The sequence below is a fragment of the Lygodium microphyllum genome, chromosome 12, assembly GCF_053477565.2.
Source record: "Lygodium microphyllum isolate KBCC chromosome 12, Lygodium_microphyllum_v1.1.10, whole genome shotgun sequence".
NCBI lineage: Eukaryota > Viridiplantae > Streptophyta > Polypodiopsida > Schizaeales > Lygodiaceae > Lygodium > Lygodium microphyllum.
In genome coordinates, this window is record NC_141146.1 from 33584412 (window position 1) to 33656500 (window position 72089).

The 72089-nt window shown below is 41.6% G+C and overlaps 1 protein-coding gene and 2 non-coding genes across 3 annotated transcripts; all 3 read right to left on the minus strand.

Moving 5' to 3' along the window:
• Positions 1-4635: 4635 nt before the first annotated feature.
• Positions 4636-4708, minus strand: TRNAA-AGC (transfer RNA alanine (anticodon AGC)). Its single transcript has one exon. It is a non-coding gene; the product is annotated as a tRNA-Ala (tRNA).
• A 3699-nt stretch (positions 4709-8407) lies between these two features.
• Positions 8408-57994, minus strand: LOC148027623 (ARM repeat superfamily protein). The gene is made up of 22 exons (XM_087689328.1): positions 57499-57994; positions 56782-56957; positions 56020-56190; positions 55762-55872; positions 37764-37841; positions 29440-29633; positions 29299-29359; positions 27500-27574; positions 23514-23591; positions 21804-21866; positions 21642-21725; positions 21357-21535; positions 11764-11803; positions 11435-11578; positions 11161-11280; positions 10860-11078; positions 10615-10785; positions 10310-10534; positions 9755-10220; positions 9344-9573; positions 9128-9269; positions 8408-9036 (listed from the first exon to the last, which is right to left on the minus strand). The coding sequence occupies exons 1-22, from the start codon at positions 57641-57643 to the stop codon at positions 8888-8890; spliced, it is 3321 nt and encodes a 1106-aa protein (XP_087545454.1). The 5' UTR covers positions 57644-57994; the 3' UTR covers positions 8408-8887.
• TRNAI-AAU (transfer RNA isoleucine (anticodon AAU)) lies at positions 19890-19976 on the minus strand. Its single transcript is given in 2 exon segments — positions 19890-19925; positions 19939-19976. It is a non-coding gene; the product is annotated as a tRNA-Ile (tRNA).
• Positions 57995-72089: the final 14095 nt, after the last annotated feature.

Below are 72089 nucleotides of genomic sequence, written 5' to 3' on the forward strand. Positions count from 1 at the left end.
GAGGAGCTTCATTATAGAAATAAAAAGTTTGTAAATTTCAAGAGATTTTAGATGTGTACATATGAATAAAGTGGTTCTTATAATGCTACTATCAAGCAGTGGGATTAAGTAGTTCTAGGATTTGGTGTAGTAGTGCATCACATGTGGGTGTATACTTTTAGAAGGGTTGCAATATCATGGTGAAAGATCGTATGGAAATTGCTACTAGTTGTGTGAAGAAAATAAGAGAGTTGTTCTAAAAGATGAAGTTTACTAAAGTGGAGGAGTCTAGGCTAATAATACTATTCCATTGTTGCTTTTTTAGAAAATTTTGAGCTAAAGGGAAGCATGCTAGGGGGATTCTATTGTTATTGCAATGCATCAATGTAAATGGACTTTGTGGAGCATGGAGATTGAGAAGAAATATAGCCCTCACACTAGATGTTTTAGAGCCATTGATCTGATCTACCTCTATAGAAATACCTTGTAAGATAGCCTTAACAATCAATGTTTAGAATAACCGATTCAATCCCGCTCCATAGAAATATCTTGTAATTTCTTTTTGACTATAGAAATTTGGAATCTTCACAAGGTGATCTTTTTCTAATAATAGTTTGTGCCTCTCCTTGTCTTCTCTTCCCCTCCACTCCTATCTTTGACTTGGGACTTGTCATTGGTCTCCTCATTGTTGTCCACTCTCTATCATCTTTCTCCCTTGGCCATCATTATCACAATGTTGCCCATAGAGACTTTGCTAGGTGTTAAGCAACACCTTTGTTTGGCCTTCTCTTCTCCTCACCTATAAATCCTCCAACACCTTCCTCCCTGCCATCCTCTACGTTGTTGTTGTAGTCACCACATGCTTTCTACTACCAATTTATCTAATTCTACATATCCTCTTCATTGTTGTTGTAGTCACCACATGCTTTCTACTACCAATTTATCTCATCCTACATATATGCATCCAACACCCTCTTGTGATTTCGTTAAAAAAATTAGAAAAATACCTCCCATTTTCATTACCTTGTGCCCACAATTGCTTGCATTCACACTCCTTAATATCTTATCTAGGCCACCCCCTCCACCCCTACCAACATTTACTCTAGAATTCAAGGTATGTGATCTCCTTGCACCTTTTCCTCTTACAAAACAGGAATGCAAATTATGCATGAAAGATAGATACTCTCTTCCATATCAACCTATTGTGTGTTCAAAAATCAAAGGATCATCTTTGCAATGAACAAGGCCTTTTGAACCCTTCTCTTAAATCATGGATATTGATAACAAGTTTAGCTTTAATGTCATTTATTAGTTTTGATGTGTATAGTGATCCTCCTAATCAACATCCATAATTTTAGTCTTTTCTATGTAATGTAGATTCATAATGTTTGAGATGTATTGTATGTCCAAGCCATGTAGAAAGAATATTTGTACCCTTCTCTTAGACCATGGATATTGATAACAACTTTATCTTGTAGATCATTTGCTAATTTTCAAGTGTATAGTGTTCCTCCTAATCAAGAATAGTATTTGTTAGAAAATATGTTGAACTTTGATTGTTTTTTAAAACATTTCAATAATATTTTATGTTAGCCAATTTAGGGGTTTAATGCATTGTTACATAAACATTTCATCTAATTGCTATGTTTGATATCCACTTTTAGATAAATTTCATTACGCGCACTAAACCTTTCAACTTAGCCTCTATTCTTGCCTTGGTGGACCATTGTGATTACATATTTCTTATGTGCTCAAGTTTGCAAGATATTTGTATCATTGTTGCCTAGAAGAGGAGGAGGGATAAGAGGAAGAAGAGGGAAGGAGGTGCTTTGATCAACTAGATAGAAGCAAAAGATTATGAGACAAGATTTAGTTGTGCATGAATGAGATAAAGGGATAGAATATCATTTGTGTTTACAAAATTAATAATATGGTGATGGAGGAGGAGGAGGAGGATGACTCCATGTGTGGACTACTGGGAGTTGTGTATTCCCAATCCTTGCCATTCAAGAGACCATCATGGCCTTATTGTAGAGGCAAAGGGATGAGGCATACAAACTCATCAACTTTCTATCGCACTCACACCCCCTTTGCCCTCATACAAGTATCTCTTGTGACTCATGAGCTTTAAAAAATTATAGTTGCCTGTTAAAACAAGGTCAGTTGATACTTTACATTGTTTAGAGAAACCCATAAGGTAATTGTGTATGGTGCAGGAGAAGTCAAATTCAATTCTTCAAGGATAAATTGGTGGATTTGTGGCTCTACCCAGATAGGGTGTTGTGAGGGTATGAAATAAAATGCTAGCAATGGCATTTTGAAAAAACAAGGTTAATTGAGGTTATTACAATAATAGTTTGCATTCAAATGTCTCATTTAAGATTATACAAATCATGATTCTTGACCCTTTAGGCTTCCACTTAAATATTGATTAATTCCAATCACATGAAAAATGAATCCTAGGTGCAAAATTGGTTTGTTCTCCTTTGATTTCACCATGAGCATATGTATAAATCACCTTAAAATATATGTGGGCAAGTATTTTTGAAATTTATAATTTATTATTGAATATTGTGAAACATAGTTGTATGATAGAAACCACTTAATTTGCAAGTATAGATCTCCATATTGGCTTCAAATTCAAAAGAAATTGCATTAGTTAAAGAGGAGAGTCGAAGGTAGAGAGAGGTCAACCTATCATTGGATTTAACATGGCCTTAACAAACCCCATTTATTTATATCCAAAAGAAATTATGTCATCTAAAGAGGAGAGTTGAAGGTAGAGGGAGGTCATGCCTACCATGGGTGGCCTTAATAAACCACATTATTTGTATTCCCAAATAAGAGTTGTAAAAAGCTAGACCAATCGAAAGATTTTTGTTTCTCTCTTTGAGAAAATCATTTACTTGCTTTGGCACTAAAGGGAAACCAAAACCCTACACTTAACACTAAGGCCTTTTATGAAGCAAGCTAAAATAGTATGAAATCACAACAACGTGCAAGTGGCTAACTACTACTACTAACTTTCACTTAGTGGAATTTTCAAATGCTAATATATTTCTCCACCCTTAGCACCATTTTATACTAATAAAGGGTCAAAAATGAACTCTCTCAACTAACTTGCAATATTAGTTGGTGGAGAAGGTATGTGTTTAAAATCCTATGCATTCATTTAGATGGAAGTAGGCATCAAACAAGATGCGAAGAAATTCTTGCACAAATAAAACAGGATTTTAAAGCTCTTCACATGGTCATCTAAACCTCTTTCTCATGATCTTATATAGAGATTTTAAAGCTCTTCACATGGTCATCTAAGCCTCTTTCTCATGATCTTATATTTGTTGGGTTATTGGAGACTAGTGAAACGACATTTAAAAAAAATGTAAACCTTCAATAGCATTGAATATCTATTTTGATAAACATAGGCTTGTGCTTGGGAATTTGCATAGCTTCTTTTTGGGAATATAATATGCCTCCTAGATGGATCCTACAATATGCCTCCCCCCAATATGCAAGTATCTTATGTGTGGAAAAAACAATATGCCTCCTAGATGGATCCTACAAGAATATGCTAATTCTTTAGAGGCATCACCTTCTACATTATATAACATAAATGTGGAACAGTTTGAGTAACTAAATCATCCAATTGAGTTGAAATGATAATATCCCAATTGACAAGCTACTGATAAAGCATTGCTTGAAAGAACAACAAACACAAATCAAAGTCAACAGAGGATTAAGAATGCTTCATCTCCACATCTCAGTTTCTTTGCTTGACTCTAAAATATCCCAATTGATTCATAATTGAATTCAAAATAGTCAAGAAGCAAAATGGGACACTTACCTTTTTGCGAAAACCAAAACAAAATATCTACAAAATATTATTAAGTCCCTATAAAACTTGGGAAGTGCCAATGAGGTATCATCCTTGCCTCTTCGTTAACGCCTTGACCAAGGCAAGGGACTGCTTAAAAATCAAGAGTTTATTATTGATTTGTTTTACTAATTGCTCTTGTAAATGATGCCAGCTCTAACAATTTGGTAAACTCCTTTGTATATCCATTTTTTGGGGGGAAGTTGGACTTTAAAGAGTTTTTTTTTTTCTTTGATGCAAAAAGATATAAAGTATTGGTGGCCTATCTTTGAACAATTTTTTGGTGAGATTGGACTACTTTGTGCTTATACTTCTACCCTAGCCCTATTCTAAATGCTTTTTAAATTATTCTTAAAAACAAAAAGGGGTTTTTTTTTAATCCTCCATGGAAATATGACTTTTATTTAAAAACCAATTTGTCACTAGAAAACCCCCAATATTATTTACTAAAACCATTACGCAGGAAAATGGTTTGGATTGAATTGACCAAGATTTGACATGATCATAAAAACCATTTCTAATGAAAAACTAGTATGGGGACAACTCCAAATATTTTCCTTTTTAAATTTGTTTTTTCACTCCATTAATTAGTCTACACAATCAAGCAGCCTCATTGCATTAGGTTTTGTTGGAACAAACTCACAATTACAAGCTTGTAGAAGCGTAGAGCGCTTGTCATCCATGCATTACGAGTTCTATGCATTGTGCCCCAAACAATAGGGCTCGAATAACGATTCAAAAATTTAAAACAAGGTAATGCATTCTCCAATACTGAATGGAGATGGAGATGCAAGGTATCGATCCCTGTACCTCTCGCATGCTAAGCGAGCGCTCTACCATCTGAGCTACATCCCCTGTTAATGACAAATATGTCTCCAAAAAAATTAAATTTCTATTTTCAAAATGATATAATCAAAACTTCTTGCATGAGCAACTTACGTTTCTACAACTTTTCGATAAATTAAATTATAAAAATTATCGAAATTTGGTCTCAATATCGTAGTTTGAAATAAATGTTGATAATGACTCATATCTCCTCTATTTCAAAAAATCAATAAAAGCACTTCTAGACATGTATCTGGCATAACAACATAATGAACTCACTAAGAGTACCTTAAGATAAGGCCTTTTAAAACTAAAAATAGATGTGAAGGTTTCTTTGGGGCTAAGAGAGAGAATACTACTCACATGTGTCAATTTCATGAAAAAACCTCATTTATAATCTAGTGTAAATCTGCATATCAATAACAATTGTCTAATTAACTCACAGCAAAATTAGGGGCTAAGAAATAAGGATTTTCAAATCATTGAGAGAGAATGTAACAAAAAACAAAAAAAGAAAGTTGTATAAATGTCTTTTTAGAGTCCCTAAAGTCAAATAGAACAAATTGGCATACATCAAGGTTTTAGTTATAGCCCACTTTAGGATACGATTAACACAAAAAGAAACCCACCTTACATTGCTATTGGAACAAAAAACAACCCAACCCCTAAAGTTATCAAAGTTACTAAATATATCAAATCCAGAAGCAAGTTAGTACTTAGCATTCTCAACTCCTCTATAATGGCTTTGCCACCTCAATAAACTACCCCTTTTTCCCTCCTTTCTAGCGAGAGAGAGAAAGAAAAGAAAATGAAAAAAAGTTGTATAATGTTAAAGAACAAAGAGACACATATCAATATTTAGGTACAACCCACTTCAAAGGCCATTACCACTCCAAAAAAAAAAAAACTACTACTAAAGCTATTAAAGCAAATACATCATGAGACAAAAGTAACTTAATACTTAGGCTTTCTAACCTCCTCTATGATGGCTCTGGCACCTTGAAAAACTACCCATTTATTCTACTTTCTCTAGCTACCTTCATCTTGGTGATTTCACTAGATCATTCTTTAAGTTGTGTTTGTGTTAGTTTATCCATAATCTATAGCTTGGTTCCCTTGAAACACTTTGATTGCTCTAATACTTCAACTCTATCTTGTAGTCTTCCAAACTTCAAAGTTGCTTAATTCTTTCGTTGTAGAATGATTTTCTATGGTATCATTGACTCAAACCATTTTTCTCCAAAATTGACCTTATTTTGGTCCCTAGCTTATATACCTTTGAACTTGCTTGGTGGTCTTCATCATCATCTAGTTCCTCTTGTGTTTCTTCATGCCATCAATCACAAAGGCCTCCTAAACATACATAAATGTAATCTTATTTTGTAATGTATGGTCATTAACTACTAAAAAGTTAGTGTTTGGTATACCTTTTTTATTTGCCTCCTTGTTTTAATTTCCTTTTGTACTTCCTCTTGCACTTTGGTTGTTATTCCCTCGACTTCATCTTCAATCTTCTTATTAGTTATATCCACCTTTGTTTTGCGAACTTTCTTTCCAGCCCCACTAAGCACCTAAGCACTTTGGTAAGTGAGTCTTTCAATACCATATTCTCTACTTCCAAGTCACAAGCTCACTAACCTAAGTATTCCCCCCATGGACACTACTCTTAATTTGGCTTGGACGGTGGTGCCAAGACCATTGAGAACATCTTTAGATACATCTTACTATTAATGCACGCATGTGCCACCAACGTCTATGTCTAGGTCTAGAACGTTTGGATCAACCAAGATGGATAGCTCAATCAATCAGTGTCCCTTGTGTGTGGGGGGAGGGGGATATTTATGAACTTGGAGATATGCTATCATGATTCTATTATTAGAGTTGGGTTACACCAACTCTTGTAGTGTGAATTGGCCAAGGTGGATGGTTCAATCAATCAATGTCCAACGTGTGGGAGGGAGGGGAATATTTATAAACTTGGAGATATGCCATCATGATTCTATCATTAGAGCTAGGTTGCACCAGCTCTTGTAGTGTGAGCAAAAGTACAACTGGGCCCTCTTCTCCTTGTGGCCATGCCAAGGTGAAGGAAAACGATAGAACAAGAAAATCCTTGCATTAATGGCTCACAAAAGAAAGACATTTCTTTCCTATTCGCATGTGATTGCATTGACACATGAACATTCGAAAGTTTTTGTGGGGGTTTTTAGCTGCTATCTAAACCCTACTCCCCCTTTCTATTCTAAGTGTGATTAGGTTTTGTGTGCAAAGGGGGTTTATCTTCCCCCCACGAGAGCTAAGTACAACCAACTTTTATTTGCATTCTCTCTTTTCTTTTAGTTTATATTTTCATTTTCCCTATAGTCAACGTGTAATAGTCCTCCTTTGGCAAGCACAAAAAATTGTACACGTCCTTCAAAATCATTGCACTGGCCCTTACTCTTTGGTGGTCTTAGCATTTCTAGCTACTTTTGCTCAATAAAAATCTCAAAATGCTCAAACTATTTTCATTCAAGTCTTATATGATGTCTTTTTACTTATTAACGAGGCTAAGACCCATTGTATAAGATCTCATGAGAACCCACACTCTACACAAGCTTCAACCATTCCTAAAGAAAGTACAATTTTCACATGTCCCACCACCTTAAACATGTGTTGACCAATTTAACATTGGCATGTGCTTCTCAACACGGGCGCAGCCTTTATCATCTTTTGCGAATAGTCTATGTTTAGACCTACCCCAATTGAGCTTGGTGAGAAGTACAAAATAACCGTAAGTTTACTACATTCTTAGAACTGCCCTTCTAGGGTTTTAACTCTCAAAGTCAGCCTCTAAATCACCCAATTGTCCTCCATATAAGCATTCATAAATATTCATTAAGCAATGAGAGCTTTCAGTGAAAAGTACTTTGAAAGTATTAATGGTATAAAGGCTTGGCAAATTTTTGAAAATTAGAGAAAGAAAGTTGTTTAGAGTATCGAATGTGATTTTGAAAATAAGAGCTTGTTTGGGTGTACCATGAAGCAATCCATTTGAAATTAAGAGTTTGTACTTTCCAAAAATAAAAAAAGAGCTGTCGTATGGGAAAAGCAAAATCACATTCAAGTATATGGATTAATCGCATTTTTAGCCAGAAATGCAAATTCTAGATGAGTATGTTGTATAGCAATGTTGCACCGCAAATGACTTTTTTAAGAAATGTCATTGAGAAATACCTTACATTTTCCAAGGAGCAATATAACACTAAATACATGGGGATAATCTCCATTTTCAAAAGTGAGACAAGAGGTAATGTACGATTATACAAAGAACATTGGTTTAATTATGCACAAGGTAATGTATGATTATATAAAGGCTGTAGTTTTCCAGAAAATAGTCACTCCAATTCTTGTCTAGGTCATGCTGCATCTTAAGCAACGTAGGTTGTACCCCAATCGGCGAATGGCTTCCCAGTAGATTGAATGTAGATTCTGGGAGTGGTAGGCTCCAGTCAATGCTGGAGGTGTAATCTCTAGTTGAGGTAAAATCTGAGTTGCTACAATTTATGTCAAGTAATAGACAGTATGAACAAATGATAATCAAGTGGTTAGACCCTTGTACCCGCATCAAAGCAGGCGCCAGCTTTAACCTTGTCAGCCACACCCCTCCACCCCAGGTTTAACCTCGTCAGCTACACCCCTCCACTCACAATGATAAATCAGAGATCAAGTAATCTGTAAAATAAAAGATAAAGACATTTGACAGTAAAGCCAAGCTTGCACTGCAAGTTGCATCCAAGTCAATATTTTCATTCAAATAAATTACAAACTGAAGCCTTGTACAAGTAGATGAGTGTCTCTCAGCACATAATGAGGATTATTTTGTGGACTCTATTGGGGAGCCTTGGAAGCCTTTGAATCTACTAACCCAGAAAGAATATATCTAATTAAGAAGATCTAAAATACATGTTTGACAACTAAAGTACATCCACTATCATCATTCCAACTAGCAAATGTTTGCACTTTTTTGACACCTATTGTACATGCGTTTTCAGCAACAGAGTAAGAAAGGGCGTTTCCATGTGTATGAAGAGCCTGGGACTAGCGTGTTGGACCTAGAACCTCATGCATAACCTAAGGATTAGTCCTAGATCAATACAGTAAACCCTGATTGTGGGCATTAATTAAAAATGCTTAGGTGAAAACATCCATGTGGATTACAGCCTGTCCTCAATTGAAAAACTGCCTAGCATCGGGGAAGGTCTCCAAGAATCTGTTCAGCAGATCATGGACAGAGGCTTTGCCACTTGTCAAGCTTCTCCCATAGGCTTCAAGAAAAGAGTACAATGATGCTCTTTGATCTGTAAGCTCTAAAATACCTGAGGAAAACAAAACCATGTAATGCCTTTAATCCAGTAGTTTGAGCAAATAAATTTCAAACTGGCCAGAGATTGTCATGAAAATCCTCACCTAGTTCCAGCTCTTCTCCATCTTCCTCTTCCCCACCCTCAGCTTCATCTAAAACTTCTTTCTCCAGTTCCTGGGCTTTCTGTGCATATCTTTGCAGGAACTGCTCTTCTGTTTCTTCAAGTTTTTCATCATCATCCGACTCCTGCACTCCACAAATCTCTAAGTGAGAATCATGTGATAAGAAGAATGAAAATAAAATAGTACACAAATGCTCACATTGTCCTCGTCCTCATCATCATCGTCATTATCAGCATCATCATCCTCGCTATCTTCATCATTCATGTCATCTTCTCCATCTTTACTCTCATCCGCATCTTGTAGTTCTTTAAGCCTGATTGAAGCTGACAACAGTGACTGAAAACACTTGTGCTGGAGGCCAAGTGTTTGCTGATTGTGAATCATACCACTCTTGCACAGCTCATCCAACAACTTAAGTAAGGCAGCAACTGGCAAAACATCGTTTGTTAATACTTCAATGCAGAAACTCCTAAAATTAGCAAAAGCAAGCTAATGTTCTTGAAGTTCTAGGTAATACACATAGTTGAAGGTTAGGCCAGAACACACATCTCTGCATTTTAACATGCACAACAGGTCATAAAAGGATGTGAAGAAACACGAATTCCATACCAGCTAGCTTCAATTCAGACTCCAATGCTAGCCCTGGATCCTCCATTGACTCTGCTAGATCAGCAAGAGTTTCTCCCCATGATAATAGCAAGTCCTTTTTGTCTCTGCTAGATAGGACACTTGTAACAGAATCCGGTGAGTAGACATAGCACATGGCAATCAGTAGCACCAACGGTTTAGCAAGTGGAACTTTCCAACTGCTTAGTTGTGTAAGACGCTGTATAGCAGCTTGAGTAAAGCGGACAGCGAGTGTTGGTGTTATCTCGTTGCTTTCAAATGAGATAGCTGACACATGCAAGAGGGCATGACTCAGTCTACATGCTCGCCAAGCAGCAGCAGCATAAGCTGTCTCTATAGCTGAACCAATAAATGTGATAATGCCTTCCAGGATGGACCGAGGTTGAACAGGTAAAGCTGGAGGCGGAGGCATTGGGGCAACTGCAAAATGAGCCATAGGAAACCTTTCCTGGAATTCGAAGCACCCAAAGTCAGAACACTCCCTGAAAGCTGCGCAATCAATTTAGTGTTTTTGTGAAAGCACTAGAAGTTAATTACTTGTAAAGATATCGCCTCTCTTATAGCTTCAAAAACAGCGAGGTCCTCCTCTTCCTCCCAAGCACTCCAATCTGCTATCAAATCTGACCAAACTTGTAGAAGTTCCTCAATCTTCCATTTTGTAAGCAGATCCGATTGGTTTGCATACTTGAGAATTAGTACAAGGAGGGCTGAAGAATCATTCAAGCAGGATGGAGGTGGAGACAGCTCAGCAGTGGTCGAGTCCTGCAATAAATTACCCAGTTGTGATACAGCAGAGTGCATATTTAGCCAAGTCAATCCTGTTCCAAGGGCATAGACTTAACCTGAAAACGTGTCAGCCAGGCCTGTTGCAATAGTTCTGAAATGGTGCTTGCAATTGTAACACAGCCATCCTTCCAACTCTGTGACTTCTGGGCTTCATCTTCACCATCACCTGCAGCATTGTCCCAGGTTTGTGCCAACGCTGCAATCGCAGAAAATCCGGATTCCACCACCTGAAAAGATGTAAACGCTAAGAAAACTTTCAATATAGGCCATTTTCCAAGAGTTTTAAGGTGCAATAATCCACCTGAGGCCATGGTTCAGGGGTGCAAGGGAGATGCCTTGAGAGCTCAACCCTTAAGGCTGAAATGATAGCTGGTACATGAGGCACAACGTCTTCTTCACCTGCTTCTGCAGCAGTAGCCAAAACTTGCAGTGCAAGGCTTGCTTCATCACTCTCCTCAGCTCTGGCCCCAGCCACAACAGCTTGAAGTAGGGGAAGCCACTCATTTGGCCTGAAATCCTCCTGCCAAAAAATCGAAAGAAATTTATAAAGCAACTGTAGGACCCATTGTTCCATCCACAGTGCCTGAGAAAACAACCAGCACCTCCAGTAATGTAGAGAGAGCTGCTGCAGCAGATGTTCGAACTGGCCGCCAAGTTAAATCCCCTATATTAGGTGCAGAAAGTGCCTTTAGCAGTGCATTATATACCTCCTTGCTCATCTCCTGTTTGAACAATTCACCAGCACCTTATCACACGGACTCTTTAACCTATATCAATTCTAAATCCTAGGAAAGGTACAGTTACATACTTGAATTATTGATGCTAATATAATGTTACCTACGCTGATTCTATATGTCAAGACAGGTCAGACATTACCTCAGGCAGACAAGATGCCAGTTCTCCAAGCAACCAGTTTGCATTTGCAAGCAAAAAAGGAGAAGGTGAGACCATTGAGTACAGGGGCAACACACGACCTTGAAGCAGCATGCATATGTGCTCTGGCCTCTGTGTCTTGAGAAACTGCCAGAGAAAAGAAAATGTGGGACTTCAGTACTAAAACGAATCACCATCAAGAGACAGTTGGGGCTGCAAGTTGGTGTGACCTGCACTCAACTTCTTAAATGGTCCTTTACAACACTTCATATGCTGATAAAAGCCCTTGATTGCGCTTTACAGCCTTGCACCATGGCTTAACAGAACCTCACCTGCTGGAGACCTCCATAAGCCAATAAAACTCCATAATAGCTGCACGTCCAGAATCAAGTTTTGTGAAAAGTCAAACCATTTCCATAAATTAAAAGGGTTTACGAAGCAACCATATGAAAAAGACAAGAGTCTGAATCAAAAAGACCACACAGACTACAGTATAGTGCAAGCTTGTACTAAGTGGTAGAGAGCTTTGATAGGAAGGCACACTTGATGGCTCACTATGCTCATTTAGAGTGGTGGTATTTACTGTGATTGTGGGTTTTTGCATAATATCCTGAATGTACAGTTAGGAATCAATTACACCGAGGCCTCTGGGCGACAGGTATTCAGAACCCAGTTGGATATTGGAAAAGCTTTCATCATGTTAGCTGGTCTTTTCTGCATCACTTACTGACCATGCTGAATGTGTCTGTTAGCTGGTCTGTCCTTCATCACTTGACAACAGTTCCAAATGTGTCTAAAGAAATTGACCACACTCACCCAATCAAACAAGGTTGTGTTATTAGTCCTTTGTTGTTTGCCATCCTGACTCTTCCTATGTTCTGCACTTGCAAGGTCAATCATTGGCAGATCATTCATTGAGGTTTGTTAAGACTCAGAAACCAAATGTGAACAGAGCCATGGCACTTTGGGATCTGTTGGGTTAACCTCAAGTCTCTGTATTAGTATGAAAATGACAGTTTGCATTAGTTGTAGAGAGGAGGACCAGATTATTTTTATTTCTTTGGTGGTTACATTTTGCATAATCTCCTGAATATTATACCAAGGCCTTTGGGCAAGAGGTGTTCAGGAACCACTTGGATATTGGAAAAGCTTTCATCATGTTAGCTGGTCTTTTCTTCTCACTTATTGACTGTGCCGAATGTGCCTGTTAGCTGGTCTTTCCTTCATCACTTGATGACTGTTCCAAATGTGCCTAAAGAAAATGACCCCATCCCTCAGTCAAACAAGGTTGTGTTATTACTCCTTTGTTGTTTGCCTTCATGACTCATCCTATATCATATGCTTTCAAGGTCAATCATAGGCAGATGATGCATTAACTTTGTTAAGACTCAAAATACAATATTGGGCCCTGTACCAATTATTCATGAGCCAAGATGCAACCACAACTTGGCACAGACTCTCTTGATGCATCGTCTCTCACTCTAAGTCATTCAAAGATCAACATGAGCATGAAATAGGATCTTATTCAACTAGAGACCAAGAGGACATGGTTGGCACTAGTATATGAGATTGGGACAAGCGTGGCTTGTTACCGAAACCATTTTCTCCACACTACAAAGGGTGGATTTAATGTACACTCCTGATATATGGATACACACTTATCCCCATGGGATTAGATGTGCTATCGGTTAGATACACACCTCGTCACACCAACTAGAGATTGAGACTGGTAGATATACATCCACACTTGTAGAGGAGAGCATATGTCAGATCTAGCTAGCAAGAGCAAAAGACAGAACAGCATTATATCTTCCATTGCTCAGCTTATTATGAAATCAAAGGGGACGTTTCCATTGTTTATTCAAGGACAAAGTTTGGAGCATTGTTGAGAGTCATGGACTACACAGACCAAATATACCTTGGCCTCATTCTCCTAAAGATATGAGGATTGAGAGAGAATCCTCAAAGGTAGAGCACCACTTTGTGGAGGACCCATCCACAAACAACTCACAAATTTCTTCGTAAGAAGCACCTAGATAGCCTCAAAACAATCTTATTCTACATCCAAGAGGAGTATCTAGGAGTCCTCTACACAGCCTCATCTTACATCTACCCGAGGAACATTAATAAATTGGGCTTTTTAGCTTGGTCAACCCAAGCATCCTAGATCCCAACAAATACATCCATGACACATGAATAGGAGAATACCACAGGTCATTGCCAAGCCTCTCAGGTTTTTCTCTACATGCAATGAGGTTGAGGGTAGGTGTCAAGAACTGATGAGGGATTTCCTAAGATTACATGTATCCTCATGGCTCTCTTGGGTTCACTTCATCACTTATGATACTATCATCCACATTTAGATTTAGATATTTTTTCAAATTTGTTTTTCACAATTGTATCATTTTACAAACAATTGTAATTTAAGGTCTCAAGTCATTTTGGCCTTCTACAAATGCTAATAAATCATTCTCTCTCTCTTTTTTTTCGTAAAAGGTAATTGTATTAATTACGAAAAAAATACAAGATTACTTGATTACAAGATACATAACGACAATCTAAGCCATCATGTGAAGAGGTTCTAAGTACTACAAGTTACAATGTCATGGCAAGGACGCGGAGGAAATTGCCATATGCCAAGGACGGAAGTCCTCCCTAGAGAGCAAATCAGAACGATGGAGAAGAGCTAACTGCCAATACAAGAGGCCTTTAAGCCTCACAATATGCCGCTGAACATTATAGGCGGAGTTAAACAGAAAAGCATTCCGAATGGTCCAGTTATGCCAACAGCCCCAATATCGAAGAAAGTGATACATGAGCTTCATATGTGGCTGTGCGGGAGTGGGGTATTTGGGCTGGCCAAAAACCCAATCAAAGGGGCGCAAGGTGATACCAACCACCCCTTGCCAAACAGCCGACAAAAATAACCAGACTTTCTTAGCGACGGGGCAAGAAATAAATCAGTGGCGGGCGGATTCCATAGTAGTGGTGCAAAAGAAACAGGTGCCATTGGAGATTCGTCGCTTGGAAAGAGCTGAAGCAAGCGGAAGACCACCAATCATCACTCTCCAAAGAAAGACTTTATATTTAAAGGGTGTCTTGTTCAACCAGCCCTCCATCACAGTTGCCCTCCACCATGACCGGGATTTACGCAATCCCCATAAAGCATTCGCTTTAGTAACTAGCCATTGATGATCTTTAATCAGAAGATGATACACTTGGTTAGCAGAAGCTTTGCTCAAATTCAGCCGGCCTTGTAGGTCCCAATCATGCCAGGGATGATCCAAAGCAAGGGCAAGAAAGGCCTATATCCACGAGGGATCCTGAAAAGGCTCGTAGCTGTGCGAAACAATATAAGCACATTGCGACTGGCCAGGGTGGCATCCGCAACCGAAGACAAGCCCAAACATGCCATCCGGTTGAATTGTGGTCTAAGCTCATGTTTACCTTCCCACGAAAGTAAACGCGAGACTGCCAGTAATTCGAATTGAAAAGAGTTAGTAGCTAAGCAATCCTCCGTTGGATGCCACTGAGCCTTCTGAAGGACGTGTTTCCAGGAACATACCAAATGAGTAAGCAGCGATGAAGAAGAACTGGAGAACCGCGAATCAGCATTAAGAACATGCCACCAAGAACTCCGGATTTGGGTATTGCCATGCAGAAGCCCATGGCCCTCAAGGAAATAACGGGCTATATCGACCCACGGATGATGGTCCGAGCACATGGCGCAGAAAAGAGACCAACGGAGTGCCTGCATGTGAGTTTGGGCATCTAAAATAGCTCCGCCACCCATGCGTTTGGGGGTGCACGCATGCGACCACGAGATCCAGGAAATACCTGCATGCAATGAGTCCTCCTTCCATAGCATGAAGCGAATAGACTGAGTAAGAGCATTCAGAGTCGTAGTAGTCCAAGGCAACAATGGCAAGAAATATGTGAGCATTGGCAACATAATTGTCCGGGCTACTTTGAGGCGAACATGGAAGGGCCAGGCCTGAGACTTCCAATGCATAAACTTAGCCACCATTTTCTGAGAAATCCACTGCAGAAGCTGCTTTGGGGGAACATCAACACCCAAAGGGTATCCAAGATGCCTGACAATGGAGCCACGAGAAACAACCAAACCCTGCCAGTCCAAGGACTGCAAATCCGACTCCGTGCAGCTTAGAATGGCTGATTTGAGTGCATTGATACGAAGGCCTGACGCCTGACCAAAGAGACCCCAAACATCCAATGCTTTTCGAAGGTTATCCTTGTCCGCACGCAAAATCATAAAGGTATCATCCGCCAGGATTGGCTAATGAAGTGCTGTCCTGTAGAAAGCGACAATCCGGCCAACTGAGAAGAGACTGCCATATGAGATAACATGGAAAGAACTGGATGTGTCGCAAGGGCAAAGAATAGAGGGCTCAAAGGGCACCCCTGTCTGACAGAACGGGCAAGGACAAATGGCTCAGTAACACATCCGTTCAGCATGACTCGCGAAGACGCCGCAGCACTAATGGTGTAGATTAGAGGAGACATCCGAGCACCAAAGCCCATAGCAGACATAAGTTCAGCAACGAAAGACCAGTCCAGATAGTCAAAAGCCTTTTCCAGGTCCAGTTGAATCAGTACTACCTCCTGATTAGAATGCCTTGCATAATCAATTGCCAGTTGAGCATTCAATACATTGTGCAGAATATTTTGGCCCTTAATAAAACCATACTGGAGAGGGTGCACAAGGGCAGGGAGATGCTTATGGAGCTGATTCGCCATTACTTTGGAAAAGATTTTGTACATTGAACCCATCAAAGAAATTGGGCACCAGTTGTTTCCATGAGGAAGGTATGATCCCCATTTCCCACACCTGCTGAAACAAAGCCTGCAATGGTTTCGCCAGTTGGGTAGCAAAAGCTTCAAAGAACTCATTGGTGAGACCATCCCAACCCGGACTTTTATCCTTGGGCAAGTGTAACAAGACGTCCATAACCTCTGCCTCACCAATATCTGACTCCATAGTAGCTTGCATGTCCTGCGGAAGCTGATTGCGGACCAGGTCATAAAAAACCGAACGGGCCTGAGTAATCTGGGCTGAAGGTGGAGAAGCGGAACCGAGAAGGTTGCAGAAATAATTCCTGCACATATGCACAATAGTCTGTGGATCCAGGATAAGGTGGCCTTCTGCATCCTCGAGTCTGGTCATATTCTCTCAAGCAGGAGAGGCGTGGAGAGCTCGAAAGAACTTATGGGTCTGACATGCACTATCTTGCAAAGTCTCTGTCACATGTTGCAATTTGGCATGCTGATATGATTTTAACTGGAATTATTTAATAATATCGGCCACCCGCATGGCCAGTGCGAGCAGAAATGCATCATCTGGAGCGTCCACCAGCAGAGAGCGAACCAAAACCAGCAGGTCCTCCACTGCCTATCGACGCCGCCGACAAAGAGAGGCATGATAAATCCCATACTGCCGAGCAACCCGCTGCACATTAGAGAGCAATCTTTCAAATGACGCAGTGCCCTGCGAGGAAAAGTCCAAGAAAAATCTGTCAAGCAATTGCTGCATATAGCCTTGAAAAATTGCATGCTTCAAGTAGGACAAGTTGAAATGCAAAGGGAGTCTCTCCAGAAATTGCTTGAAAGGTGCAATGGGTTGTGCAAGCAACTCGAGCTGCAGAGGGAAATGGTCCGACAAGGCATATTGTTGCAACACTTTTATTTCGAGCATCTCAGGAATAAAATCATCATTCTGCATGATATATATACGATCCAACCGCGACCATGTTGTTGCATATTGGGCCGAATGGAAAGTAAACCCTGTAGAAGACGGGTGTAGCCAGGACCAAAGATCTTGCTTAAGAACAGCAAGAGCCAACTCATGCCACACACGACTTTCCGGCGCATCCATTACCGAGTGCTCCGATGTGGACTGGGAAGAATCAACACACATATTGAAATCCCCCATGAAGAAGCCCCGTCTGCCAAGTGACAAGGAGGTCTGCAAAGTCTGCCAAAGCTCCCGGCGAGATAACGAATCATTCGGAGCATAGAGGCCATGTAACCATAAGATTTCCCCTTCGAATAAAATTTCAACCACCAAAAAGCGGCCATGAACATCATTTTTAATAAGAGCAGGCTGATATTTGGCATGTACAATCATAAGCACACCCGAATAATGCATGGCCTGTGTTCTTGCATAGAACAAACGAAAGCCATGGCAATCCACAACTTTTCCGGCGTCACCGTGACTCTTGTGCTCAACAGCGCACAGGACATCCCACTGATTCTCATATAATGCAGTCCACATGGCATGTTGCTTGTGTCGAGAACAAATTCCTCGCACATTCCACGTGGCTATTTTCATGTGTATGCAAAACAAAAGCAGGTACGAGACACACCTTGCCTCGATTTGACTTTGTCGGCGAGAATGTCGAGGACTCCCTCATCCAAGAAATCCGCCAACACCGCAAAAGAGTTCTGAGAACCAGATTTGGAAGTAGACGGCATATCTGCTGGCTTGGGGTTGGAACGTGGATAACGACAGTCCCACGGGGTAATGACATTGCCTCTGGTATCAAAAGCCAGCTTTGCAGGTGGACCCTTTGGACGATCCGAATACATTTTCCTGGCGGGCGAAGAAGGGGGGGCTGAGGAAACCATAGCAGGAGCAGAGCGCTCGGAAGACAACATTTCCTTCCTGCGCATATATGTACGCATGGAATCTTGTGAGGTAGTAGGCACAGTATTCTCCATGCCAGCAACAACCCTGTTGCCTTTTTTTGCACGTACTTCAACCCAATCAGTGGCACGGGAATCCAAACCCGAAACCTGTTGTTTACCTTTGGCCAGAACTTGGGGCGGGTGGATAGTATCCAACGACGGAGTATCACACACCATACCTTCCATGGGCGACGCAACATGGCCAACATCTGAAATGTGTTGCTGCTCTGGGCATTCGGCCATAAAATGCCCCAACTGTCCACATGAAAAGCAATGGCCTGCAAAATTGCCCCATTTCAAACGAAAGTGTAACGGATGCATGCCAGAGCAATTGAGACGTAACCAAGCAGGCCTTTTCCTTGCAGTGTCCCATAACATACACAAGCGGTTGCGATTCACAGCCCTGAGACTGGGAGGAACCAGAACCGTGCCCACAACGGCCATAGCATCCTTCAATAGCGGCCAATAAACAGCCGGACAATTTTCCACTTCTACCCACACAGGGCATTCATGTTGCAACAGGCGCTGAAAATCTGCCATCGGGCGGCATGGAACCACATGAACCAACCGGCAATCAAAAAACAAAGGCAGTTTAGACAGGAGAGCAACACGGTGCGTCTCAGTTTTCAAGAGGACCTTAAAAAAACTGCGGGACCCAACAAAAATCTCTTCAACGCATTCCCCTTGTAGCAGACTCTGCAGCCATTGGCGAATACGGGAAAGCAACGGGATTCGACCAGTGAAGAAGAGTATCACAGCGCGATCATAAAACACCGAAAAGGAGCGTAGGACAGTTTTTGGGTCCACGGTGGCTTCCAGAACATCCTCAGGTGCAGAGTCAGAAAAGACTTCATGATTATGTTGAACATATTCGCCAAGCAGAGTGTTGGCAAATTCCAGCAAATGCTCCCAGTCCACATTCTAAGAGTCCACAGAATCCGAAGCAACCTACGCATAGGAACAATCTTGAAGAACACCTATCTCTTCCAAGGTATGCTTGGTACGTTTACCCGCAGGCTGGATGTCAGGACCCGGGGGCATCTCTTCGGTGCACGGAACCATATCCTCAGGTTCCTCAACATCAGAATCCGGGCCGAGTGCTGCCACTGTTTGGTCTATGAAATCCAGATCCAAACCAGCCATCTTGTATGACGAGCTGATCTCGAAAGAGGACTGGCGCACAGTGCAGATCGCTGTCGCGACTGAGTTAGAAGTCTGCACCCCTGTAAGCTGGTTTCGCACACGGCGGAGGACGACCCTCAAGACGTCACACGAACAGGTTGCAGGCGTTAAAAGTCTGGGGCGACCACCACGGTGGCTGACTGGCGAAGGCAGCGTTCGACAGGCGAGGGTGGCGACCGACAGGCGAGGGCGGACATCAGGCGTGGGCAGAAGCCTTGACGCACAAGGCGGACGGGCGTGAACCAGGCGCAGAGCCCGCAGTTCAAGCGGGCGACAGCAGGGCTGGAGGCGCAGCTGACGGGCCGCCAGATGCAGACGACGAGCCTGCGAGTGACGACAATAGGACGGTTACAGGCGACGACAAGGAGACAGGGCGGCTGCAGACGTGGTGGCACGACAGGCAACCGACAGGGCGGGACGGAACAGGGCGACGCTCAGGGGCGAGACGACAGGGACGCGGGGCCGCGTGACGGAAGGACGACGGACGAGCTCACCCGACGAAGGACAGACAGCAACGACCACGATTCGCCATCGCAAGCTCCTCTCTCTCTCTCTCTGGAGACAAGGAAAATGGCCCATGCAGGTATCGAACCTGCGACCTTCGCGTTGCTCCCTAACGTTATTAGCACGACGCTCTAACCAACTGAGCTAATGGGCCACTTCTCTCTCTCTCTCTCTCTCTCTCTCTCTCTCTCTCTCTCTCTCTCTCTCTCTCTCTCTCTCTCTCTCTCTCTCTCTCTCTCTCTCTCTCTCTCTCTCTCTCTCTCTCTCTCTCTCTCTCTTTCCGCGCGCGCGCACAAAAGTCCCCCCAAGATCCAACCTACACATGAGGCAAAACACAAGCCTTGTAGTCCAAACGCTTGAAAGATAGCTGCTAAGAGAAAGATGGTGGAGAAAGCTATTCCATTTTAAAAGAATTGGTGTCTATACAAAACAAAGTGTGTGTGCCTACTGATGAGGATCAACAAGTGACCTACGCACCCTTTGGGTTAGTCCAATTGAGCCCTACTAGGACTCAAGGTCCATCTATACACATCATTGTGTGACCACCACTCTAGGACTTTAGGCCCAATGCCCATCACCTTCATACACTAGGATGGCGTGGGATGGTGGTATAGGGTACCAGCTCTTGGGAGGCGAGTGTAATGTCCATTTCCTTTAAGATTCTATGTCATCCGTATGATGTGTGTTGTCTCGTATGCAAGTTGAATCCTAGGAGACTTCACTCTACCCCTCAAGGCTTGCAAAGAGACATGGATGCATTGCATGCCTTCTGCATGGATACACAATTGACATTAAACCTGGGAAAGACCCAAGGTTATGGTGTTCAATTGGGTGAATTCAATTGGGCAACCAAGCGAGGCACTGATCAACTCTTGCATGATACAAAGCAAACCATTAGTGCCCTAGAGCAAAGACAAGTAGCACTTAAGGTTATGAAGGCCCTAGAACAACATAGCACCAACTCAAGGTAGAGACAGAATGGTATACATATCTCAGGGGTACATCCATTTGTCACTTATGCCACCAAGAGATTGAGTCTGAGGAGCACTTTATTTGCACATATATTATATGTTATGACATCAAAGGGTAATTTCAGTTGCCTTTTTCAAGATGGGCTTGGGCCTCTCTGCAAGGTGTGTTAGAGATTGTATCTTAGTTTTGCACTTAAAGTTGAAGCAAAGATCTTGCATAGACAAAAATCTTCTCCTTGAGATACTAGGGCCTTTGATGTCCACCTTTTATTCAGAATTGACTATCTATATTATATAACCTTTAAATTATTGAGGTCTCATCTACAATTTTCTTTTAATGTATCAATTATTAAAGCTCTCATTCATTCCAGCCTAGACCTTACAAGACCACAAGAAAAAAAGAATTAAATTTAGAAGAGTTGATAAGACCACAAGAAACAAGGAGTTGATGCTAATATCTGCAGATTACAGAATCTCTAGAACAAGGAGGATAACTAAGGGGCCAGGTGCACTTCAGAAAAGCAGGGATGCAATATGTAAACTACTTTCTAGTACGCACTCACTCAATGATGAGTTCTGACGTTGCAATGGATCCATCTGGAGGTAAAGGAAATCGGGATAGAAATGGTACAACCAGCAAATCCCCTGCTGTTCCATGTAGTTCCTTGTCCTTCCTAAATTTCCCTCCTTTCTTCCTCTTGACAGCAGAATTGTTTTTGTTTGTTGCTGAAGTTGGAGGCCCCTATATCAGTCAACTAAGCTTCATAAATCTCAAGACAAAGTATAAGCATTTTAAAGTCGTATTAAGCACCAATGAATCTTGCTGAGGAATGGCCAAAGTAAGAGACCTTTGATGTGGAGATCAGTCCCAAAAGATTGAGAGCACTTCTCCTTGGAGTGTACAGGTCATCCCTCCAGCCAGTGGTGTTGTCCTTTTGTACAGTTGACAACAGATAATAAGAGAAGGAAAAAAACTACTGAAGTGCACAGAGAACAGTGAAGCAGTTTACCATATCTGACGGGAGATTTTTTCGTAGGTATTCTTCTGGATCTTCCTTCCAGCTACATATGTCCTGAAATTATACATACCATCAATCTATTTAGAAGAAGACACCAATTAATGAAGAATGTCTCACATTGATTCCTTTTTCAAAGCTTTACACAACGTTAAGTAAGAAACTGAAAATGTGCGAGCTTATGTTCCTATGTTTGTCGTTTTCCAGGCACACGTGCACACACGCATGTGTGAATGCACACCGGCATTCGTGTGTGTGTGTGTGTGTGTGTGTGTGTGTGTGTGTGTGTGTGTGTGTGTTATTTGGAAAAGTACATCAAGAAGAAATGCATGAGTATTGGAAAAATAAATTGAACTCCCCAAAGCTACATGGGAGGCTCAATATCTTGAAACATTGTAATAAACCAACAAAAAAAAAAATTGTATCATCTGCTGAATTTGTTTCCCTCATTAATAGATATCTAGAAAAGTGCATTACAGCTGGCCATCATTGAGTAATCACAAGTTATGGTGGACTCATGCAATGGGGTAGAAAACAGTTAGTACACACTTCCACCTATATTATCTAATTGGGTGCCTAAGACTCAAACTCAAGCATACCAAGGTCAAACTTACACACAAAAAGGATTAATGCCTTGAAGTATGAACTAAATCCACAAGAATAGACAATTACAATCAACAAGATGGCATAATCATGAGCAATTTGTACGACTTGCATATGTAGACTAAAAGTTTAAAATGCACACATCTTTGCATTAAAACTCCAACACTACTTTTGTAATGTACTCAAAAAGAGATTTCCATGATACCCATATTGGGAGGACCCGAAATTTAACAAAATCCCTAGATTTTAAGAGCTCAGATTGGCTTTAAAATCCTAATCCTAAAAAATAGGAATAATATTCTTAAAATAGCAAGTTTTTATTCTAACAATGCTTACTAAATTTGATTGTTTCTATTCATGAAAGCTCACAGCTCCCAAAAAGAAGAGCCATAAATAAGAGATTGTCACATAATCTTCCAAGTGTCCCAACACTTGTCACACTTCAAGACATGTGGCTAAACACTTGTCATGTGCTACTCCACATTCCTTCTTTCCATTAAGTCTCTCTTTCACCTATAAAAAGATCTCATTTTTTCTCATTCTATATCAATTTTCTTGAAACATAATAATTCTATCGATTAAAATTGGCTAGAAATTCAATAGTGGGCTGGAGATTGCATGGGCAGATTTGCCATGATATGTTATAGCAATTGACAAGACCTCAGCATCAATCTAGGGCTGGCAACAACATTTTGAGAACCAATAGAGACCAGCAACAATTGTTGAAAACTCTCCAAGGACAAGCGACTACTGCTGAGCATTGTTTACCAGCACATTTGTGAGAACAAGGATGAACTCTTTCTGGTCTTTGATTGTTACAGCTGGAATGCTTCATTTATAGGACAACACAATCACGAATCTGATGTTTAAGAACTGACATGTTATTGACCTCTCTTGAGGATTTCAGTTGCATCCTTCATTTCAGCTCTTACAGATCACTTGGAGAAGAATGAAATTTATGAAAAAGCATTGCTGTAACCATGTAACACATCCACCAATGTAACAAGCATAAGACCTGAAACTTAATTAACATTATTGTGTCTAAGCATACATAGAAAGAGCCATAATTAAACTGAACATAAAACTGAAAAAAATGTGTACCTTGTCCTTCAATTTGAGAGCAGGAAAAATCGCTTTCTCCAGTAATGATGAGAAATTACAAGAAATAAGACGCCAACCCTGAATGCAACAAATGGATAATTAGTGGATTATGGCATGATCCCATAACAAAAGGCTTTTGTTACAAAAGTCCACCAACTATACTGCACCACAAGATCCCAGTACACTGCATTGATGTGGCAAATGTAATAGCTATCTATAGTCAAGCCAGCTTCCCAGTTGTGTTATAACTTAGCACACACAAAAGTCACATGTAAGCCTCTAGATAGCTTGATAAGCAACAAGTGGTTGGTGTCCTCTGTCAATACAATCAACATTGAGGCTACTCTTTGGCACACATGAAATATTGTGACTGGTGATGACACAAAACCAGTGAATGTCTGGATTAGTTGTTCGGCAGTTGCCCCAAAATTTGGGGCTTTCTCGAGGATTGGGCCCAAATTTGGCTGCAATGTCCCCAAATTTGGGGCATTGGGATCCATCATCCCAGGATCTAAAAGAACCCCCAAATTAGGGGCATTTTGAATCAATCATTGCTCCAAATTTGGAAGCTGAAAATGCGCCAAATTTTGGGGCATTTTCAGCAAGGGAATGCAGGCTAGAATGCCCCAAATTTGTGGCATTTTGAATCAGTCATTGCCCCAAATTTGGGAGCTGAAAATACGCCAAATTTTGGGGCATTTTCAGCAAGGGAATGCAGGCTGGAATGCCCCAAATTTGTGGCATTTTCAGTAGAAGGAATGCATGCTGAAGTAACACCAAATTTTGGGCATTTTTAGCAAACATTTAACACATACATGTTGAAATTTTGGTGCAAATTTCTGCAATTTCATTGAACTTTACTAATTATTTGTCACTTTTATATAGATGGCAGCATTGACATCTATGGGATCTTCATCATCCTCAGCAGGTACTTCGTCAACAACTGGACGAAGTCGAAGCACTACTTGGTCATGGTGGGATGAGGTAGATGCAAGGGTGCCATTGAGAGGTGGAGGGGCTCGCCCTTGGAAATGCAAAATTTGCACTTATGCTCGCACTAGTGGGGCTGATAAAGTGAGAAAAGGTGCATTTTTGCACTAATGTATCAATTGAGAAAAGGCAGGAGTTACTTGACCGCATAGCCACTTCTATGGGGAATTCACATGCCAGGAGGACGCCAAATATAGCAATGGATCCAACAACCTGGACTCCAAGGCCAGCAGGGCATGGTGCTTCATGCAGAAGACCACCAGGATTAGTGGCTACGCAACCTTTTCGTGGGCCATCAGTGGCAACAAGTCATAGTGTTAGACAATGTTCATTGCACACTTCATGGGAACCAAAGAAAAAAGAGGAAACAAATGCAACAGTGGCACGCTTTTTTTACCATGACCACATTGCATTCAAATCAGCCAGGTCACTTTATTTTTTAAATATGGTGACAAAGATTGCAGAGTATGGACCCACATATAAGCCCCCTTCATTAGAAACTATCAGGACTACATTGCTTCAAAAGGAGAAAGCAGCCATAGAGATTGCAACAACAAATATTCGCAATCAATGGGCAAGAAATGGAGTGACATTGATAGCAAATGGATGGAGTGACACACGCCATAGATCCATACATGGTGTTGTCACATATTCTCGTGGAGATGTATACTTCATTGGTAGTCATGATGCTTCAGAGACTGGAAAGAGTGCAGATGTATTGGCATCCGAGTGGTGCGAGGCAATGCAGGCTGTTGGGGCAGAAAATGTAGTGCAGTTTGTGGCAGATGGTGAACCTACAAATAGGACAGCAAGAAATATTTTAATGGCAATGTATCCACATATCACCTTTAGTCCATGCATGGCGCATTGCTTGAATAACTTGTTGAAGGAAATTGGGGACTTGCCATGGATTGCATCTCTTGTTGCGAAAGGCAACAAGATTATCACATTTATATGTAATCATCAGTACTTGCATGTTGAGTTTCGTAAAAGAAGTGACAAAGAACTTCTCAAATACCCGAATACACGATTTGCATATAACTTTCTTATGCTTGGTCGATTGCACTATTACAAAGGTGCAATTAGGAAGCTATTTGCTAGTAATGAGTATGAAAATTGGACTGGGACTGCCATTGCTATTGCTGTGTTATGTAATGCATATGTCTCTGATATAGATTTTTGGGATGAAGTGAATCGCACCAACCAAATGGTTGATCCTATTATGCACATGTTGAGGCTTGCAGATGGCATGGATCCATGCATTGGGAAGATCTACAAAGGTATGGATTGCATGATTGAGAGGTTGGAGAGTTTGGAACCAAATGCAAACAAGTATGAGCAGATCAAGGAGTTATGCATTAGTAGATGGAATGAGTATGACTCTCCTATGCATGCTGCAGCATATGTGCTTGATCCTGAGTTTCAAGGAAAGATGTAAGAAAGAGACCTTGAGGTGGTCAAGGCTTGGAACACATTGCTTGCAAGGCTTTATCCTAGCCGTGAAATGCAACGCAAAATTAAAAATCAGCTCTCCGTGTATCGGCAAACATTAGGGATGTTTGGTACAAAGGATGCACTAGAGGACAGGACAAATATTGGGGCTGCTTTATGGTGGGAGGACTACGAGGCAGAAGCTCCAGAGTTGCAGAGTTTGGCTATTCGTATTCTTAGCCAAACAATTAGCTCTTCTTGTTTAGAGCAACTATGGAGCTTATTCAATCACATTCACTCAAAGAAGAGAAATCGTCTTGGTACAATGAAGACGAATGACCTAGTTTATGTGAGCTCCAATCTTCACTTGCTAGCTCGTACATCAGTTGCAAAGGCTGATTCTTTTATACATTGGAAAAAAGATAACAATGATGGTGATGGTGATGGTGATGGTGAGGATGTTGTTCAGCAAGATGAGCATTCAGGCACAGTGGAGCCATCTTCCATGAATCAGAGCACTTAGCGGCTAGCCTTTTAGAACTTTAGAGTATTGACTTTGGAAATTGGAGCTCTTGTAACTTGGATCTTTAGACTTTAAAGTTTAGTGCATATTTTGTGTCTTTGCAATGCACACTTGTTGGACTTATGCAACATTGTTGATTACAATGTTGAATCATGAATGCAACAATCCATTGATGATTACAATGTTTTGAATCTTTATTATTCTTGAAACTTGATTATTATGTCTCTAATTTCACGAATTATGGTTAATATGATATATCTCTCTAGATTCTAACTCCTAAGACTTAAGTGTTGATTCTCTCTCTCTTTATATATATATATATATATATATATATATATATATATATATATGCCGTTCCCTCCATTCCCGTTCCCTAACTTTGGGCGTTCCCCCGGTTCCCATTCCCCGTTCCTGGTAACTATGCAAGGCAAACTTCTTGTGCCAGAATTTCTATTACACCTTATTTTGTTGCAAAACTGTCCATTGTGCATTTGAGAACAGTCCAGTTAAAGCAGCCCCTATGCTTCTCCACTTATTAGATGATACGTGTTCCTTTTGCAAAATTCTTCTCCAATGCTCTCTTCTATCAGATGAGGACTTGCATCTTTTTACTTTTGTATTCTCGAGCATATCAATTGTCACCTCTTTTAAGGTTGCCTACAGGTCATATATAGTATCACCAAAAAAGGGGGAGCTAGAGGACCATTCTGCCCTTGATAGGATGTCTATATCACTATTTCTGACAAGTCCTAGTTGTGGTAGTTCACCATTTAGAGAGAGAACATATGAATTATCTGATGCTCCAAGCATACGATCCTAGCTGCAAGCCTCCAGAGGTATAATCACTGGGAAACTCAGAATCAATACACCAATTGAGGAATAGATAAGTCATTCCCATCACACCAGTTGACTTTCTATTTAAGTTGAATACACAGAATGGAACTTTTTGATGTGGCTACTCACAAAGCTTGGATATCAACGCAGCACTGCTAACTTCCCATGTTAATATTAAAACAAAGACTAGTGGTTATCATGTACTCACAGGACCAGTTTCAAGAATATTTGATACCACGTCAAAAGCAGATGAGACAACACGCTCTTGCACATGATGAAGGTCCTGCATAAAAACCATTGACTCAGATTATGGAACTCCTGCAAGCTCAACTCTTTAACACTTCCAATATACTCAAAATGCAAGGATAAAGGTCCTGCGTGAGCCATTTAGTTCAGATTATAGAATACCTGCAAACTTGACTCTTGAACACTTGCAACATTCATAAGAACATGCCAAAAAACATCATTGAACCCCAACTCTTCAGAAAAGGCCAGAAAAGCAGGCAACACAAGCCCCTGTTAGCCTTTAATACCAAAGCCCCCAACAAAATTATTGTCCTGCTCCAAATAAATTAGTTTGAACACATTGTAAACAGCACCCCTCTTTCAACTATTTTAAGCAGACACAAAAGAAGACCCTTGCACCTATGTCACTGGACTCTTGCTATATGCATACGAAAGTAGGAACAAGTGGAACCTCTTCCATCACTGCAGGAAACTAAAAGGCTTGCCATTTTTTCAACAGATGGGAAGCCATGAGGCATGCTGCAAGGAGCGACTCTAACCCTACTGGAAATTTTCCAAGCTGTTGAAATCGGGATGAAACAAAAATGGACAGAATTTGCTTGTTTTTTCCAGAACGACACATGCAGACCATAAAGAGCCTACACTTCCCAAAAATTCATGGAGATCCTGCAACCCATAATCAGATTGATGGAGAGAAGAGGGGAGAAGAGGATGACAGAAAAGGACAGTTTGCCTATGCTGTTTTATTTGATGGGTGGTAGATATCTGTGGAAGTGCATCCCCCGATCATGAGAGCAGAGGCACCAAAAAGAGGGCAGGTTCGAGAGATTCATGGGAAGAGTAGAGCTGGCGCAGCAAAGCCTGTATGTGCAATGTCAAGGCTAATGTGGCATTCAACAGTGCTAAGGATGATGTGGCAATGCTAACACAGCATTCATTAGTTACCAACAAATGTGAAGGGCAATAGGATATCACTTTGAAACAGAATAGCATGAATCAAGTGAGTTTCATGAAAGAAGACAAAAGGTAGACTTTTGTAGAGTTCTGGAAGACATGACACAACAATTCTTATCTTTTGTACACTTCTATCTTCTAAGAAATGCAAACATCCAATGAAAAAGCCGTGTCAAAATGTGCATCCTACATATGGTGCAAGAAAAAGGTAATTGATCAGTTCATCCACAGCACGTTTACTTTCAAGTTTCAGTAATTCCCTATTTGTTTCAGGTTCCCTTCTGGCACAGGGACAATTTACTTTTCGTTATACCCCAACATTGGCAAACATTGCCAGAAAAACAAAGGGCACACACCTACTCCAAGTGTTAGACATGCCCCCACTCTTGAATCTACGACATTTAGATGCAAAATCAAGTATGCTTGCAATGCTGATGAAAGTATGGCTCAAACCAATATTAAATCCACCAGCCTTCATTTTGCCGAATGATTTCAAGATGACTTGTATAGTTTTGTAAAATATCTTTTCACATTAGACTGAAAACAGTAAAGGCCTCTGTGAGCCAAAAACACAGACTCAAATCAGAGAACACCTCCACTAGATATGTGAACAAAACAACATGGTGCTTCTATTGCAAACTTTCAAAAAATAGATCTGGATATGCGACTTCGCAAAATGTTTATTATCAGAAATCCTCCTGATGAACACCCCCAAAAAAAAAAAGATTCAAGTTACTTCCTCAATCTGAAAACTCCCAATAGTCAAACAATCTAACACTTGCATAGCTGCTGCAGTGAAAGAGCTACCTTGACAGCTGCTCCCCTTATCATTAGATCCAGAAGCACAGTTGTCAGCTTGGGTAAGTTCCTGGGTGAAGGACAGTACCAACCATAAGAAATAATCTACACTAACACCTGAACCCACATGATTAAATAACATAAGCTTACTTGTCAATATGTTTTCGATGTCGAGTTACTAATGTGCAGAAAATCTGTAGTATTCTCTTCCATGATTTCATCCTTGGAAGAAGTTCAACTGATTCCAATTTGTATTGCACTTGAACAGTTTCCAGGACTGTGAAAAAATCATCACACCATTTGCTCAGATGGGACTGCAATACACTAGGCATGTGTGACCAGACCTGCAGGAAAAGAACACTCTTAATAAAAAAATGTGTCTAAATCAGGTAAAGTTGGCATAGAAAGCACAAGCATTGCTCAACCTTTAACTTGAAGTGGATAATTCGTAATTCAGTAGTGTATATGCTTTCAATTGAATAGACAAACAGATATTCTTCATGAGCTCTCATCACTCTGTGGCATTGCTTACATGCCCAGCAGGTCACACTCCAGACCTTTCAGCCCTTCCTGATCAAAAATACTCATCAATATTCCAACCTGCAGGATGGATCTCTCTTCTTCTCAAGGGCCCCCACCATATAAAAATATGGGCTTCCCATCCTAGATTCTGATAGCTCTTAGTTGTAGAGTTTGCAGATGACACAATTATGGAGATGAGAATAACTTCACTGTATTGTAGCAGCAATGGAAATTTTCCTGGCTCAGGTGTTCTCATTATATAAGACAGATGGATTTTGGATTCGTAACATTCAACAGCTAGATTGCAGACCTCACAGAACTTGACTTGATTTCCCCCTGGACATTAGTGAGTTGCATTGGGTGTCTTTTGTCTAATGCTCAGAGGCTGGTCAAAGGCCCAGGAAGGGCAACTTTCTCAGCATGTCATCATCCAGCCCAGAACCAAAGGAGATTGGGATTACTAATGTAAATTGTCAAAGCCTAGAGCTTTAAAGGAATCACTCAATAGTCAAGGCCACATTAGTAAAGTCATCTTTAAATTTGAGAGTGAACACTCAATGTCAAGCCTGAAATCCCTATTTGGATATGTTTATCGAATCCCTATTTGCATATGTTTATCATACAAGTATAGAAAGGTATGGTTACCATCCATGCCAGTAGAAATGCAGAAGTTACAATTCTGGAGATTGAAGGCTATCACCCCTTTGCTTGGATGACCATGGCAGCCCACTATCTGATGGATGTTCTGACACATCAGAGCTAGAGATCCCCTAGAGGGGTTTGAGGTCAAATGCTGCGGCAATTCTTATTCAAGCTTAGAGATCAGTTTCTTCAAGTCTATACCAAAGGTCCAAATAGCTCCCTCCTCTGTTGAAGAGTTAAGTGTCATGGGGACATGAAATTTTTGGATGCTTTGCTTTTGCTAGAGACATTTGATTAATAATCAAATGTGCAATGTTGTCGTGCACATGTGATGCACGCGTGATGTGCAAGTAGATATTTCATGGTAACAAACCAAGGACCCTAAGGAAGCAGTGGGTGTCAAAGGTAAAAGATGTGACAAGTTATGCCAGCTGGGTTCTAGGTGATAGTTGGTGTCGGTTTGACCCTAGCACAATTAATTAGCCAATAAGTGTCAATGGTGACACTATGGACTAGGCATTAATTAATTAAATAATGCCACGTTGTAAGAGTTGAAATTGTGCCCTTAGTTAGCCAATAAGTGTCAGTGGTGACACTAGGGACTAAGCATTAATTAACTAATTAATGTCACTTTGTAAGAGTTGAAATAGTGCCCTTGTTGTAGGTCCTAAGAAAAGTAAACACATAAATTGGCACAACAAAATGATGACCAAGGATTTGTTGCCAAGATCAAGTCTAAAGGAAATGGTAAGGATGGTGGTTTTCAGCCAAAGGATGACTCTTAGACAACCATCAACAAGTGGCAAAAACAGTGTAGAAGTGCCCAAGAAGAAGGCAGTGTCACTACTCCAAAAGGCCAACACACCACGTTGATGAATGTCAGAAGTGCATTGCCAAGCAAGCTAAAAGGAAGAGAGTGTGGTACGGGCAATGGAAGATGATGCTTCACTCAACTTCATGGAGAACTAATGGACCTTTTTTACTTGCAGCTATGATCCATCCAAGGATGTGCATGCCTCTGTTAGAGATCCCATGGGCATCGGATATTTTGACAATGGTGCTTCTCAACACATCACCTTTTAGGGGGGGACATTTGGGAAATTGACACCTACATTGATTGCTAGATATGTTATGTGTGCCAATAATTCTTCTTAGCGTGTGAAAGAAGTAGGAAGAATTATGTTTACAGTTGTAGATGACTCACATTTACCCCTACATGATGTCCTTTTCATACCTGGAATCAAGAAGTTGCTTTATTCCCATGAGAGTTTGGCCATCACATTTGAAGGCAATAAAGAGCAAAGAGTATGTCTAAGAGTCAGCCCTCAGTTTTCAGCTAAGGGCTGACTCTTAGACAGCCATCAACAAGTGGCAAAAACAGTGTAGAAGTGCCCAAGAAAAAGGCAGCATCACTACTCCAAAATGCCAACACACCATGTTAATGAATGCCAGAAGCACATTGCCAAGCAAGCTAAAAGGAAGAGAGTGTGGTGTGGGCAGTGGAAGATGATGCTTCACTCAACTTCATGGAAAACTAATGGACCTTTTTTACTTGCAGCTATGATCCATCCAAGGATGTGCATGCTCTAAGTGTTAGAGATCCCATGGGCACCGGGTATTTTGACAATGGTGCTTCTCAACACATCACCTTCAAGAGGGGGGACATTTGGGAAATTGACACCTACATTGATTGCCAGATATATTATGTGTGCCAATAATTCTTCTTAGCTTGTGAAAAGAGTAGGAAGAATTATGTTTACAGTTGTAGATGGCTCACATTTACCCCTACACGCTCTCCTTTTCATGCCTGGAATCAAGAAGTTGCTTTATTGCCATGAGAGTTTGGCTATCACATTTGAAGGCAGTAGGAGCAAAGTGCATGACAAAGAATCACTTATGCCTTGGCCGCCTATAAGTACCATATCTCATGGTTTATTCCATCTTGATGATTTGATAAGTATGACACGTTAGCAATTACACTCTCGACTATGCATAATGCAGAGTGCAACATGCCCAATTTAGGAATGTGAATTTTAACTATCTCTTGGTACTAAAAAGATACAGACGGTGGATGCATTACCTCATTTGGAGACTCCCCTAAAATGTATGCAAGGAATTCATATTTGACAAGATACACAAGCATTCTTTCACAAAGGACAAGTTTGTTCAGGCTGGTCGTAAATTGCAAACTTCTACACAATGACATTTACCGACCTATGCAAACACAAGCATTAGGCTATTGATTCATTCACACATTCATTAAAATTTTATAAGGTATGCATGGGTGTATCTATTTGTAACAAATCTTTTGTATATCAGTTGTTACGAAGACATACTGGCTCAATGATTCCAAATTAATTTGATGCTTATATACTTTGAAAGGCGATTTGTATTATTTAAGTGTTTCAAAATATGATTTAATGTTCATCTTTCTATTTAAGGGTGGTCAATGATCCAAACACCGTATAATTATACTTCGGTCGTTATTGACAAGATGCTTAAGAGAAATTAAAAGTTTTGTTGAGTGATCAAATTGACCAAAAAGCTCAGATCACTAAGACTTTTACACTCAAATAGTCACATTGGCTAGAAGCCCATATAATGAGTGGTTTTAGAAAGTGAAACCAATTACGCATGATCAAAGAAACAAACCATGAACCGGTGAACCTATATAATGAAACTCTCCAAAAGCTAAATTTTAGCAACTCGTAAAATTTAGGAGATTACAATTTTTGAAAGTTACTCAAATGAAAATTCTATTCGTATCAAAGGCTCTCAAATTTCGCAAGGAACAATTTTGTCTTCAACAACTATCTCAAATTCTTAACCATTTGAGAGATTTTTAGAGTAGAAGATTTAGAAGCTTCTTTCTCTAGAAAAGTGACATGTGGCATCTAGAATAGGGCATGGATCATTTTGAAGAGACAAGTATCCCTACACTTGTCATTTTCCACAAACACTTTGTCATTTGTAACCTCTACTTGCCACTTTTGAGTATCCAAGCCCCACACCTATATATTTCTCTTCATTTAAAATAAGCTCTCATGCTGAAATTTCAACCACATGCTTTATACTCTTCTATCTATCTCTCATCAAAGAAACACTTTCTATTTAGCTTGATCTAATCCAAGCACTAAAGAAAAAATTCAGCTTATTGCTTGAAATTCGCAAAAATTAGGATTTCGAAACCCTCATTTTCAAAATTGTAGCAACCCTTTTGTATGTGGTTCTAGCACTTGGTATTATGGTTTTGTTTCAATAAATTCTTATAAAAGAGGAGGGACCGATACCCCTCTCAACATAGTATTCACACACACACACACACACACACACACTCTCTCTCTCTCTCTCTCACATTTTCATGGTGATAATTAATCAAGTTGATTAACTTCAAAGTATTGTTATTCTCACATTCTTCCCAACGCTTACATATTAAAGTCTAAATTTTGATGTTTATCAATTTTCAACATTTCATCGCCATAGTTGACAATAAACTTGGTTACAAGTTGCAAACTCTCAAATGAGCTGGGGGGAGTACAAGTCAAATGTGTTTGTTGTGTTTTCATTGGATGATATTATTGTTCATCAATAAACGACACCATACAACCATTAAATGGGATGGCTAAGGCAAAAATAAAACACTCGTGGAGATGGCAGTGTATGTACTATGCTTAAAGTAAAGTTCTGCATCGTATACGCTCACATCTTATAGACAGATGCCCAACTAAAGCGTGATATGGCAAGAAGCAATCGGTGAACTACCTTTGTGTCTTTGGTTGCTTAGCTTATGCACGTGCCGCAAGAGTTGTGGCAAGTTGGATGATAAGGCAGTCATATTTGTGGGCTATAGCAAGGAAAGCAAGGGCTGCCCTCTCTACAATCCTATGGCAAGGAGAATTTTGCCCATAAGGATGTGGCATTTGATGAAATTTCAATTCAGCTCATTGCTGAATTTAAAATGCACAAGGCATGAGAAAATTATCTCTTATGAAGACTTTGAGGGGATATTGCCAGTTATATTTAATGATCCTGATTCATCTGCACAAAATCAGAATTGCAGCAACATCTTGAATAGATGGATGCGGCCTTGATGTTGACGTGTAGACCAATCACCTTGCTCTAATCCAACATTGAGCCCCTTCAATGCTCCTATTCAGTCCATGGATGAACCCATTGGTAAATAGGAAGTGGATAATACAATCACTCAGAAGTAATCAGCTCTGCAAGAAGTATCGTGCCTCAAATGGTTGCTACAGATGCTTCAGAACAGCAAACTCTCTGCTCCTTTGCTCCAAAACTCACATAAAGACTCCTTAAATGGGGATAATACAATCACTCAGAAGTAATCAGCTCTGCAAGAAGTATCGTGCCTCAAATGGTTGCTACAGATGCTTCAGAACAGCAAACTCTCTGCTCCTTTGCTCCAAAACTCACATAAAGACTCCTTAAATGGGGAGTCACATTTTGTAGAACCAGCTTGGCTGGGCACCCTCATGGATGAAGATAAGGATGAGGATGAGGATAAGCCTGATTGTTTAGAAAATGCACAAGATGGCGTGCACATCATATGCAGGCCATGCAAGACAAGCTGAATTCCACCTTATGCAGAGTGAAAAGGGCACTGTCACGCAGCAGCATAAGAACTTAAAATGACTATTAGAGCAGTTCAGATTGCATAATTGCAAACCTATCTTGACTCCTATGGAACCAAGGCTTTAAATCATCAATGCATGATGGGGCAGCAAGCCGTATAAAGTCAGGCTGTTGGATGCCTTATCTGTCTACGCTGATATTCAGTATACAATTTCACAGAATTGGCAATTCACCCAAATTCCACAATCACATAAGGTAAAATCCTAAGAGTGTAGAGAGTAAGACACTCAAAACATAAAACAAATGAGACCCAACTAATGAAATATCCACCATATGGAAGCTTAATAAACAGCAACCTTCCTTTTCTATTCACAACTCTCCAGCCATACCAAAACAATTCTCAAGTGTTCGAGAATAAGCAAAAGGTAGAAATGAGCAAAGGTTTCTAATTTTTATCGACCAGCTCTATGCATTTCCAAGTAGGTTTCATACTATATGATTTAAAACTAACGTATCTAATGTTTTTAACCTGACCCTATAAGTTAATCAAAAATTTATGACCTCTCTCTCAAGGACGTGGGCACTTAGCCACATAACTGATTCATTGGATTATCACACACAAGTACAATTCACATACAGGCAAACTGTCTCACTTCAAGTTAGCATCATCCCATGTGCACATGTGCACATTATGTGCATATCCAGAGGACTCTCCACCATCTCGCTTTTGATCACTGCATGTGGCACATGCACTGGCTGCACAGCCAACCTACATTATCCTCATGATTATACACATGGTGTCTTGGAATATCAATAGCCTCCACTAAGTTGAAAGTTGAGTGCCTGACAGAAGCTTCAGCCCTCTCTAGCCAGATGGATGAATATCTTTTGTTATAGGAGCACAAGATCAACTGCCAGACCAGTCACATCAGGAAGTACTTCCAGACAGTACTCTATTGCTGGCCATGGCTGAAGCAGAAGTTTGTCCACCAGTATCCTTCTCTATGTCAAAGATCAGGGCATGATTATATCAGGTCAAGCATTCTGTCAGGTTTGATATTGGGGGTTCCAGCATTGGGATATTCAACATGTATGCACCAAGAGAGCATGAAAACCAGGAGGAGACAGACAGGTAAGAGAAATAACTACACTGGTGCTGAGCTGATTGAAATAAAAGGATGCAGAGTTCAGTAGATATTGCATAACCTGTGTGTACAAATCTTGCCAAATCAAGAATATAGAGCAAAGCTATGCACTGTGGTCATGCATTGAGACAGCAAGGAAAGGTTGTCCAAAGAATTGTAGCAAGAAAGCTCTGGCAGAGAGGATAGAAGCTAGAAGAAGGGATGTGGAAGAGTCCTGAGTGTAGGCTGAAAGCCTGAAGCCTTTCTAGAACTAGCCAGTCAGGAGCAGCTTGCCAAGCTATTAGTGATATTTAAGATCATCTTGTATGTGAACAAGATATGGCAACAGCGAAAAATGCTAGAGCAGCTTATGATTTTGTGATACAAAATGAACCAAGGATATGGTTATTACCTCACAGAACAGATAGATCATAAGAAGCAGGCAATGACCATAGAAGTGTGAGGTCATCTTTCCAGATGAAATATTCAAGATTCTTGGCAGCAGCACTTAAAGTTGAAGCAGGTACAAATTTGTTATAGAAGCATGAAGCAAGGATACGGTTGTCAAGTGACAGCACAAATGAGAAGCAGGTATTGACCAAGGCTAATAGACATTTGGCAGCAGCATATGATTATGCAATACAGACATCAGGCAAAGATACAGATGTCACGTGGCAGCACAGTTAAGTAACACTCAGTGACCATAAAAGTGAGCAGATCTTTCTAGACTCCTTCAGGGGAAAAGGAACGTTGGCTTAACAGATTGTAGCAGTATGAGCAAGAAGACAATGTCACCATTAAAAATCGGCACATAAGTATCTGTAATGCCAAGGGCCTGAATTGTCAAAAATGCATGCTTGATAAACAAACCATTGAAGAATGAGACAATCCATTAAAGATTTATCTCACTAACCTGCATATATATGCACATCTGTGCATCTGCCCCCAGGTATGCATTTAAACTTTAGAAAGCTTTTGAAGTAGCTATATTGGCATAGAAAGGCTGTTTAAAAAATTACATCACATCACATCTCCATATAAAGTATAGAACTGGAAAACTTACTGAGCCAGATAGATTCTTTGTTTTAATAGCTTAACGTCAACTATTGTACAGATTACAACAGAACTTCCGTGCCATGCAAACTATACTGTTAGCAAAGGATTTTTAGAAGCTCTACAGAGCAAATGCATCCAAGACAATGAGTCCAACAGCATCTCTTATTCATCATAGCACATCTTTTAGCATGAAATCCTAATCAAGGCAAGCTTGAAAGATTTTGTTAAAGAACAATGGATGGTACTCCACTTCAAACAGTATAACCAATCAAGCTACAAAGTTTGTAGATTTCCATTGCCTATTAAAGGACCATTATAAGATGCGTATACAGCTAGATGGAGGGACCCTCTGTAAAAAAAAAGCGGGGTCAACATCTGAAAGTCAGCACAGCATTATTGTCCATGACTACAAAAGATAAAGTGCCACAACCATCTTCCACTAGTATAAACTTCCAAATAATCTTTTTCACCTACTGTGCAATGGAAACGCAACCATCTTGAATTAGCATAAAATTTCAAATAGGATTTTCCACTTACTGCCAAATGGAAGCATTTGCAGGTTACAAGCATGACACTGTCACTTTCTGAAGCACCTGCATCCTTCAATGCTCTGGCCTGCAGAGAATGTCAAATGAGACAACACACTTGTGTCATAAAGAGAATAGACTTTGTAAACACACTTAATTTTCAGAACCTTGAGCAAACTACATTATGAACTGTGAATTCTATCATATATACCTATAGCTCGATGCAGTCCAATGACTACCAATATGAGATAAATGGACACACTTGTGTTCCAGGAATAAAAGAAAACCCACTTGTAGAATACATGATAGAGGAACTTAGTTTAATAAATGGTTTTTAGGTGATGACAATACAAAGGATAAATCAAGCATTTGATGCAGGACCAAACTTAGTTTATCAACACTCCATAGTTAATCAGAATTGAAGATGAAGTGTGTCTCATTGCATGATAAAATGTCAAGTGCTGCATAGTTAAGTAGAATTGAAGATGGAGTGTCTCATTGCATGACAAAATACCAAGTGCTGATTCCTGCACACTTATCAAGATTCCATCAACAATAGGATTGCTACCACCATGGCTAGGCCCACCACCTCCTACTGTATGAGCTAGCCACCATCAAAGCAGTCAATTCTGTGCGACTAAAATCCATTTCTAATTTTACATAGTCTTTACATCTACTTTTCTAAATAATTGTGTCACGAAAATTGGGGAGACTAAGTGACCCACCCCTCCTACTATATGAACTAGCCACCCTCGATGCAAACAATTTTGTGACTAGGATCCATTTCTAGTTTCACATTGGATGTGATCCTTCATGGAAGAAGAATCATCAGCAAAAAGCATCTGGAGTTTCTTCTCTATGTGATGTAATGGACAAATGTCTTCTTTTGGGAAAGGAAACAGAGCTTTATCCACACCTCCGCTGCAATCCAAAGTCCGTGCACATGCACAAGGATAAAATCTTGCAAACAAAAAGGATCAAGCTCATGAGTAGGGCCGATCCCATAGGGCTGCTTGGCCACCAAAGAACCAATGTGGGAATCATTCACTAGACAGGAAATGGTGACAAATGTCCACGAGTCGAAGCTATCAAGAATACACTCCACTTTGCATGAGTAGTTTGTACCATCAAGTCAATCCTCTTTGAGCATACAAGGAAAAACGGGCGCATGTGCTGTGTAAAAATTACACGGCACAACGGACAGAATCTGAGCAAGGAGTAGAGAACACACAGCAAATATGAGAAAAACAAAGACTGCTTTAATTTCAAATGAACTGATACAAAGATGGCTCTGTCCACCTGTGCGTTTCCATTGTGAAGCTTAGATGGCGATCCAGACAGATGATAGGCGAAGAGCTTAGGGTAGCTAGAAGAACTATGATTGGGTGAAAGATAAATTGACAATGGCTTTAGAGGGGTCTTCCTTTTATAGACTTGGAAGGTAGTCTAGTCGACATGTCCGACCATATTATGAACCTTTCCTAGTCGACCAACGAATATTCTAGGGAATATTCCCTTTATTGTCGAGCCGGGATACTACCCCTGGACCCCAAAATAAGAATCGTTGATAACTCCCACACCCTACAACTCGATGCATTGTGCCTCAAGTTGCTACCAACACAACTACTCTATCTAACCCAAAGGCTAGATCCACAAAGGTCACCTTTTTGCCATCCGATCACATAGACCTCACCTAACATACAAGTCAAGACCCACCCAATGTCCATGCTCACACATGGCTTCTCCTCATAATAGAGGCCTTACAACTTTGAGCACCATGGATCATTGGTGGTACCTTGGTGTTGAGCATATCTAACACCCCCCCTCAATGTCCACCCACAAGTAAACTACATTCTTGGCCCAATGCCGAGTCTCTAAAGATGAATTCAAAGAAGATCCTTCATAAGAGCTTTGGTTAAGATATTTGCTCCATTCTCCTTCATTGAACAATAGACCTGGACAATAGACCAACTCTACTATTCCATCCTCGATCAAGTCATGCACATAGTGATACTGGATCTCAATGTGATTGGTGCGTGCATGAAAAACTAGATTTTTGGCAATGGCGATACAACTCTGAATGTTACCTCTTAGCACTGTTGGATCTTCATTTTGTACTCCCATATGCCATAGGATTCTCCTTAACCATAATGCTTCACATGCAACAAAGCAAGCTACCTTGTACTCTGCTTCGATTGAAGACAATTTCGTAAACCTAAAGAGAAACAATATCCAAAAATTGATTTCTTGGAATCACTATTACCTACCTAATCTGAGTCACAGTGCCCCATAAGAGCACTCCGAAACTGTATGTGATACCATAGTCGAGAGTTCCCTTCAAGTATCTGAGCACCTGCATCCCAACTTTCCAATGACTTTCCAGTGGTTTGTTTGAGAACCTACTCAAAACACCAACAGCAAAACTAATATCCGGCTTGGTGTTACACAAGTAGAGAAGGCTGCCAACCAACCTCCTATACCTCCCAATGTCTACTAATGTTGATGTATCCTCAATGGATAACTTCACATTGACCTCCATATGTGTAGTTATCTCCTTACACTCAGTGAGGACATCTCAACCGAAGCTGTCCATTGTTGTCTACACCAATTGGCACCTGATTTCCAACCCTCTTTACACAGTTTGGAGCTAATCCCAGCCAGCGACTGCTGTTCCTGCGCAAACCTGCTGCCGGACAGCCTGCCACATCATCACAGCCCTGCATTTGCTTCCTGCAAGCTATCACCCAGTTGTCATGCCTGTCGACTAGCAGTTTTCTCTCTCCTCCAGCAGTCGCCAAGCCCTGCAGGCTGTTTTGCCTGCGTTTGGCAATTTTCTCTTCTGCAAGTTGTCTTGCTTGCATTTTTAGTCTTTCTCTCTCCTACAACCTGTGTTTTTAGTATTTCTCTCTCCTCATTGCCGTCTACATCAAATTCCAACTTCTCACAGCTATTTTTACTAGTGTTTAACATCCGGAGGCTGCCTTGCTGCGATTCGGGATCCATTCAAAGTATGACACACTCTCCAGCTCATTACCCATGCCTTGATCCTTGAGATACAAGAGTTCAAGGTTTAGTATTCATTCACTGCATAGTGTGTTTGCTGCATGAGCATTGTATTAAGTAGTTATATAACTTCAATTATTTTCTGTGTTCATTGTCTCCAAGTTACCCTAACCCTAACTGTGTTCTTTTATCAATCTATGTTTTGTCATATGATTGTTATTTGTGTTTCTGTGTCAGAGTATTTCTTTACATGGTATCAGACCCTAGTACTCTCTAAGAAACCTAGGCCTTTGATCTGAAAGCTCTTCGCAAGAAGCAAAAACAACAGTGGGTTCAAATGACTTCGAACACATCAACGCCAATTCAATCTCCAAAACAACCTATGCCGAGAACCGAGCGAGAGTGGGCAGAACAGCTTGCTCCACAAAGTTCCGACATGGTGGAAGACACTTCTGACAACACGGAAGAAAAGCTATACAAGCTTTCCACTGAATAATATCATGTGATCATGGACTTTAGATAAAAGAAGATTGAGGAGCTCAATCGAAGGATTGCCCTTTAGGAGAAGCTACTCAATGAAGGTATGCATGAATTTCTCTATTCAAATGTTGCACATAAATCTAATGATATTGCAGGGCCGTCGAGATCCCCCTCAGGGATGGGCCCCCCTGTTGGAGAAAGAGTTCCAAAGTATATTCCATTCTTTCATCTTCTTCCGTCCACTCCGGTGCAAGGTACTTTAGATTTGTCTTTTGTTCCTTCGTCTTTTACCTCTTCTGCTCTGCAATATACTGGTAGAAATCATGAGGAAGATATAGTATAATCAGTTGACTATGAAAAAGGTTCTCTTGAGGATCAATTCTTGTATGTTAACACACGTCGTGGGGATTATAAGAAAAAGTCAAGTACCTCTTCTTCTAACCTTCTTTCCTTTTCAATTTACTTTCCAAAATCAGAATGAATTTGGTGTTCTTATTTCTACATTGCATGGTGCATCATCATCATCGTCATTTCATTTTCAATCATTAAATGGTAAAAATGAACAAAATACATCTGCACCTTTCACACCACAAATTCAAAACCCACCCATCCCACCACATTCTTCCGTTGCTTCTCCACTTCCTTTTATACCATTTACATTTCCCTATCAAACACCTCGTATTGCACATCACACCGCACCAGGGGGTTATGAAAACATAAGCACCACCTTTAGAACCTCATCTTTTCCTCCATCAGGTGGTGTTCCACCTGCTTCTCACACACTTTCGGGATCATTGCAGCTTGGGTATCCCCCCAATCTCTCCCGAGTGTGGATCAGTTGGTACCACAGCTTGCATCTATAGCATTACCTAGTGGACCTCCTGGTCATGCTGCTATGCCCCAACCAAGCTTTGGACAGGGCTTTCGTGTCCCAGTGCCTCCATCGACACCTTATGGAAACATTCATGTTCCAGTGCCTCCACATCAATTGGCACTCACTAGACACTCCCAACCTATTTCTACCTACCCATCTTTTCCTCCTCGTTCTTCCTATCAGACACACCCACCACCACCATCTTACCCTCCACCTCCATCCTATCCCACTTTCCCAACGCCTCATGGTTCCACCTCATCTTCTGCCAAGTATGCTTTCCATGATAAGACTCATTTTAACAGGTCAAACTTTACCACTTGGTCGAACTTGATGAGACATATCCTTGACTCCCAGAACCTATGGGATCTTGTGCAGGGGTTGGAACCCCCACTCGATCCCGCACTTGTTCCATACGAGGTTGTCCGCTCATGGAAGGCTAGGAATGCCTCCGCTATTGTCGAGTTGATGCAAGGCTTATTGCCTGAGTTTCATTCTCAGCTTCAGCATTTTGACTTAGCGTCAAAGCGATGGGCACACTTGACTAACCGCTATGCGACTCGAGATAGGACCCGTCGTATAAATCTTAACCATGAGTTCCAACTCTTTAAAAGATCGAGATGACTTGAAAGTCAAGTTGGCTGAGTATTGAGACTTCTTGCTGAATTCGCCACTACGGGGACTCCCAAGTCCTTTGGTGATCAAGTCACATTGTTTCTGAACAAACTTCCCAAAAAATACTTCAATTTTGTGAAAGCTATAGTTTCAAAGCCTATTAGTGTCAGCTATTGCGTTACACACGGTTGTTCGATCAATTTCATATGAATTCTTCCTCAAAGGGGGCTCTTGTTGCTCATTCTCAGAAGAGGCAACAAGGCAAGGGCAAACAAAATCAAATCTCCACTCAAAATCAAAAACAAAATCAATCCAAGAAATCATAAGGCAACTCCCAATCACAACTCAAACAAGGGTGGCATAATGTACCTAAAAAGAATAGTATTGTCAACATTGTCAAAAGGCTCGTCATTTTGACGACAAGTGTCGCTCAAAGGCCACAGGCACAACACCCAAATCTAAGTCTCAAACCCCCGCCCCTCAGTCGAGCAACCCTCAGTAGGGGAGGCAACGTAATAGCAAGGGGCAGTTTAAAGATCAAACTCATACTGCCACCGCTCAACCATCTAAAGGGATTGTCTGACTGGTTTGCAGAGGCCCACATCGTCTCCATAGAGACATCAGATGCAAGTCTCGTCCACATCTGTGACTTGCCTCCCGACGATGTTACCGCAGAGGCCCACTCGTCACAGCCGAGCACTTCAGCTCCTGTTTGGATTATGAACAGTGGAGCTACAAATCATATGACTCCTATAGAGGACATCCTCAACTGGTGCCCAACTGCAGCTCTTTTTCAAAAGACCCCGTATGAGGCATTTTTTGACTCTCGGCTTATCATTTTCCACTTCAGAATCTTCGAGTGTCATGCCTACACACACACGCCTGATGATAAGATAGAAAAGCTCACTTCCCGAGCTGATCTCCTTATTTTTGTCAATTACTCCTCTGAAGCGAAAGCATGTCGTTTGTTCGATCCTTGAACAAACAAACTGATCGTTAAGAGGGATGTCGTTTTTTACGAGAGGGATATCGTGCAATCCTTTGCACACGATGCCGATGTTATTTCTCCTTCCACATCATCAAAGATCATGCCTACTGATCCTGGTCTACTTCCCACTCCTAATATTCCTACAAATTCTTCGTCTCCCAAGTCCCCCTTTGTATTACCAACAGACTATGCGGAATTCAGGGATCCTACCACCGGATTCTACTTCGGAGGGACCTAGAAGATCTGCTCGGTTTGCTCCTCAAGCTTCATTTGCGTCACTGTTTATAGCCGATTATATAGCACATTCTGAGCCGGTAAGAGGCTCTTCAACATCCTCAATGGCAAGAGGCCATGGAGAAGGAGCTAGAGAGAATTGATCGAAATGAGACTTCGACATTGATGGATCGTCCAAGCCACAAGAAAATCATCGGGACAAAGTGGATTTTCAAGACCAAGCTAAAAGCTGATGGGACTTTGGATAAGTACAAGGCTAGCCTTGTTGTGCAAGGGTTTTGACAGAAACATGGCATTGATTATTCCCTTTTCGGTCTTTTAGAGTGGTCGACTCTGGATCCACCATATTCGTGGCATTGCCCATGGCAGTCTCCAAGGCATTTTTTCCTTAGCTTGCTTGCCTGCTTTACTCGTCTTCCCTGCTTCACATATTTGCTATACTCTCAACCTTTTTCCTTCTTTATCGACACCCAATAATGGTAGGGATAGTGTGTTTGTTTTGTGTCTTGGGTCTGACCATCCTTTATCATTCTTCCATTTGGGACACGAATACTCAATAGGTCGAAAATTGATTTGAACCCACACTTAATACTAAACCTATCAAACTCCCAAATTTCCAATAATAAAAAAATCCATAGTTGATTCCATCCGCCTTTGTAGAGCTTGGTAGGTCACAGGACAACCGACGTGTATCCTTTATCCGATGCCTTGTCCTCTTTGGGGTAATCACTTGGACTCCCTTGGTAAAATAACCATCGCCTTTGTAGTCTTAGTAGACCACTGGGCGGCCGACATGCACCCTTTGTCTAATGCTCTGACTACTTTGAGGTGGGATGCCTTGGGATAAAAGATATTTCTTGTGGCATCGTTGTCGGGCCTGAGAGGAGTTGTTGAGCTAAAAATGCATTAGCTTTACTTAAACAGCTCCAAAACTTGCTTAATTAATGAAAAAACCTAGTTTATTTAAAAGAAACGCGATCCTAGAGAGTTTCTGTGTCCCATAAGCACAAACCCACTTGGGAGAGCCCAAACTTTCTATAAATACATATACTGCTATCATGAGAACATGTATTTTTGAAACCTCACTTAACATGTGGATTAATTTTTAATCACATGATTAAGTAAATGATGCACATGTGAGGTGCAACTGGGATTAAAGTAAATTTACGAGCCCAAAACCCGAAGAGATCACGAGATATCAAAGGCAAAAGTTACTATAAGTTATGCCGCATAGGTACTTGGTGGTATCTGGTGCTAGTTGTTGGCCTAGGTCATCCATTTGGCCATAAGTATTAATTGGTGACACTAGAAAAGTGACGTTTAATGGTACCCAACGCCAATCTGATGGTCAAAGATGACACAGAGACACTCGAAAATGGAAGTTGCCTAGCCAATTTAATTATTCGCAAGTCAGATTATTTTCCAAGGCATCGAAATAATTATTAGATTAATTTTCAGTATTTTAAGGCTAAAAATTAATATTTAATTATGAAAAATGCTGAAAAAACCATTTGGAAAGGCTGTCACTTGTGAAAAATACCCATGCAAGACTGAAAAACGTCTTTAGAGGCTGGAAATAGGCATTTCTATAAATTCAACCTACAAGAGAGAGGGAGGAGAGACTGTTGGTCTGATTTGCAGCCATTGGAGAACCTTTAGAGGTTGCCAAGGGTAGAAGAAGACCAATCAACAACAAGGAGCAACACCTACAAGCTGTTGAGACAGGGCAACAGCTGTAAATGACTAATTTTCTTTAATTCTTTGCATCTACAAGCTGTTGTGGCAGGGCAACAACTGCACTTGACTAATTTTCAATCATTCCTCGCGACAAAACTCTAAATTCTCTCGCTACAGCTTTCCCTCTCATCTCCCAACCATTTCACAGCCTTGCTCCAAAGATCTCAGCATTTGGACCCTTGGAGGCTAAGAAATTGCAAATTTCTCTGTTGTAAACCCTAATTTACAGCTGAAAGTAGGGTTTAGCCACAGCCTTGGGAAGCGTGCCAAAAATTAAAAGCTCCAAGACTTGGATTTAACAAGACTGAACGTGAATTTCAGCTAAATTCAGGTGAAGAACTAGCCAACCATTGAATTTGGGGCATTTTCATCATCTATGAAGCGGGTGAAGGCCAATTGATTGCCCATAATGATTCATCACAACAAGGGGAGTTGAAATACCGAAAGGGATTGGGAGAATCCCATTGTAAATTAACTTTTTTTTCAATAAAGCTAAAGAAATACCGAAAGGGGCGCCAATTTTGGGGCCAATCAGGTGTGCATTGTCCAAGATCACTAGGGAAATTTGTATTTTCAAATTTGCATTTAATGTTTGCTGTTGTAATTAAGTTGTAATCAGGGATTTACCACCTATCCGAGGAGGAAGGCTGGTTTCAGCTACCCTCCATTCAATTAACAATCCCGTTTTTGCAAACTTCAGGTGTTTCAGCTTGCTGTCCACACCCCGCTCGCGGAGGACATCTCAACCGAAGCTATCCATTGCTGTCTATATCAGTTGGCGCCTAATTTCCAGCCCTCTTCACGTAGTTTGGAGCTGATCCCAACCAAGCAATTTCTGTTCTTGCTGCACAAATCTGTTGTCATACAGCTTGCCACATCACCACAACCCTAAATTTGCTTCCTACAAGTTGTCGCCCAACTCTCCTACTTATCGACTGGCAATTTTCTCTCTCCTCCAGCAATCGCCAAACTATTCTCCCTACGTTTGGCAGTTTTCTCTCTCCTGCAGACTGTCCTGCTTGCATATTTAGTCTTTCTCTCTCCTACAAGCTATCTTGCTTGCGTTTTTAGTCTTTCTCTCTCCTACAGCCTGTGTTTTTAGTATTTCTCTCTCCTCACTGCAATCTGTATCAAATCCAGCTTCTCACTACTACATTTGCTGGTGTTCAACATCCAGAGGCTGTCTTGCTACAATTCGGGATTCATTCAAAGTACGACACACTCTCCAACTCATTACCCCTGCCTTGATCCTTGAGATACAAGAGTTCGAGGTTCAGTATTCATACATTGCATAGTGTGTTTGTTGCATGAGCATTGTATATTCAATAGTTATATCACTTCAATTATTTTCTGTGAACATTGTCTCTGAGTTACCCTAACCCTAACCGTGTTCTTTTATCAATCTGTGTTTTGTTGTACAATTGTTATTTGTGTTTCTGTGTCAGAGTATTTCTTTACATCTCAGAGTAGTCCAAGAGCAAGTGGCAGCATTAAAGCACCTCTACTCTGATATCATCTAAAGAAATAGTATAGCAAACACAAAAAACACAAAGTATACAACACAAAGAATACAATTCATATAATGATGAATGAGTGTATAAATGAAAACGAAAATGATACAAGTAGAGGAGCTTAAGCCTCCATCTCTCCAGGACCAAGCCAAATGTGTCTAAAGATCAAAGTACGTGGTACTTAAAAGTCCCAAGACACAGTAACAACAATCAATCCAACGGTGCTTGACGGTGATGAAAAGACAAGAGAACAATGTAGTTGACCGTTTAGACTACAAAAACACAAAGTTCTTGAGACTATGATGACATCAACGATCTAAAAACAATCTAGATGACAAGCAACCAACAAGGTGGCCTAGGTGTGGACAAAACACAAGTGCCAAATGAAGAAACAAGCCTACTACCAACAAGTGCAAATGATATTTGAGGATATGGATACTGCCTAATGAATTCTCGACATCAAGCAACCTAAGAAGATTGCGAAAACAAGGGTAGACTTGTTAAGGATGAAGCAAATCAGCTCACTGCTAGGTGGATGAAAAAATGCAGCCATACTGAGTATTGAATCAAGTATCTAGGATGATCACAAGCTACATAAGGTAGGGTGAGATGGTGATAATGATATGGAAGCTAAGGAAGCTCTCCAAACCAAGTTGCCTAGATGAAAAGAGCCTACAAACAGCAACGGCCCCACTTGAAAAGGTTCCACAAACTAAGATGTCCTTTGGAATGGGGTGTGGGCAGCAGTGGAAAATGAGAGCATTGAAGGTAGCTAGCTGGTTGGAATGAGGAATTGAGACTACACTAACACAAGACTCTTATTCATAGAGGATTGGGGATTCATTTGTCCTATTGTCAAAATAAGCCATTTATTTTTTGTCATTTTGCATTAATCACTCTTTGCGGCTGCCTTAAGGAGACTAAATAAAGGTTTAATTGAAAATAATGACTGATTGCAAACCCTAATATTAGTCGCTCAACAAGTGGTAGAATCAAGTTTAATAAGACTTCAGTTATCAAATTAGTGGATCATGCATTTATCAATTTAGCAATCTCACGTGAAAATGTAAATGGACTTGGACACCATCCACATCATATTGGTCATGCATCACTATTGCTATTGAAATACGAGTAGAAGGACCTTTATGTCTAAATCTTCGTATCCTTTATATTGTTTAATTTAAGATTAGTTACTTTGCAAAGAGCTTGCTTAAAACCACTTTAATAAGTTGGCTAGTTCCCATACCTACCCCATGTTGAGAAACCCTTCACCCGCAGTTTGCATTTTTGCGTTTCCGCATTTTGCATTTAGGGTTTGTGTTTAGGGTTTGCAGCCCCAAAAAGGGACGCACCCCAAGATGACTATGCCTATTTATAGGCCACACTCTCATTCATTCCTTACGGCTGATCCTTCAATCCGTCACTCCCACTCTCTCCATCAGTCTTCTAATACTCTCTCTCTTCCATCATCTCTCTCTCCTCTCCTACCACCATCTCCACTCTCTTGGTGCCAGCCATCATCTCCAGTTGGCTGCGTTTATGGTGGCAGTGTGCTCCTCTTCAACTGGCGTCCTTCCTCCATTGTAGGCAACAGCATCTTCTGTGCTCCTATACCTTGCGTTTGGAGTCCACACTCTCTAACGTCATCCTCCACCCTTCTAGCGGCTCCACCTTCTTGTGTTTGGCTGCCAAGGAGGTTCCTCACCATCTGGCATCTCTCTCCAGCAAGCATCACCTTCATCAAAGGCAGTTGCACCTTGCATTTGGTTCTTGGCTGCTTCCCACCCTCTGACGTCACTCCAACAGCTGGCGTCACCTCATCAGGCTTGCGTTTGTAGACGGAGGCTTCATCGACTATCTCCCTACTCGGAGATACCACTCTTCATCCCTACGTTTGCAAATTCAGAGGCTCCTCACCCTTCAACAACAGTCTCCCTACTCCAAGCAACACCTCCTCATTCTACGTTTGCAGACTCAGAGGCTTCTTTGACAGTCTTCCTACACTCTAGGGCTTCCTTTGTGCTACGGTACCCTTGTATCAGATTCAATTCATCAACATGATTCATCTTTCATCATCTTCTGTGTTTCTTTTCTCTCAGTGTTTCCCGTACACTCTATGTTTTCCCTCGCAAACCCTACTATCTCTTTGGTCACTTAATCATTTTGACATGGTATCAAAGCCGAAGGTGCTCAAAGAGCCACAAAGATCCTCCTCATCAAAGAAGACAAAGACAAGTAGCGGATTCGGCATCAACGTTTGATTTCTCTATCATTTCCGTTGCACATTGGGAGATATCATTTTTCTCCCTCCCACCCTCCCTTCTCTAGTTTGCCACACCAATACCATGGTATCTCCACCAACAGATTGCCCTTCTATTGGGTGCTACTACTACGGCACGAACGGTCATCCCACCGCAAATTGCTGACTTGGACCTTTGCTCCCCACCCCCCCTCCTCGGGATGTATGCATCTCACACTTGGCACTTCCTGAGCCACCTCTCCTTTCTGGGCCACAGCGATCGTTTTGCGTTAATTATCAAAGTATTATGCTCAAGGCAATAAGCCGCAATCGACACGCACTAAGTCCTTTCGACCACACAGAGACTCTAAAGACCTTACGAGATGATAAGCCCTCCTAGAGACCACCCTCCTCCTACACAAAGGTTTCCCCCACCCACTTTCAAGTACAATGGCTTTCACGGCCTACATCTCCTCCACAATCCACTCTCCTAAGAGCCCGCGACTATTCCCCACCCTTGCCTCATCTTGAGCCTCCTTCCCACCCTCTTTCACTCTGGGTTCGAGAGACCACTTATGGGTGCTTTCTAGCTACTTCTTTCCAGCCCCACATACCTTCTTCGACACGACCGACGACACTTCCTTCATCATCAGATGCTTCACAATCTATGAGCCATGAGTGGTTGGATTCCCTTTCTCTCTCAGACTAGGATTCAAAGAGGGATTTTCTTACTTCGCCCTCAGAGGGGGCTTCCAATTCTTCTTCGGCTTCACAAGGGGCTCCTACTTCTACTCCTTTCGATTCAAAGAGGAACCCTATGTGCCATGAAGTTCTTCACATACCACCACCTTTCACTTTCGAGTGGCTCTCCTTTGAGTAATCATTTCTTCTACTCATACCTAGGATCTAGAGGATCTACCTTGATCAAGGCAGTAATATTTTTAAGTAAAAACATTACATTTAAATCGCATGTCGCATTTTTAGACAAATCTTCTTCGTCATGATTCATTAAGGAAGTCGTTATCAACCGTAGGAAATTGCAAAGCATGGAAAAGATTCTAAGGGTTGCATGAAATAGGTTAACTCTAGCTTCAATTGGCATGAATCTCATTTAACTGCGTAGTAGTTAGGAAAGGTTGCATAATGCACATTCATCGTACGAAGAATTTCATTCATTAAGAGATGTAGTTAGGGAAAGGCTGCATGGTTTATTTAAGCGTAAAATCTTAAAAGCTTAGTGGCGTGATTCGCGAATGCAAGTCCTGGTAGGATCAATGAAAATTATGCCATAATTTAACATATGCTTTGGTCTTAACGAGAAAAGTTACGGATTGTGAATCTAGTCGTACGTAGAGGCAATGAATCATGTGCTTACAAGAATTGTGTCGTAATGCAACTAGTTTTTCCCTTTTAGATCAAATTAACATTCCTAGTGCTTATGAGAATTGTATCGTAATGCAACTAGTTTTTTCCTTTTAGATCAAATTAACATCCCTAGGATTGGTTCGTTTTTGTTGCAAAACAAGTAAACTGGATTACCTAACACACCTAAACCGCAAAGGATTCGCATAGGATGGTTCAATCCATACAATATACTCCAAGAGCTTAACTAGGGTTTAGCAAGTTAAGGACTTGACCTAGTTTCGCACTTGTTACCAAGTCGAAACCCTCATACCCAAAGGTCCTACCTACATTCACAAAATGTAGGGACAATTGGACGCGCTTGCAAGAAACAATCTAGGGTTTCTATCCTAAGGATCACTCGATCAAATGTTGAAACTCAGATTGAGATGGAACCCCTAGGACCGAACGTTGTCGGCCTAGTGCAATTGGGAATGGATTGAATAAGAAGACACCCTAAACCCTGCTTCTTGTCTAATCATGATTCCGTGACCAAAAGACGCCGTTCGATGGCTGAAATGATCCCACGGAATAGATGTGACACTTGTACAACAAGTTGCAACGTCGCATGATCTCGTAGTTCGATCACAAGAGAGTTGTCAATTCCTTGGAATGAGATTGGCAGATTCTTACCCAAGTTTATCTTGCAAGAGGATAAATAGTCATCCTGTTATATCACCTTTCTTGGGAAAATTTGCCAAGTTAAGATAAGGAAATTAGGTATTTGCTTGGAAGCAAAGGACCAATCAATAATTTGGAGCGACATAGTCGCCATGATTTACTATTAATAAAACCTAAGGTATTGGTTGAGTTGGGTTAATAGGGTACGGCCCTAACCCAAGGACAAAAGGAAGAACAGACATACCCTTGGGGATCTTGCCAAGTCGCAATTGATCCCGGATCGAATACTGGATACATTCGGAAAAAAAGATTCACTCCTTAGCAGTTGGCCAAATAAACGACCACTGGAATTGATTGTGCTTGTAACTGTTTAAAAAGCACTATTTGCATTGTTTGCTCAAGGAACTAAAGGATGGAAAGATATTTAATGCTTCAAGTTGAAGGCTTGAAGGGAGAGGCAATTTCAGTTACCCCCGACCGTCTACCTGACCCTAACCAAGGGGGTTGTTAGCCGCGCCGAGAACGTGGACCGAACCCGCCGCGTGAGGTCTCTCTGTTGAGCGCTACTTGGAGCAAGAGGACGCTTGGGTACCAGGGGGACTCTGGCCGTAAATCCCTCGCCTTCCGAGCCTTGCACAAGAGGCCAACGTGATTCGGGATTGGATCTCGAGGCCCGCATACTAGTCTACGGGCGAAATCTTGGATTAGTAATCCCTGTGGATTGCTGGATAGCCTTCGGGCGGATTATGGATAGCCTTCGGGCAAATTATGAATTAGCCTGCTGACTGGACTTTATGGATGTATTCCAAAAATAAATATGAAAAAAATGTTGAAAAGCAACTTATTTGACATTGTTTTTCTATGTCAAGTGTTAAGATTACATGAAGGAACCAGTGTCTAACGGGCTAATTAAGAAAGCTGCTTGATACATGTCCAACTAAATGTGACAAGTAATTAGACAACTAAAGCAACCCTAAGGAAAGTGCGATGGATGTGGCCATGGGTCCGTCCTACGGATGGGTAGTCTCGGTTGGCCGAGAACTTTTCTCAATCGTAATGGACAGCAAGGAGATCTTCTCAAAGGAAATGAATAGCAAGGGCGCTGACCTAGAGTCTAGGTTACAAAAATCCTGGTTTATGCTGTTTTAGAGGGACGGAATGAAACTATGCCTTATGATAAAGAGGTCAAGCCTTGCATCTTGTTAGCAGAGTATTTGTCAGCTCATGTGTGAGTCTGAGCTTGATCTGGGCTGGGCATTTTTATTAGATATTTTAGGTATTTTTCTGGTGTGGCATTTTATGCCAGTGGAGCATTTTATGCACCAGTCGGCCAGCATTAATGCTGTCCGACCAGCATTATTGCTCTCCACTTTTTCAGTCTATATATCCTCAGTGGCTCCTCCTCAGTCATTATCATCACCTTCACCATCTGCAGACTCTGTGGAGAGAGGAGCTAGTGCCAGTGCCCACGCAACCAGTGACTCACTGTTGTATGCGACTGTCTCGTGTTCAGATATTTGGATTCCATTTCCCGTGCATACATCTGAGTTCTCATTTGTATCGTGTTCTTTCTTTTCTCTTTTTGTCTTGTGTTTCAGCACATGTTTATGCTTCCACCGCTGCTCCACTTCTGACACATCTCTCTCATTTCCCATTCTCCTTGAACCAAGTGTAGCATGAATCCGCTTCGTTCCTGGCGTTTCTGCATAAAGTAGTTCGCTTGGGGTTCGACGCTAGTTACCGTTTAGAAAATGACCATTAGGAAAAACCCTGATTCAGGTCGGTCCTAAGTAGAAACAACCGAAATACTTCCGCTACGTAGCAGACACGAAAAGTCCTAGATCGCAAACCCCGTAACATTCCATGGGAGTATCGAGCGGAGCTTTCTAAACTCTCTTTTCGATGGACTACTAAGGCGTGTCCTGAAAGGCAACAGGTGGACACGTTACAAAGGCCCTTGGATCTTCAACAGTGACTTGGTGACTAGGCCTTCGTATTCCTTCCAGCATGGAGTCACGAAGCTAGTGGCTTCTCTCCCGAGATTGAGTTTCGAGTTCTACAGCTCATCTAGTCTTCTGACTATCTTCAAAGGTCATCGAGTACGGGCATATCCTTATGATTCTCGACGCCATCCAAAGTCCAACATCCCTCCTATGCATCATCTTTGTACTAGGGCACTTAGACAAGTTAACAATTTTCCCACGCAGAACACTGTCGAAGTAACACCTGTTGCATGAGCATTCTTCAGCATGTAGCCTTGCATCTCCACCTCACTTTTCTCTTGTTCCTCTTTTTTGGGCCTGAGAGGGGGTATTGAGAAACCCTTCACCCGCAATTTACATTTTTGCGTTTTGCGTCTAGGGTTTGCAACCCCAAAAAGAGACGCTACCCCAAATTGACTATGCCTATTTATAGACCACTCTCATTCATTCCTTACAGCTGATCCTTCAATCCGTCACTCCCACTCTCTTCATCAATCTTCTGACACTCTTCTATCATCTCTCTCCTCTCCTACCACCATCTCCCCACTCTCCTGGCACCAACCTTCATCTCCAGTTGGCTACGTTTATGGTGGCAATGTGCTCCTCTTCAGTTGGCATCCATCCTCCATTGTTGGCAACAGTATCTGTGCTCCTACACCTTGCGTTTGGAGTCCACTCTCTGGCATCATCCTCCACCCTTCTAGCGGCTCCACCTTCTTGCGTTTGGCTGCCAAAGAGGTTCCTCACCATCTGGCATCTCTCTTCAACAGAGCGTCACCTTCATCAGAGATAGTTGCACCTTGCATTTGGTTCTCGGCTGCTTTCCACCCTTCTACGTCACTCCAACGCTAGCATCACCTCATCACGCTTGCGTTTGCAAACGGAGACTTCATCGATTCTCCCTGCTCGTAGGTACCACTCTTCATCTCTACGTTTGCAGATTCAGAGGCTCCTCACCCTTGGACAACAGTCTCCCTGCTCCAGAGGCAACACCTCCTCATCCTGCGTAAGCAAACTCAGGGGCTTCTTTAGTAGTCTTTCTGCATTCTAGAGCTTCCTTTATGTTACGGCACCCTTGTATCAAATTCACTTCATCAGCATGATTCATCTTTCATCATCTTCTATGTTTCTTTTCTCTCTCTGTGTTTGCCGTACACACTGTGTTTTCCCTCGCAAACCCTATTGTCTCTTTGGTCACTTAGTCATTTTGACACCCCAATGGCTGAAAGTTAATACTGCATTCCCTCAACCTTGGTGATCATCAAAGTAGAGAAAGTCTTATCGCCCTTCTCTTCTCACTCATCAAGGTTCTCCGAATGGCCAAAAACCCCCACTTGCCATAGATCACATGTAGACCTATAAACGTTGTTTGGATCATACAAAGTAAATAGAGACGCAAAGCCTTTTAAATTCTCTACACATTGTCGAATAGCTACCCAAATTGTGACAAAGATCTAATCAAAAGGCTTTGCATGAATGCGGCTAGATAATGCAAGATAAGGTGCCAAATCAAACACAACCACCTCAATCATCAAATTATGCATAGTAAAACCCATACGGTTGTTTTGCAAGCACTAGCTGGCCAAGGCTAATAGCATGAGCACCATTGAAGCAATCACATTTACCTTTTTAATGCAATCTCACTGTAAGAATATGCCAAATGCCAAGTCCCATGCTCTTATACCTTGTTGAAAGTATGATTATGTCAATTATTTAGAGTGTGGGACTGCCAAAGGCACTTTCAATAATAGATACAAAGATTGTAGGAAGAGAATAGGGAGGCCATAATAGTGTCTAGGTAGGTCATATCCATGCATGGGTTCCCCACTTCTATGTTTAAGTCTATCTAGAACCCAAGATCCAAGTCCCACCAAGCATATTGGCTCTCATAGTTGGAGCTGCACAGGTCCAGCCCCGCAATCTGCATACACACAATGGCAAACTCCTACAACATGACAATAACTAATGGAAGAATGATAATGAACCATGACGATTGTGATGGAACTTTGAGCTTCAAATACCTGCTCTAAAAATGTTATAAACTCATAAAATGGACAATGCCCATGATTTGGTGAGCTTCAAACTTGTGACATGAAGGACTCTAAGCAGTGAGACCAGTCTACGCGCAAGTCAACACATTAAAATGAGTGTGTGGAAAAAAAATCAAACAACAAAAGGCTTCAAGGGCCACATGTAAGCTCTAACATCTCAACCAACCCAACAAAAGATCAGGCAATGACTAGAAAAATTTAAGAGACTGCTCCATCTTCTGAGTTGGGAGAAAACTTTTTAAACAATTTCACAAAATATCAACCCCAAAACGTACCTTTTGTGCAAGTATGTGGAACAACTGTTGGAGAGGAAGTAGCAGTTCAGATGCTATCAGCTCTAGCTGTGGTGGTACTGGTTCTCTTGCAACTGTTGGATTCATAAAGTACTACAACAAAACAAACTTTAGAGGGAATAAAAACTAAAAAACTTTAGAAGGCATACTTAACTATGGTGGATTATAAATGATTGCTCTAACAATGTGCAAAACTACAAAAATAGACGTTGAGAAAAAGGAAAAGGCACTCTAAATTACCCGAAAAGGTTTAATCATTGCTTGCATTGCAATCAGCACATTGAAAGTCTTAAGCTGATATGCTCCTGTTTCATTCAGGAGGTTGCTGGTCTGCAAGGCATTCTTCATGGCAGAAACTAGTTCAGGCCAAGAGTTCTCACGAACAAAATCATCGTCTATAATGAGACGGAACTGTACAAAAAACATATATAAAGTTCTCAGACACAGACTATCTACTCATCTTGAAATTAAAGAGCTCACAGTGTATAAGTCACTGTCTAGATTGCATTCTTCAGAATGCTAGCTCCAGACAAAGATCCCTATGGTTTGATAGACCAACTAAGATTGCATTATGACAATGAAGCAAGTGAATGCAGGCATGGATGGATCTTGAACAAGGATCCTAGCAATCATTGTCTGCACAAAGTATTGAGATAGATCCAAAAACCTGAAAGTCAGGCAAAAGAGTTAAATGCATGCAGGTTCCAAAGCCTTCCTGATGGAGACAGCTCATCCAGATCAATGCAAGTAAGGGAATGCTGTGGAAAACGGGAAAGCATTATATGGACGCTTGATGTAGGTTGTGCAAAGGAGTTTCTTTGTTGGGTTGGCTGAGGGCAGAAAAGTAGAAAATGTAGCTGAGGGAATTTCATTTCACCAGTTCAGATGCAAAAATAAAGCATGATGTGGACTACAACAATCCTGAAATACTGCACAGATCATCAATTCTACAGTATTGTTTTTTTTTTAATCTCACAGTCAAACCAGAAAGCTAAGACGGACCGCTTCAGCTAGAACTTTTAGTGTGCTGAGGTTTGTTTGCAAAAGTGCTTCAACTAGCTGATTTCGAAAGGCAGGCCGATCATTTGCTGACAAAAAATCAGAATGATGCCAATGATACTTCAGAAGATTCTTCAAGTATGCTGCAGCAGCTATTCTCTGCCCTTCCTCGGAGGAACCTGAAGTTTGTGCAAGCAATCCTTTCATTAGTCGAATCTTGCAAACTTAATGCCATAGAGCAAACCTTAATCATCACTTTCCCCCCAGTTCAGTAGATGACCACTACCGCATAGAACTTGCTGTCCTTAAAACTTTGTCGCTTCACAACATTAAACATATGCAAAGGACCATAGATCCAAACTCTTCCCAACCATCTCATCGTTCAACTAACATACATCGTTCTTAAACTTAATATGGACACGCAAATACGTAACTATTTGTTGCTCTTATGCAACTTATCGCTTTTCTGAAGCAATGCACGTCCATTAAAAATCCCATTAAGCATAATCAGTTTTGGCAATCTATGCAAAAGTAGCCTGAATCCTGATAAATAAAAATACAAAATGTAAATCCTGTGGCCTATGACAACAACTGTGCTGTCATCGATTGTGAAAAACAAACAACTTGATCACGCAAAAAGAAGCATAAGCAACGAGAATCCGTGCTTTCAGCATGTTTTAAGATAAGACTCAAGTTGTAGACAGTTCCAAACTGCCGTACCAGAAGCGATGGAAAGCAGAATGAAAGGGAAGCCAGGTGAGGCCTCTACAGACTCCAAAGCGGCAGATGCAGATCTAATCGCTGCCTCGTCATTGCCGACAGTCGCTGAGAGCAGCTGCTGCACCTGCTCTAGGGAGGCTGACATGCTGTTAGGGACTAATCGGGATGTCTGCCGCAGGGAGCGAGCTCAATTCCAAGCCTATAATGGCGAGTCAAATGCGCGTAGCCCGATTGGGAGAGGTACTCGTAAGTTCGTTCCTTCTTCTCTCCCGCCAAAAGGCGAACGATACAGTAAAGAGAGAGACTTTGGCAGCAGGATGAATAAGAGGATAATGATCCTCTGAGCTCTCTAGGCTAAGCTCTGAGGTTGCATGCCAAGACCTTCTCACACAGACAGACACACAGATAGAAACAGACACAGAGAGAGAGAGAGACAGAGACAGAGACAGAGAGATCCTTATAGTTCCCGCCAACTTTCTTATCATGGGACCTGAGGAAAAAGTGTAGTCTCTCATAGAAAGAGAAACTTTACTCCATAGTGCTTACAACCTGCAGGGTATTAGGGGCATGATTCTTGATTGCAATTTTAGGGGGCACTAGCTAACTTCATTCATGAAATGGATAAGAATGTGTATTGGGAAACATGTTGTATAACATTGGCCTTTGGTGCATATGCTTATACAATGGTGTACACTTACACGCTTGTGAATTGATGGACAAAACCTCTTTGTCCCCACCCTCCAAAACAACCCAATAAACTCCTCTAACAAATCTAACTTGACATCCTCACCCTCACCAACAACTTCTTTAGTGGACCCATCTAACTTCATCAACAACCTCTCAAGCCTCCAAGAGCTCCACTTAGCATATAATCACCTCAATGGCACCCTCCCAGTCTCATTTGGCTTCAACTAGCTAGCCTACTTGGAGCTCAATAAGTAGCGGCCATATTTGTCTTAAACCCGTAGGATGGGGCAACCCATTTTATGGCATACATGCCACTGGCCAAGCTAGGGGAGAGGACATTTGATAGTCACTCGTACACCTTTCCTAAGCAACACCATTTTGAACCCCTTCGGATTCATAGACTTACCTAGTTGAGTGATTTCCAAGTCTACCTCACAACAACAGAATGTCGTGGCCTTAACTCTCTAGGATCGACTTAAGGAGTCTATGACCTATAAATCTCTATTAAGAATCTAGTGCCTAACCAATAAAGGTCACTTTGTAACTGATCGAGGCCAAGGACATACTAGCACCACACTTGGTTCAAAGAGAGTGAAAAAGAAGGGGAAGTTGAGCGCCTCAACATAAACTCAATCAAGTCCCCTAAAGCAATGGTAGCTGGGATTTACAACTTGACCTTAGATTGACTTATTGAGCCCACTTGTTCATATATGATAACATTGTTGTAATAGTTGTGACAACTATCTACCTACTTTCCACCCACCCACCCAAACATTTTATGTAATTATAGTTGTTGTGACAACTATCTACCTACTTTCCACTCACCCATTGGGGCATTTTAATTATGTAATCTAGGGTCATGGGGAGTACAATATTGATCTCACTTCTTTCATTCATATTCAGATTCCTCATTGATCGCATTATACAACATCTGTAACAGCCAATATACACTATGCACATCCACAATTAGCGATATCAAGGCATTAGCATTTCTACCAAACAATAATTCCACTTAAAACCGTCCCCTTGCATTTACAAGCATTTCAAGCCAATACCATTGCATAACCTCTATCTTTGATAACAACACATCTATGAATACACAAGATACCATTACATGATTCCTATCTTCAACAATTTAGTTCAAGGTGAAAACATAGCATCTTTATATCACATACCATTGCATGATCCTTATCCTTGATGTTAACACATATATGCATACACATGGTACCATTGCATGATCCTTATGTACAAGAACTATGCATCCATACAATCACGAGGTACAATTCGAGAAAACTTCACATCTTTATTGCATTTTCTTGTCTCAACTATCTCTAGTGACACCATTGCATCATCCCTATCTTGCAAAACATGGAATCAATGAAACACAAGGTGCTAATTAAGACAAGGACCCATCATAAAGCACTCTCTCTTCTAAAGTTATCCCTACATTCTTAAGGGGGGATTAAGCAAATTTCTTAAGCTATCTTTAATCACACGTTTGTATAAAGGACATGGTAGGGACATAACAATTGTTTCTGAAAACATTCTTAAGGTCTCTAAGTTGTGCCCTTATGACTTAAGGATTAATGTTTGACTCTAGGGCATAATAATGGTGTAGTTTAAGATCGTGAGACCAACGATATTTCTTAACATCCTTGTACCTCCATGGCTCTCTCTCTCTCTCTCTCTCTCTCTCTCTCTCTCTCTCTCTCTCTCTCTCTCTCTCTCTCTCTCTCTCTCTCTCTCTCTCTCTCTCTCTCTCTCTCTCTCTCTCTCTCTCTCTCTCTCTCTCTCTCTCTCTCTCTCTCGTGTGAAGAAGTTTGAATTAATGTATGGAAATCTCTCTCTCTCTCTCTCTCTCTCTCTCTCTCTCTCTCTCTCTCTCTCTCTCTCTCTCTCTCTCTCTCTCTCTCTCTCTCTCTCTCTCTCTCTCTCTCTCTCTCTCTCTCTCTCTCTCGTGTGAAGAAGTTTGAATTAATGTATGGAAACGTCTACATTAGACCTCCTAAACATCCAAGCATGATCAAAGACTAGCAACAAATACTCATCAAGCCAAAAGGCTATAAAACACCACACTATAGTAATAAAAGATGAGGGTCATGAACTTGGGGATTTCACTATATCTAAACCCTTTATACCACATACATTCAAGGCCTATTTAAGAATAACATTACATGTGAAATTTCTCTAAATAAAACACACAAATTTCTATTCAATCTATGAATAACCCCTTTATATGGCACCCTTTAGTTTGCAAAAAAATGCATTTAAATTATTTTTTCTTTTGAACTCATGCAATACATATTTATGAGTGATCCCCTCTCCGCCCCCCCCCCCCCCCCCCCCCCGAGGTAGTCGAGGTCATGAACTTGGACTAAAAGGCCACCAAAACACAATACACAAATATCTTGTGAGTTTCACAATAGGAGTGGAGCGAACAATATGCAACCAAGGAGTAGCCACATCGGGGAGGATCTGGCCCCCTAAAACTATGGAAGAGATTTGCCATAATAGTAATCCTCAAACATTGGCCACATGAGAGTAGCATTTAAAGACCCGTAAAGTGCCGAAAAGGAGTGGATTAGTGCAAATTTTATGCGGGATTTTAAAGCCGATGGGAGCAGAACATGAAGAGTCAACAATTTCTAGAGACTGAGGAAGATGTAAATGACAACTTTGGCCGTTGCGGTGGTTGTAGACTTTTAGTAAATTTTTCGACAGTCGGATTGAAGAGAGACAGCTTCCCGGTTGTTCGGGATGTCAAGTCAGACATGCAGGATTTTTTAGATTTGAAATCGGTCATCACACAGAAGAATTACAAGGGATTGGATATTGCCAAGGTTAAAATGGACCCAAAGAGTAGGGAAAAAAAGTTGGGCATGGCCTTTAGGGAGGGCCGTAGGCCCCTAAAAAATTTCATGGGGGGCAGGGTGTTTTTGAAACAGCGAGCAGCAACAAACAGCCGGCCTCATGGCGACAATTTGTGGATGGAGGGGGTGGGGGGCTGTAAGTAAGCCACCCAACAGATCACGGCAAGCATCTTCTTTAAATTTTCGCTCTCCATCGCCGGTTTCTGATTGCAAAACGACTGCCCGGTGGAGAACATACAAAATCAATCTTTCTCTCTCCTCCCTCCTCTCTCCTCTTGATGCTTGTTCACACGTGTGATTCTATGGGAGAAGGGGAAGGAGTTGGATGCAAGATACTAATGGAATAATGGAACCGGAGCAAAGGAGATCGTAGATCGCGCTGTGAGAGAGCCCGTGAAAGGGAAGGTCCATATTGGCTATGTGCCCTCAATGTTACATGTCAAGAACCTCACGAGAATGTCCATGGGTATGCCAAGAAACTGAAGGAGGTATTCCGTAAGTTACGAACCTATATTCCTATTGTTGCTCAGCTACAATAATTTTTGAATGTTCTAGGTTTTAACATTCAAGTGCAATTGAGCATTGTTGCTCTTGCCGATATTGATACAGCTATTACATGAGCAGAAGAGGTAGAATCGTGATTACAAGCGACTTATACCTCTAGGGCAAACTGGAATCCGAGTTTAGGATTTAGAAATACTTTAGCGTTGACAAATGGAGGTCAAGGGATGCCCATGAGTCCTCCTAGTGGGAAAGGAAGCATAATTCCAAATGTGTCCATATTACTGGCTCCTCCTAGTGTAACCATGCCTATGACTAGTCAGATGGCTCCACCAACTGTTGGAAGCCCAATGATAAATTCTACCATTGTTCCAGGGAATCAACAGTCAATCCCTAATCAAGTGGTTAAGCCAATGGAATGACAAGTAGATGATCGCGGCGAGTCAAGTGCCTCAAATGTCCTTGGCGAAGTTAGGAATATGATGAAGCACTATACTGATATGATTAGTGAACAATATAGACAAATAGCCGTTGATGTTAATTTCCTTAAGAAGCAACAAAATTTGATAGGGAGTCAATGCCCTGAAGAGGGTCGCTCCTCAAGATTCAGCTGTAAGTGGTGTGGTGGCCAACATTTCCCTAGGAACTATCCAAATGTTAAATGTGACACGTGTGGAAAGTCCTGCCATTTAGCTAGTACATGTTGAAGTAAGATTAGCTCTCGCCAGCAATGAAGTAAATAGCCAGGTCAAGTTAATCATCGAGCGCAATGGAATAATCTCCAACAAGATGAAGGAGCAAAAAGAGAGAAAGCTATGGTAGAGGAGCTACCTAGTGGTAGTGGAGTTAGCCTTATAGAAGTTGTTTGCGTCAATGGCACTGAAGCTTCTAATCTATGGGTTATTACAAGAGGTCAAAAGGGTAAAGAAGTCGACAAAGCCAAGGCAAAACCCGTCAAGGGAAACCCCAAGCAAGATGATAAGGGGACGCAAGTCCTTAATCCCATATATGGAAGGCGGACCTCTCAAGGCCATAGATGGCAAAGCCGACCCCAAGAAGAATAAGGAGTCGCCGAAGAAGAAGGCAAAGCCAATAAAGGAGCACCAAGGCCGGTCTCTCTTTCGGTTCAAAGACCGAAAGAGAGAATGGTTTGGTGAGAAAAGCAAGCCCTTGCTAGCTATCATGAATTTGATTTAGCGAGTTCTCTTTGCGGAGTTAAGCCGGATGTAAATTTTCTACAGTTGATTAAGTTGTTTCCAGGAGTACGCAAGGGATTTAAGAAGATTCTACGCACTAGGTATATCGTTGAGCCCCTGGGAATAGTGCAAGTAGGAGATGATTGGTTTGAGCATGCTGAAAAGCATTGTCCAAGGGTAGCAGCATATGTTGATGGAATATTAGTGGACCATTCTATTGTGGACACAGGATCCTCTGTCAACATTATGAGTTCGGAATTGATGGAGAGACTGGGATTAGAAATAAAAAAAGATGCCTCCACGATCCTCCGAATGGCTAATGACAATTTAAGACAACCCAAAGGTTGCATTACTAAAGTCCATGTGACCATTGCCAATGTAGAATGCATTATGGACTTTAGGGTCATTAGGTTTGTAGGGTGACCTAGCTATCAAGTATTGCTAAGTAGGCCATGGATCTTACAAGCAGACTATCAGGTTGAGATACCTGTTGGGCAATTAATCTTTGGCCGAGAGGTGCTAGGCGTGTAGTAGTAGATGCCTATCCTGAATCTCCTCAAAGTGAGAGAGTTTCGTTATCTTCATCAGAGTTTGATACACTAGATGCTCATCTGCTAGTGACACATCATCAAGTAACAAATCCAATGAGGGGTCCACTACAGAGGATATCTACCAAGTGACTTTGAATGAGCCAATAGAGGCTCAAGAAAGGATAAGGGATGTGGATGTAATTGAGCTTGACCTTCGTATGATAAATGATTCACGGCCAATTAAATTAGGATCCATGCTCAGTTCGGAACAAAGGAAGGACTATTTGTCCTTGATTCAAGAATTCCGCGATATTTTTGCTTGGAGTTATGATGGGTTGAGAGGCATTCCTCCCAGCCTGGATATTCATACGATTCCTTTGAAGCAAGGTAGGCGCTCGGTGCGACAGAAAGTAAGGCATCTGCCTTTCGAATTAAGGGATGGGCTATTCGAAGAATTGACAAAGCTACGAAAGGCTGGCCTGATATTTTCGGCTCAACACATGGAATGGTGTTCACCAGTTGTTATCAGGAAGAAGAAGAACAATCAGATTCGACTTTGGATAGATTTTAGAGAGCTTAATAAGCAGACAATTAAGGATTACTATCCATTGCCATTCATTGATCAAATTTTGGATTAGTTAAGCGGGTACGGAAATCTATTCTTTTATGGATTGCTTTGTTGGATATAACCAGATGGCTATTGCGAAGGAATATAAAATTGAAAATGACATTTATTACTGTCTTTGGTACCTTTGCATATCATATGATAGCCTTTGTTGGTCTATGCAATACGCCTGGGTCTTGGCAATGAACAGTTGATAAGACCTTTGGTGATATCTCCCTAGAGGAGTTAAAAGTCTTTATTGACGATCTGGGGGTAGCCACCACAAAGGGAGTGACAAACTGATTATTCTAAGGAAATGTTTTGAGTGTTGTAGACAGTTTTGCATTGCTCTTAACCCTAGAAAGTGCATATTTGGGGTACCCTATGGGTTGTTACTCAGCCATGTGGTTAGTACAACTGGTATTGCGAACCTTGAAAAGATAAAGGTTATAGTCTCTATGAGCCTGCCGCATACTCCAAAAGACATGCACAACTTTCTGTCTCATCAGTGGGATATTATCGAAGAAAGAGTGTTGCCATTGACCAACCTTCTATCTTTTAACTATCTGTTTCAGTGGAATGAAGCCTATCAAGTATCCTTTGAGGATGTGAAGCAAGAATTAGCAAAAGCACCAATCCTAAAAGCACCCAGAAGAGGTAAAGTTTTCTATCTATTTTTAGTAGCCACAATGCATAGTATTAGCTCTGTTTAGCTCAAATTTGGGAGGAGAAATGGTATCATCCAATTGCCTTTGCTAGTAGGAAATTGGGGATATCTGAAGTTAATTATATGAACACTGAGAAATTGTGCCTTCGAATGGTCTTTGCAATAAAGAAATTTAGTCATTATATTCTATATGAGAAGGTAGTATTCTTTACAATGAACAAGTTGTAGCCGCTTGACCGTTTAGCAAAGTGGTTAATCACTTTGCAGGAGTTCGATTATGAGATTAGAAGCAAGTCACCAAAGCTACAGGGTATTGTAGAATGTCTTGTGGATTTCGGGGAGCCAAAGGAAATTATGGCTGAGGGAAGTGATATTGAAGGTCTATTTAAAATCGATACAGCTTCCATCCCTTCCTGGTATGCGACTATAACGCATTATTTATCTACATGAGGATTTGGAACTGCTTTATCCAAGTCTAAAAAGAGAAAAATCAAGTAACAAGCATTACGCTTTTCGATTATAGCAAATGTCTTATATTGGAGAGGAGTAGATGATATCTATCATCATTGTGTAGTACCCAATGAGGTACCATTTATTCTTGAGGAGTGTCATGATTCCAGCATGTGAGGGACATTTTGCTAGCCGACTTATCACCCAAAAATCTCTCCGTGCTGGATATTGGTGGCCATTGATTTTCCAAGATGCTTTTAGTTATGTTAAGTGTTGTGATGTCTGTCAAAGACACGATGCAAGGGAAAATCATAGGCGACCTCTAAATCCCATATTGGTTATGTTACCATTTGAAAAATGGGGTATTGATTTTGTGGGACCAATATACCCTTCATCAACTACACGGAAGTGGTATATTATTGTAGCAATGGACTACTTTACAAAGTGGTTTGAAGCTTGAGCAACGGTGAAGGACAATGCTAAGAAGATGGCTAGTTTCATTATGGAGCAAATTGTTTGCCATTTTGGTTTACCGAAGGAGATTGTGTCTGATCGAGGGACACACTTCTTGAACAAGGTTATAGTGGCCCTGACTGAAGCTTTGAAGATTAAGCACAACAAGACTATCCTGTATAACCCTCAAGTGAATGGCCAGGTTGAGAGTACAAATAAACAACTGATGGGAATCTTATCCAATATAGTATCGAAAAGCAAGCGAGACTAGGATAAGAAATTATATGTGGCAGTGTGGGCTTACAACACGACATTCAAGAGAGCCACAGGTCACACCCCATTCAAGCTAGTGTATGGGGAGGAGTGCATTTTGCCATTAGAAATAGAGCTCCCTACTGTGTGTTTTGCCCTCAATCATTCGTTGGGAGAGAAAGAAGCGTTACAGGAACGATATACGTCTCTTGGCACATCTTGATGAGATTCGATTGCAAGCTTTACTACATCAAGAAGTAGTAGAGAAGAGGATAATGAAATCCCTTCATGATCTTCGGGCTAAGAAGTACAAATTTGCAAAGGGTTAGTTAGTGTTGTATTACGATGCTTATTGGGAGCTCTTTCCAAGAAAATTAGAACCCAAATGGAATGGACCATACAAGATTTTACGTTTAGGAAAGAATGGCTCTACGGCCCTTCTAGCAGATTTGCAAGGGATAGAGTTTAAGACTAAAGTTAACTTTAATAAGCTGAAGCCTTACTATGTGTAAGGGCTAACGTTGGGCTTGGTGCCTCTGCAGGTCCTTCTGGATCCAGCTTTAACGTGTAGTAGGTACCAAGACGAGCATATGGGACACATCATTTCCTATCTGGAGCATTCGTATCTTGAACAATGTTACCACCAAGGTAGAGTGATCTAGTGGAGCAAAGGGTATCATGTTACTGAGAGGCCAGACGGATCCTTTACGTGGGAAATTAAGGTCTACTGCCACCATTGTCAAGGACTTTTGACTAGCATTCATATCGAGTTCAGTGAAGAAGGAGGGATTATGCCTATTATACATCATCTCTCTCAGCTTGATTTTTATTATCATAAGTACGAGTGAGCTAATTATTAGATATGTTACATATATTTGAGATGGTGACTTGTCAGTTAGTTCCTCGACAATGGAATCACTTTGCGGATTCCTTGGCTAACTATGATTTTGTGGAAGATGTTTTTTTTTCAATTGTGGTCCAAGGGAGCCCTTACAATTACCTCCTAACATTAAGCCTGGGCTACTTTGGGGTCTTCTTGCTGACATGTCATATTTCGGCCGTTGATGGCTAGTTTGGGTTATGAGTCAAGTAGCAAGTGAGCACCTTCTTACTCTATCATGGATGCATAGGATTGTGTATCATTATATTCGTTGGACACCCCTTTCTATTTATGCAAGGGGTTAGCTAATAATCTGATGCACTTAGTGTAGGCCCTAAGAGGTCTTATTCTTGGTTGGTTTTGTGCTTTAGTGGAGTAATGTTAGGACCAAGGGATTGTTTCAGCAATACACTATGTTGAATGATAGTAAAATGTTTTATTCATAAGGCCAAGAGGGTTGTCTATGTCGAGTTCTAATGTTTTACTTCATAAAGTCAAGAGTGTCGTTCTGTTGGTTGTGAAATGTTATATCTCTTTAGGCCAAGAGGGCCATATGTTTGTTTGGTGCAAGTACGTTTAATGGTTTTTTGTTTTAGTGATTGCATCCACAATTTGGATGAAGTGCTTGGAGGGAGCCTTTGTTGCGCAAGAGCTTCTTGTGGCCATTCCAAGTGGTATCGTTGCCTTTCTGAGTTTTCCCTTAAACTAATAGTGTTATATGTGTATGTGGGGGTTTTTTTTTTTGCTTGTGGGGACTAGAATCAAGGCGGCATGAAGTCCTAGGGTTTGGTTAGGTATATTTAGGGGAGATTTGAGTAGTCATTTACCTCATGTCAAGACATTGTCAAGCATTAAAGACTTGTGATAGAGGGTAGTTCTTGTGACCCTATCCTTTCCACTTGCTAGGCAGTTGTCCTAGGAGTCCCTACTAGAGTGAGGCAGTTAGAGAAGCATGTCAAAGTATAAAGAAGAGGAAAATCTGATCATGTTTGAAAGATAAAAATTACAAAGGTGTGTAAAAAGGGGTTCTAACCCCTCAATTAGAAAAGAAAAAGGGAAGAAATTTCCTATAAGTAGTTGATTATTGCCTTGCGGAGGCCTGGTAGGTTCCTGGGACAAGTCAGACCCAGAGCAAATGCCTTGTCTTCCTAGGGGTAGCAACTAGCTGGAAAAAAAAAAGAAATAAGGAAGGTTGGAGCGAAAATAAAAGGGAGTAAAAGAAAAGGATTAAGTATCGCCTCGCGAGAGCTTGGCAGGTTCTTGGGTACCAAGTTAGAACTTGAGATTGATGCCCTGTTCTCCTTGGGTCACTATGCTCAGCTCCCTCCTTTTTACACGCCTAAGTATGAAAACCTTGAAAGGAAATGTGTTACAAGAAAACTATGATGACCAAGCTATAGGAGTCCTTGCCTATTAGTAGGAGGTCCTGGTCCAATTGTGTTAACCCCAAGTTGAGATGGCAGAAAATGACAGCAAATGAAGGAAAAAGCGAAAAAAGCATGGAAGAAGAGAAAAGACACGCATGCGACCTCTAAAAGCTAAGTCGAGACCAAAGGCGCAATTTTAAATGAAAGGCGCCTCAAAAAACTTGGAAAACTCTTGTAAAAGAGTGCCAAGCTCCCTCCTGTGCCAATTGTAAAATATTAGACAGGCATAGGCTAGAGGCATAAGGATAGAAGAGGAAAATGGAAAAAGGACCTTGCCACAATGGCCGGTCATGTAAAAAAGGGGATGGGTGCCCATGGGATTTTAGGGTTTGTATATAAAGTTCAAAAAGTGAATGGAAACTCATTCTTTAGTGTGTGACTAGCAAGAGCTCTCTTCTTCTTCTCTTCTTCTCTTCTTCTTGCTTGTGTGTGCTCTTGAGGGAGGGAGTGTGAGAGTGTGAGGGAGTGAGTGTGTGGGAGTGAGGGATCAAGAGGGTGAAGCTCTTCACCATCTCCTCTTCTCTTCTCTTCTCTTTTCTCGTGCGCGCGGCTATGGAGGATGGAGCTTGGAGATGGAGGAGGCTTGAGGATGCTTGAGATAGCATCAAGAATCGTGGAGCTACCGAGGTGTGCGAGGGAGGAGGTTACTCGCATCGGTATCAAGGTAAGCTCACTACACTCGTAGGATCGACGGCGTGTCGGCGAGGTGAGAGATAGCCATTAGAGCTCGCTTGGAACTCTTGAATTAATAAGCGGTTAGTGGGTCTTGGCGGTTGAGTATGAGCTCCCTCTACATTTTGATTCCGTTCGGGACCAACAGATTCAAGCTTGAGCACTTGCGCGCCTCATATCGAGCATCGAAGTAGGGGATTTATCCCCGAAACGGAGCTTGAGATAGGTAGGAAGTTTGGGTCTTTTTGATCTTTAAAACAAGTAAGTATTTTGGGATATTTTGGTTGTTTGATGATTGGAAAACATGAAGAAATTATTTCAGTTTTTTACTTTCGATTCTTGTTGCGTTTAGAGTAGGCTAACATTAGGAAATCGCACCCGAGAGGCATAGGGTTGGCTGCTGTAAAACAAGGAGAAAATCGAAGAAAACAAGTGGAAAATGGAGGAAATGCTCATTTGAATGTGTAGGAATCTCAAGGAGAGTGATCAGTAACATCTGGGTAATGTCCAGCAGGGGTATAAGTTCTTGGAGAGCAAGGGAATCCTCATTTGCAACTAGTTGAGAGAGAGAGAGAGAGAGAGAGAGAGAGAGAGAGAGAGAGAGAGAGAGAGAGAGAGAGAGAGAGAGAGAGAGAGAGAGAGAGAGAGAGAGAGAGAGAGAGAGAGAGAGAGAGAGAGAGAGAGAGAGCTTGGGTGACCCATTTTGATCGATCAGTGCAAGGAGTTACGTTGCTATCAGCGATCCCCAGGTATATAGATCTCTTCTCCATCACTCCAGCATCATTCTTGTTGAATCTTGTAGCTTGTAATAATCAATACCTTAAGATTTTTGACGATTTCATGCTTAAAAGTGCGTTCGGGTCGACGGGATTGGACATCTGATCCAGTGTCCGATTCTGAGAATCGGACGCTCGGACAACCATCCGATCGGACCATCCTGTCCAATCGGATCACTCAGACCAACCCTTTCGATTTTGGAAATTGGACCATAGGAAATCAAACCACCTGTCCGATTGGACGCCTTGTCCGATCGAGGCAATCGGACCCATCCTTGTCTGATTCGTAGAATCCGACCCACGGATTAGGACACGTTAGCAATCGGACCACCCATCTGGTCTGATCGGACCACTTATTTGATTTTCAAAAATCGGAGACTTAACCCCTGTCCGATTCTGAGAATCGAATAGCTCAAAATCGGACCCACCTGAGAATCGAACCACTGGTAAATCGGACTTCCGATTCGCAGAATTGGACACACCCTTAGGCAGAAAAAAGAAAACATCAAAAATTGACCCCCGTGACCAACTAGAAGCGCAACCCGCTCCAGGACAACATAGCGAACGCCTCGTAGGCAGTTCCCGATGTAGGAGTCACGACCAAGGGATAGGGGGACAGTGCTGGAGCACTCCCCAGCGACCTGATGCATTGAGAACGGAAATCCAATCGTAGGACCTGTGATCGACCCCCGAGTGAACAGCAAGAAGCAGCGCAGACCCTAGAATCCACTAGAACGGCCAGGACTTGAGCGACGAAGCTTATCAGGCCCGAGATGAGACAAGAGAGCATAAGGCATATAGAGATTGTTTGCCGCACTCACATTGAATTCCGCACTTAAAGTACACATAAGAAAGCTGAAAGCCTGATTGACCACAAGTGCACGAGAAACGACACACACTGAGTGATCATAAATTGAGGATTGTATTCAATAAGTCAAGGAACTCACTCAGATAAAACCACTCAAGGAACCCACCGGCAAGAGAGAACCAAGACATAGATAAACCATCAAAGCGCAGAGTAGGACCAAGCAAGAAGTGCCAACGACGTGGATCTGTCAAGTCAATTCAACCTGATCGATAGCTTAGTGGAGTGCGAGAACTTGACCATGGCGGAAGAGAGCTCAGACCATCGGTCTAATGAGAAGCTCGATTTGAACGTATTCCCAAATGCTATTCAGTAGCTGGTGAGCAGTTACGACGCGCACGCCCGGTACGAGCACCGCGACAGGACAATAGATGCAATCATCGCAGATCTAGAAGAGAAGAGAAGGCTAGCCCGCAAAGCATAGCCGAGTACAATAGGGGTCAGTAGGCTAGGAGCCAAAGGTAAAGCATGGAGCTGCATGAGGTGTAGCGAGTGCTGAACTTAGCTGGCCGAAACCGAACGGACCATGAGAGAGCATTAGAGGGAGACTTGACGTTGAGTGAGCTTCTCATGAAGCGGCTGCTCGATAATACAGCAGAGCAGAGCAGAGTGCCACCGCACTAGCAAGGTCGCTGCTCGAAGGATTAGGGGCAAGCCAAGGCTCAAAGAGCCAGACCAAAATATCAATTGTTGCGAAGCAACTCGATAAGTACCAACCTCATGACGATCCATACAGCTTTGTTGAGCAGTTTGAGCAAGTTTGCGAAGCCAACGGCCCCAACGGCCTCAGCGACCAAACTCAACGCTCGCAAGCGTTCGAGCTTTGCCTAGGCAACAAGGGTAGGACGTGGTATACGAGCTTAGATGCTGCAAAGCGTGCCAATTTTAATAGCCTCAAGAATCTCTTCATTAGGAGATTTGTCGAGCCTGGATACTCCGATAATCTACTAGTACACTTGATGGACGTCAAGCAGAAAGAGAAGGAGGACATCCGTAACTACGTAACCCATGTGAGGAGCCTCTTCAAGAGAATCCCTATGGGCGAGCGAGCGACTGAAAGAGCAATTTTGATTGTGTTCATCAGTGGCATTCGGGACGAGGAGTTATATAAAGCTTTGGCAGGCAATTCGAGCTTGCAGCGAGACGCAATAGCTAGAGTGTTTGAGGAAGCCATCAGAGTCGATGATCAATTGAAGGAGCGGAACTCTAGGAGCTCGAATTTAGAGGAGACCAACTCACAAAGCTCAGAAAGAGCGTCAGCCTCTTTAGTGAGCGATCAATCCCATCATCCCAAGATAAAGGGAAAGCCACTGAGATAGACCAAGGCTTGGTTGATGTCAAGATGGAATTAGCCAAGTTGCAAGACATGTTGAGACGACCAACGCGCCCACACGTCCAATGTGTGTACTATGGCGAAAATCACTTGTCGGCCGAGTGTCAAGACCCTAGGTCAAGACCTTGTGCTAACTGCGGTAGGTTCCAGCCATGATGTCGCGCATTGTAGATCACCAAGAAGACTTCCGTACTTGCAACCCTACGACCAGCCTTACCTAGCGAACAGGCCGCAGCCATTCTTCGGAAGGGGAGCCCCATTGGCTCTTTCCGCGCCTAACGATATGAAACCAGCCGTCCCTAGAATGGACATAAACCCTACAGGTATTCCTAGACCGCCTGGTCCTTACGTGACCCATCCACCGAGCGACGCTCCAGTCCACTATGTGGAGGAGCCGAATGAGGAAGAGACCTACATATACCCTTACA

Bases quoted from the DNA above. Each gene is read 5' to 3' on its own strand.
- LOC148027623 (XM_087689328.1), bottom strand. From the start codon at position 57,643: ATGTCAGCCTCCCTAGAGCAGGTGCAGCAGCTGCTCTCAGCGACTGTC. The intron at 56,958-57,498 runs GTACGGCAGTTT...CACAAACTTCAG, and splicing joins TCTGCTTTCCATCGCTTCTG to GTTCCTCCGAGGAAGGGCAG. The intron at 21,726-21,803 runs GTAAACTGCTTC...ACTGTACAAAAG, and splicing joins AAAATCTCCCGTCAGATATG to GACAACACCACTGGCTGGAG.